The 72,089-nt window shown below is 44.6% G+C and overlaps 1 protein-coding gene across 1 annotated transcript; it reads left to right on the top strand.

Moving 5' to 3' along the window:
- Positions 1–33,354: 33,354 nt before the first annotated feature.
- Positions 33,355–67,108, top strand: LOC119809197 (chondroitin sulfate proteoglycan 4-like). The gene is given in 12 exon segments (XM_042054676.1): positions 33,355–33,421; positions 33,503–33,666; positions 34,338–37,901; positions 39,634–39,660; positions 39,662–39,745; positions 39,748–40,107; positions 44,642–44,818; positions 55,330–55,495; positions 55,498–55,530; positions 58,976–59,104; positions 65,230–65,399; positions 67,004–67,108. Coding segments are annotated over 12 exon segments (5,046 nt in total).
- Positions 67,109–72,089: the final 4,981 nt, after the last annotated feature.

The following is a 72,089-nucleotide window of genomic DNA, read 5'->3' as shown; positions in this document are numbered from 1 at the left end:
TAATTCCTCAAAACTTAGTTTTTAAATCATTACTAAGAACCCTTCAATTTATTCAAAGCAACTCAGTTTCAAAAAGTTAAGTTACAGTAGTCAGGAAAACAAAACAAAACAAAAAAACAAAACAAAACCAAAATAGAAACATGTAGCCAGTACTGCCTGCCCTTGTGCTTTAACACTGTGGTAGCTTTATTTAAATACAGTTGCACAGAAAGTATTAACTTCAAAGTCTCTAAGGACTTAAAATACTGTTTACTCACACAGTACAGAGAGTGTAAAAACAGAACCCAAACTTCCACAGAACAGATTCCCCCACCCTGGCTTATCTTCATGAAAACACCACCCACACAGCTAAATAAATCTTAATAGTTATTTGGAGGATCTTTGTGCTGTTTTTAAACCTAAGACCTCTAATTCTGAATGCACAGTAGATGACTGATAAAGGTGTCAATATATAGACTTCCTTTTTAAAAGTATTTATTTTGAAGCTGGCATAGCATGCAGCGAGAGTTCTTAGGGCTACAGCAGACGTTCCATTATTGAAATGAGGAAATGCTAGTCCTTTGGAGATGCCGGGACATACCCTGATCTGTCACACGCTCATTTCTGTCAGGTGTCAACCTTGTGAGCGTCTCTGAAAATACCTTCATACATTTCATTTTAAAACAGCAGGCCATGCACGATCTTAAATTTAAAAAGCAACGGCCATACTATCATGAGCAATTTCTATGTGTCCCAGAAGAGAGGCAGAACTTCAGTTCATTTGCAGATACTAACTTAAAAACAAACAAACAAACAAACAAACAAAAAACCAAAATCCTAGATACACAAAGCAAAAGGAAAACAAAACTTAATGGTCCAAATTTTAAAAAAAGCAACTGCCTTGAACAGGAGCCTCTGGGACAAAAGGAGGGGGACCTGTCTGCTCATGTTTATTTAGTAGCCACGAGGAAGCACGCACCCTTGCCTCAAATGTTTTTCTCTTATTAATACAAATAAATCCCGACTTCAATATTGATTTTCAAACAGTTCTCCAACTGCTACTATATTCCAATTAAATGCTACATCTGATCACTATAAGAAGAAAAATTCAAGGTTCCACTTTCTGAGTGATTATGGAGGAGGGATGGGTTGAGGGGGGAGAGGAGCGGGGGAGGAAATGATAGAAATGGTGTCCAATGACTGGGGACTGACTTGACTGCCCCGCCTCCTAGACCACACACCTGAGCATGCTCACGGGAGCAGGCACACACATTCACAGAGAGACACACCCACGCTCACAGTTCCTTTCCCTTTAATGGCTGCTTTGAGACTACTCCTCAGCACATACTGAATCAAAAACTAAGAGAGCATCCTGATTAACAGAAGGATATCTTTGGTTGTAGTGCAAGGGAGCTTGACTGGCGAATCTGTACTGTCTTTTGATGAACACGAAGTGAAAGAACTTAGGCAAATGAGCGCTAGAAATCTAGCGAGCCTGCGCCGTTAACAACTGATTCCTAGGTCTAAAATCTCCTGGTCGCTGTTGTCACTGGCTCCACAGATGATTTCGTTATCTGACTTGACTGCAAAGCTGATCATGCCTGGCAATATGTCTGCCTTTCACGTAGGGGGCCACGGTATTTCCAATGCAGAGTGGGACTTCTTTCGGGAGCCGGATCCTAGTGTTTGCTGAATGACCAGATGAATGCAGAGCGGGTTGCAGCAGTGTAAGAACCCTGCTGGTGGCGATGAGCTTTGTTTAGGTCTCCTGGGAATACAGGCTTCCTGAGGATGGACGCTGGGCTCCTCCTGTGATGTCACAGCTTGAGTCTGAAATGTCCCACAGGGGCCCATGTTTTGAATGCTTGTCCTCCAGCTGGAGACACCATTTGGGGGGCTTTGGAGTCTTCTGAAGGTGCAAAGTACATGTAGAAATCAGATCACTGGAGGTGGGCCTTTGCAGGCTATGCATAGCCCACTTCCCATCTCGCCCCTTTGTAATCTGCTGCATTGTGAACATACTCTACACAGACGTCATGATGTCCTCTGCTCCACCATTCTTTTTACTACACAAAGGACTGCATAGCCACAGGAAGTCTTACCTTATTCAAGTTGTTTCTGGCAGATATCGCCAAATTTTATGGTCACAGCATAGAAAAGTAACTAGTACCCCTGAATGTCCTTGCAAGAGATACGTGTTTGGTTTAATCTTAAGAAAAGCCACTCCAACCAATGCAAAGAACTCCGATCAAACCAGATTCGACCGAATTAAAATGCCCATGTTTAATAAATGCAGCACTCTCGGGTGGACCTAGTCAGCATGGTGGAGAGAGGAGCCCACACAAACACAAAATGACGTGTTCCTTTCTTCAGCGTGAGCCTAAATAGCCTGTGGGAGTGGTCCTGACCCTCCCTGGGATAGGGTCAACACTTGGCAGACTGAAAGTTGGAGTTTGGACCAATGCAAGTCCCAGGACAAGGGTTGGGGTGATGCTTCCAATAATTCATCTGTGTGTGTGTGTGTGTGGGGGGGTTCTTTGTAGGTTGTTCTTGGCCCAGGCAGCAAGAGTGACCTGTAAAATATGCTTGAAACTGGCTGGGGTTAGCAAAAGGCTCTGGAGACTGTTAGTTTTGTTGTTGTTGTTGTTTTTACCAGACCTGATTTTGATACAAAAGTAGAAGTTTTCCAGGAACCTGTAAGAGAACTGGAACAGATTTACATCTTCGTGTCATAGGAAAAGGCTGTTGCTTTAGGTTAAAAGGTAAAGGAAACGGGGACTCTGGACCTCCGAAGACACACCTGAAACCTGCTAGCCCTGGACTCTGAAGCCTGTGAAAGAGGCACTCCTGTCTGCATTTTATCAGGAAACTTTATTAAACGTCATGGATGAAGTAATAAGTTAACAGTACCTAGGTTGTCAAATGCCATTGGACAGATCTGGGAGGGATAAATGAGCAAAAATGAGACAGCTTGTTTAGCTACACGGGCAATCCCAGATCTTCTCCTTAGTCCTTGGAGAACACCAGTCTTAGAAGCAGTGCTTGCTGTTAGCTGCTGAATACGAGAGGCCCAAAGATTTTTTTTTTTTTCCCTGTGGGGGAAGATTTGGTCTACCTGTCTTGGCAGGATGAAAAGATCGATTCCCCGGGTGAAGAAGCATCCAGGAAGCTGAAGAGGCAAAAGGCCACTTTTTGCTGTGTGAGTAGCTTTGCCAAGGCCAAGGCCAAGCCTGGAGGCGGAAGGTCCTTCTGTAACCATGTATCTTCTTGGAGGAGCTATAGGGTGCTACAGGAGCTGCATGTCCCTGTGTTAGAAGCTTTTGGTTAAAATGCCATAATCTCAGATCTGTAAAGGCACTTGAGAACTAGGTACCATTACCTGTTATTTAAACTGGGCATATAAGCTAGATTTAGGCATGTATTTTATCCAGTTAGTTATAGTTTATCAATGCTAGTGGATGTAAGAAGATTAAAAGGGATATTTTAATAAGTCAAAGAATACTAGCATATGTGGGTACTTTTACCAAAGATGGCAGACTAGCACATGTGGCTACCGTTACCAAAGATGGCAGTGAGGTTAAAATGGCAGTTACCCACGTGTTTGTATTTTTTCAGTGCTGCTGTAAGGAGATATAAGTTTTACTGATTTTAACATAAGCACACATGCATAGAGAAACTTAAATTGAGCACTTTAAGAAAACACATTTACACATTCACATAGACATACTGTGGCCACATTATTCTAACAGACAAATAGGACACTTTTGGAAACCTGTGACAAAGAGCGGGGCCGGGGAGGGGGAAAGCAGGGAAGAAGTGTGCATCTCGGAACTTTTGGACTTTTGGAACCTTGTTTAAAATAGGTGCTAGTTTAAATTTAAAAGGACTTTTTAAAAAGGCTGCCCAAGCACCAAACAGCAGGGAGGGGGCGGGAGCAAAGCAGGGCGGGAGCTGGTCAGGGCGGGAGCAGAGCAGGGCGGGAGCTGGTCAGCGAAGCAAACAGCTGATGGGCGAGGCCACTCCGAATCCAGGCATGGTGTTGGAGCCCTGCAGGCTACAGAAAAATGGAGGTGGTGGTGGGGACAAACTGTTGGCCGCAAATGAGAGGGGGAGGGGAGGGGGAGGGAGGGAGGGGGGGGGACGAGAGCGCGCATTTAGAAACCATGGGCTTTTGGAGCATTGTTAGTTTAGATTAGATAGCCCCAATTTAAAAGGATTTTTATAAAAGGCCATCTACAGGCATTTTGAAATTGGCTTGGAATCTCAAGAAGCCCAATAGAAGCGCATGCCTGTGTGACTCAAGCCTGTGGCAGTGCGTCCACCGAACACAGCCCTTGAGTAAAAAAATGGGGGTGCATGAGAAATGAGTGGGGGGTGTCTCTCCACACCCAAGTTCCATCTCAGCGAAAGCCTGGCTTTTGGCAGCGTGGATTAGGCTTCCGACGTGGGCCTGTGGCTTCAATGAAAGCCCGAAAAGCGAATGGGTCACCAGGGGGGATCCTACCAGGCATGCACTTTAAAAGGGGAACTTGCCTGACACCAACCTTGCTTGGCGGAAAGGGTGCATGGGAAGGAAGTTTTCCAGCTTGGTACTGGGCCCTGGGCCTTGGGCCCTGAGCCTACAGGTAAAAGTAAGGGCCCTTTCGGTGGAAAACCTCCATCTGTTTGGTTTAATCTTAAGAAAAGCAGCTCCACCAACACAAAGAACTCCAATTAAACCAGATTAGACCAAATTAAAATGCCTGTGTTTAATAAAGGCAGCTCTCTTGGGTGGACCGAGACAGCACAGTGAGGAGAGGAGCCCATGTAAACCTGAAACCCGTGTACTTTTTTCCAGTGCAAGCCTAAATACCCTGTGGGAGTGGTCCTGACCCTCCGGGTCAGTGCTTGGCAGGCTGGGAGTTGGAGTCCAAGCACTTGGCAGGCTTGGAATTGGAGTCTAACTCAATGTTACTCTATGTACTGTGGCCTATCATCAGATCTCCTGAATCCTAAGAACAACCAGACTAGGAGTCACAGCTATTGCTTCCATGGACTTGGGGAGCCCGTGGGCATGTCACTGTTCTCTTGGCTATTGCTTTCACCAGGGGACATTTTCTAAACAGCTGAATGTGATACACACTATGTGTTTTCTATGGGTATGGGCAGCAAAGGGCTTTGAAGTGGTTTGTCTTCCCAGCTCTTTTCCTACAGGAAAGGGAAAAAGGACAGAATGGAGAAGAGTTACTCCTCACTCCACAGGTCCTTGAGTTGGACCCCATCCTCTCTGTTTTTTAAGGGACAGGGTCCCATCTGATTCCTATGGAGGAGGGAGAGATATCCACTTCACAAGGCTACACAACACGGAGCTCAGGGACGCCCTGATGCTGTCACCTCATACAAGGTTAGTAACTGTTCTTATAGCTGGGGACAAGGGACTTCTTCTGAACCGTGCTGATGGACTAATCTCAGCGACTTCCCCATCAAGACCTCCTTCTCAGGTGATTCTAAGGCATGTCAGGTTGACGGCTGAAGCCAACCAGCCCAGATGTGACTTCGACTTCAACCAAGAAGGAGAAGAAAGATGCTGGCAAGGTCTGAGCTCCAAGGTGACAAGAAGAGATGGCTTAGAGGTCATGGACTCAATAGAAGGGACTAAGCAATTACAGATGGTGGCGTGGGAGGCTAACCATGACCACCCTAAAATAGAAAAGGGCTTCAAGGAGGGAACAGTCAGTGTGAGTACATCAGAGGGAGTAGATAGGAACAGACATGTGCCATTGGCGTGGCAATGGTGATCATGACAGAAACAGAGGCAGGGGAGAAGGGAACCAGGCTGGAGTTGGTGCAAAAGGGTCCTGAGGTGGTGATGGAGACGACCCTTTCCAATATCTTCCTTTCTAAAAGGGTGGGAGGTCAATTGGAATCAATAAATGTGATGGGTTTTAGAACCAGAAGACTTTAAATCCAGGGTTGGAGACATATCTCCACTGAGTGCTTGCCTAGTATGCATGAAGTCCCGGGCTCAACCCCAGCACCATATCAACTGGGCATGGTGATGTATACCTGTAATCCCAGATGGGAGGAGGTAAAGACGGGGACCAGAGTTTTAAGTTTATGCTCAATTACATAGGGAGTTCAAACTCAGCCCAGAATGTGTTTCCTCTCAGGAGGGAGGGAAACAGACAGACTCAAGTCCTAGTATCGGTCTCAAGCAACTGCTATTCTACTTCTCACTTTTAATTCCTTCATCTTCAGAAGATGTTTGCCAATGTTGCCTAATCAATAGGATTTATTTGTTTCTGTCTTTATTATTTCTTTCATGTCCTTTGGTTCAGAGAACTGAAGGTTTATCTTCCAGATGGATTCTCCAAATCAAGAGTCAAAGTAGAATTATTCTCTTAGACTATCTCTACAGTTTAATCACTGTAGATTTACCCAAATTCCATAAAGTCAGATATTATATTAGTAGTCTTAATATTCATTCATTCACTCACTCACACATTCAAAAAATAATAGTTGAGGATTGATTGTGGCCTAAAATCCATTACAGGCAATGGAGACACCGCAGTTACCACACCCAGCTTTGCTGCACGGAATTCCCTTTGGAGCTGAGGAGGCACACAGGAAATAAGGACATATAAAAACCAGTAATGATGGTACAAATGGAGGGAAGCAAGGCAGGTTGAGCAGTGGGCAGGGGAAGCATCACTAGATATCCACTAGACCGCATCTCTGCAAAGACCTAACGGGATGAGGGGTGAGCTTCTAGAACCTTCTGCGCATCTTGCAGAGAGCCCCCACAAGTGTTTGAATCCTGAGGAGGTATGGACTGTTGGAGCAGCACAGGGCTGACTTGCCCTCATCTCTCCACTGCAGATACACTCAGCACCATGTTGTTCCTTGGGCCTCCTCCTTCACACGGGGCTATTCATGGAAATTTCTGCAGTTTCTTCACCCACAGATGCTTGTCAATGTTGCCCAGTCCATAGGATATATTCATTTTGGTCTTTAATTTTTTAATAGCTCTTTCATGCCTTTTAGTTCAGGGAACTGAGTATAGTTTTTCTGCCCGTAAATGTTTGCCTAGAAAAAGCATATCATCACCACTTCTTCTGTGGGTCCCTCTAAGTTTTCTAATTTTGGACTGCAGTGCCTCCCTTCCTCTGGTAATCCCTAGACTCCTCCCTAATTATGCTACCCTTTCCCTTCTCTATGTTCCCAAATTTCTGCACCACACTCATAAGATAGCAGATTGGGAGGGGGGACTGAATAGGTATGCAAAAGAAAGCCTGTAATTCTCGTGTTAAGGATCCAGGGTGTGGTGGCCAGCAACCTCTAGGCATTGCCCTGTCCCACACTGTAGTTGTGACTGTGTTCCTCCTGTTTTCTTTTCTGGTAATAAGAGGGAACTGAGAGAGCTCAGAGGTAGATGCAGGTCACCCACTGTGTGGATATTGGTTTTTCCTCTGAGAGGTGCCTAAAATCACAAGGTCTTCTGGCTTCCTTACCTGTGAGTAAAAGAACCAGCATACATGCTCTGGGCTTCCAGTTACCTCAGCGTTCACATTTTGACTTTTTAGCCTTCTACTTCATCTGCTTTAAAAACAAATCCCACCTCTGGTGCTGGTGAGACTGCTTGGTCTCACTTTAAAGGCACTTTCTGCCAAGCACGATGATCCAGACTTGACCTCCTGCACTGACGTGGTAGAAGAAGAGCACTAAGCCCACAGTTGTCTGCATCTTTACATGCATGCTATGGCATGCACTCCCTTACCCCCTGCCCCCAGAAATGTAATTTTAAAAATTAAATAAAAAAATCAACCTTGGATTGATACTGACTTTTATAATGAAATATAACTCTGATAATGAAAAACATTTAATTGGGGCTGGCATACAGTTTCAGAAATTTAGTCCATTATTATCATGGCAGGACATGGCAGTGTGCTGCCAGACATGATGCTGAAGAGGGAGCTAAGAGTTCTACATTGCCATCTTCAGGCAGCAGCAGGAGACTGCCACACTAGACCTCGCTTGAGCATATTAAGACCTCAAGTTTGCCTCCGCAGTGACACACTTCCTCCATCAAAGCCACACCTACTCCAACAAGACGACACCTCCTAATTGTGCTGCTTCCTATGGTCCAAGCGTTCAAACACATGAGTCTGTGGGAGCCATTCCTATTCAGTCCACCACAATCTGTCATTGCTGCCTGATCTGGGGTGAACAAGGGTTTGTCCACAGCTTGTCTAGAAAGGTATACAAGAACTGAAGAATTTCTGATCCGTGTGTTCAGTAGCTGTAGATATGAAAGAAAAGGGATTGTTTTCATCACGTTGTACAATTGTTTTCTCTGGCAGTGAAATCTGCATCAGATAGAGACAAAATATAGTATCAATCCAAGGTTGACATGGATGTCATTTTCTAGGGTACTTCCTGTTGATTGGGGGTACCAGTAATCTTTGGGGGACCCTGAGAAAATTTAGGATTATGGTCAAGTCCTGAGTGGAGTATTCTGTGTGGCTGGATCATCTAATCCAGTTGCTTTGAAGCTGTTTTGGATGTAGAACTCAGAGGAAACTGCAACAGAGGTGCTCTGAGGTGTTGGATTGTCTTGATCATCTGCTCCCACCAGAAAACTTTCAGGGGGGGTCTTCCTCTATTAAACCTAATTTTCCTTAGCCCAGAACAACAGCCTCTCATTTCCTGTGGAAACAAAAGCATAACCTCTCCCCCAAAGTAAGGTATCTTTTGACTTAAATTTTGAAGTCAAGATGTTTTTTAAAACAGCTTTCATAATCAAATGCCTTTCAGCAGTTATCACTTTTTCATTAGCAGTCAAAAAAATTAAAGACAACATAATAACCTACGGTATCCAGACTCTCTGTGTATTTTCCTTATTTATGTGGTTTGTTTCCTTTACATTATTTACTCCCTTTCTATGGACTTTATTCTATTATTTTAAATCTAAGACTATATATACTTTCTTTATTCTCTCCCAAGTCTATTGTATTTGTAAACACACGGCAAACCATTTAGAGGATGCTTTTGTGTTTTTGTTTTTATTTTTGTTTTCTGGTCTGAATTTGTCTTTGCCGCATATCTCTATCTGTTTCTGAGCACACGCGGCCTTAAACTGTAGAAAAGGATCGCTCCACGGTATTCCTCTGCTCCATCTCTCATGAAGCCTTTCTGCATTGCTAAGCATTTCTAATAGACACTGGCCTTCTTAAGGAATCCGACTCCCCCTGTTCTCCCCAGCCTCTCTTGGGTGCCCCAGGGAAAGGGACACCGCACGGATGTTCTACTTCCTGCAGGTGGCACCAGAGACACATGGAAAAGCCTGCAGGACTCTGTCAGATGGCAAGCTCTGGGAGCTGGGGCTGGAGCTGGGCTAGCAGGGGTGGGGTGGGGCATGGCTGAGAAGCCCTCTCTGTGGTACTCATCTTGTCCCATTCAGTTGCAGGGAGAAAGTGGGGCTTAGTCATGTGTGTGCTTTGTGGAAGGGGAAAGCCAAACAGGGAAAAATGGCTCTCTGGAAAGTAGAGCTCAACAATTTCAAATCTATTTTGTATTTCTAAGAAAGCCCAGAATAGTCTCGTGTGGCTTCTTACATTTCGTTAACCAGAAGGCAGCTTTGTGTTAAGATGCACGCCCAGCAGAAATGCGTATTTCCCTAATGAGGCCTGGTGCCTGTTGGCGTTGTATCTGAACCCCATGCTATTAAACTGGGGAGGGTGGTGGAGACAATGTTTGGTTTTCCTTACTGTAAAATCCTCATTTTTAATGACCATGAGCACACTGGAGCTTTGGGACTCAGCACAGGACTTCTGTGTGGGATCTCCACACAAATCTCCCCAGTGGGTTTGTGGGGGAACAGCTATTCAGAGTGGCTACCTGGGTCTCGTCACTCAGTATGTGGCTTCACATTCCAGCTGGTGTCCTGAGAGAGGCTCAAGTCTGAGACAATATAGGCAGGAGGAAGGGTGGTCTGAGGCTGAGCATTTACCAGGAAAGGGACGATTATGAGAATCCCCATCTTGGCTGTGACAAGCGTCGTCTTTATGCGCCCTGTGCTATTGCAGGAGCTCTGTAAAAGTTCAGGTGCAGTGGCCCAGTGACTTGAGGTATCGTGGAAGGTCGGCAGGGACCACAGGGACCATCTCCTTTTGTGGACTAAAGCCTTGGGGATGCCAGTGGTGGTTTGACCTCTGCAGTGCCATAAAGGCAGATGGGAGCATCAGATTTCACATTCCTTCATTGGGAAGCTATTCATTGCTGACAGCAAAGCAAAAACGATAATCAGGTGGGACGTGAAGGCTTCTGAAGTCAAATTCCTCAAGTGTATAACATACCATCAGATTCCAGTGTTTATTCTCTCTCTCTCTCTCTCTCTCTCTCTCTCTCTCTCTCTCTCTCTCTCTCTCTCTCTCTCTCTCTCTCTGCCTCCCCACCCCCATTGCCAGCTGATTTCTGCTCTCCTTCTCTTCCTTTGTCTCTACATGCTAGTTTTCTGGGGGAGATGTCAAGCCATGACCCTGTCTCCTAGATAAGCTGTTCTTCTATATGAACTCTGGATTTTAAAAGTAATGGAAAAAGAGACTAGTTATTCTTAACAAAAAGATTGTCCTGTAGGTGGTTAAGAACAGTGAAGAACACTTGCTGCCCTTGTAGAGGACCCAAGCTTGGTCCCAACACTTAGGTTGGATGGATCATAACCTCCTCTACCTGTAGCTCCAGGGCATCTGATACCCTCTTCTGGTCTTTGAGGGTACTTACATGACATAGATACACACACACACACACACATAAATAAAAATAAGATAAATCTTTTAAAAATAAAAAAAATTGTCCTAGAGCCAGAAGGGGCTGAAATAATAATTTGAAGGTTTTTTTTTAAATTTTTTCTCTTTATGAGCTACCTTTCAATAGCCATTCAACCAGGTAGTTGTCTTTGTATCTATGAATCTCATTGCCACCAAAGTTTGTACTTTTTACGTTACAAAAGCTATAGGGGTTCCATCTATGTTTTTTCCTTTGTAAGTCAATGAATAAAGCTGAGGGGCCAAAACAGACTGCTCTTCAGACCAAAAGAGATTAAGGTAAATAGGAGGAAAGATGTCTAGGAATGACAGGAAAGAGCACATCATCTTAGTCACCATCAAAGGTGCTGGAAGGCATCATAAAGGCTGACCCCAAGGAAGGTGACCAGGGCCTTACTGCTAGACAAATGGGCCTGGACGAGAATGAAAGACCTGCCTGAGGGCTGAGCCCCAGTCTGCGAATGCCTCAGTTTCCTTTAGAGAGAATCTGCTCCTGCTGTTGTGCCAGGGAAGCACACCGTTTCTTCTGCTGGTGTCTAGAGAGGACTCAGCTCTTCCTGGGGAATCATCTGTATGAGGTGATGAAGTGAAGTCAAGAGCTTACGAGTGTCCTAGAGGCGGGGAGAAGCAGTTTCCACATGGATACTATAAACTGGGGGCCGGCACCTGGCTACAGCTTTACTGTCAATGTAGCTCTGCTCGCACACGCAAACTCAGTGTCGGAATAATAATAGTTTCAGACAAGTAAGTTCCTATTTGCTTCCCATACTTGGGTATTCCCTTTTCCTCTTGGTATCTGAATGTCTTTAAACAGTATAACCTCTTCTTTTCATTCATGCATATATGTGTGTACATGTGCTCGTGTGTATGGGGGGGCATGTATGTACACATGTGTGAATATGTATGTGGAAGCCAGGGGACAGCTTTGAGTGCCATCTTTAGGAATGCCATCCACATCTTTGAGATGGGGGGCCTCTCATTGGTCTGGAGCCCACCAATTAGGTCAGACGGATTGACAAGCAAGGGCTCTTCCTGTCTCTGTCTCCTCATGTGTGGGATTATAAGCATATACCATCATGCCTAGAATGTCTACATGAATTCTGGGGATTAAACTCAGATCCTAAGGCTTATCAGGCAATCACTTCATGGCTGTCCCAATTATCGTTAAATATCAACTTGACACAGTCTAGAGTCATCTGAGAGGAAAACCTCCACGGAGGATTGCCTAGATCCTGTGGGCATGTCTGTGGAGTGATTGCCTTATTAACTGATATAGAATGTCCTAGACCATTGTGGGTGGTACTGTGCCCCGGGTGGGTGGTCCTGCACCATATAAGAAGGCGAGCTAAGCATGACCCTGAGACGAAGTCAGCAAGCAGTGTCTTCCATGTTTTTGTGGTACTTCTTTGACTGTGATTTTTTGAGGTAATGTTGCACAGAATAGCAAGCAGGCTTGCCTTCAGGTTCCTGCCTTGAGTTTTTGCCTTGAGTTCCCGTCTTGACTTCTTAAGTGATAGACTGTAACCTATAAAATGAAATAGACCATTTGCTCCCTTCAGTTGCTTTTGGTCAGAGTATTTCATGACAGCAACAGACAGGAAGCTCAAACACAGACTGAGCTCTCTCTCTAGCCTGTGAATAATATTCTTTATAGAAGAGTGGTCCTTACTTTGCTTAAAGGAACTAGGAACAATAAATAGTCTTAGTTAGGGTTTCTATTGCTGTGAAGAGACAACAAGACCATGGCAACTGTAATAAAGGAAAGCATTTATTTGGGGCTGACTGACAGTTATCGTTATCAGAGATTATTATGTCGTTGCGGGAAGCAAGGCAGCATGCAGGCATACATAGTGCTAGAGAGGTAGCTGAGAGTTTTATGTCTTGATCTGAAGGCAACAAGAGGTGAATTGTCTCACATTGGACATAGCTTAAACAGAAATAAGATCTCAAAACCCAATCCCACAGTGACAACTTCCTCCAAGGCCACACCTACCCCAACAAAGTCACACCTCCTAATAGTGCCAGGCTCTAGGGGATCATGTTCTTTCAAATCACCATAACAATTAACTGTCAAAATATTGTTTGTTACTATGGGTACTGCTTAGTTTTATGTCAGTTTGACACAAGGTAGAGTCATGGGAGAGAAGGACGACTAGATTGAGAAAATGCGTCTGTATGATCCGGCTGTAAGGCATTTTCTTAATAAGTGATCAATGGGAAAGGGCCCAGTCCATTGTGGGTGGTGCCACCCCTGGGCTGGTGGTCAGGGTTCTATAAGAAACCAGGCTGAGCAAGCCAAGGGAAGCAAGTCAGTAAACAGCACCCCTCCATGGGCTCTGCATCAGTTCCTGCCTCTGCATGAGTTCTTGTCCTCACAGCTTCTGATGATGAATTGATGGAGGAAACTGTGAGAAAAATAAGCCCTTTCCTCCACAAGTTGCTTTGGTCATGGTATTTCATCATAGCAATAGTACCCTCACTAAGACATCATGTGTCCAGCATTCCAGTTGGATGATCTCATTTAACCTTGCGATGTCACCATGTTTCAGATGGAAAAACTGATTCTTGAAGGTTAAGCAAATTGCTTTGATGAATCATGGAGCTTGGGTTTAAATCTCTCATCACCTGTATCATCAGAGTGTAAAGAACACACACACGCCGGGTGGTGGTGGCACACGTCTTTAATCCCAGCACTCGGGAGGCAGAGGCAGGCGGATCTCTGTGAGTTCGAGACCAGCCTGGTCTACAAGAGCTAGTTCCAGGACAGGCTCCAAAGCCACAGAGAAACCCTGTCTCGAAAAACCAAAAAAAAAAAAAAAAAAAAAAAAAAAGAACACACACACACAAATCCCATTTTCCTAAATAATGATACTATTGTCTTATTTTATGATGTTGAATTCCCCTCTGTATACCATTGGCTAATAAAGAAGCTGATTTTGACCAATGACTTAATAGAATATAGCCAGGCTAGAAGAGATATATCTATAGAGCGAGGGTAGGTGGAGTCAGAGAGAAGCCATGTAGCTGCCTGCAGGAGACAGGCGGCTCCGCTGGAACCTGCCAAAACCTTGTTGGTAAGCCACAGCCACGTGACGATACACAGGTTAATAGAAATGGGTTAATTTAAGGTATAAGAGTTAGCCAGAAATACACTTAAGCTATTGGCCAAACAGTATTGCTGTTAATACAGATTTCTGTGTGATTATTTCGTGAGTCTGGGTGGCCGAGAAACAAACAAGCAGCCTCCCCCAACAGTTCTATAGCTGCTTTCTCCAGGGGTGTGTGTTTGTGGAGGGGGTATTTCAAGAAACTCACAAGACTCACAATGCCCTCCCCGAGGTTCTATAAAAATGTAAAAACCCACTGTGAGAGGGGAAGCATTCAGTGGGACCCCAGTGATGTAGCTTTCATGAGTCAGCGCCCTTGCAGGGTAAAGGCTTTTGGTTGGTGCAGTTGCTGCATCTACTATTCTCCTTGAGTAATCTTGACCAACTCAATGGCTCACTAAACTGATCTTGTATGCAATCTCTCCTTGGTTACTGTGTCTGGGTGAATAAAAATAGGCTCTTCAGGATACAGATCTCAACACAGTTTTCCACCAGCGGCAGTCCTTCTGGAAGCTTCTGATAGCACTTAGAGAAAGCCTCCAAGACCCTTTGGGCTTAGAGGAGAAGGGAGATGCATGAACTTAGGCTGTTGCACAAGGGAATGACCTCTTTGGTCACCTCTGATTTCCCAAGCTCCGTTCTCTCCCATTAAATATGCCTCAGTATTATTAGCTGTGGGTCTCTGTTAGAATAGAATCTCCTACAAAGTGTTTATCTTCCCATAGGTCCTGGAAAACAGGAAACATTAGCATCTTCGTATATGGAAAATATTTATTTCTTTGTCTAGAGATATTCTCTGTAGAGCTGGTCAGAGGTCTCATCTAGCTTGTAGCTGCCACCGGTGGAATGACTCCATAAAGGAATGTGACTTTTACGTGGGTTGACTTCTTGAGTAGACACTGTAAAGAAACAGACTTAAAACCACCATAAGCAATGGATTTCTCATAAAAAAAAACTGTGAACATTTAAATTTTTCTCATTTTAGAGCTATCCAAATTGGCTGGAGACCACATTTCATCTGGGAATGATGCAAACGATGGATTAAAAAGCATTTTAAAAAGAGGAACAAGGGGCGTTCTACAGGGAGATAATCCTATCCTCTCTCTTTGACACTTTAACCATTTTCTCTAAATTAAAAGCTCTGGGTTTATTAGCAATCCCTTTCTTGGCTTGTGTAAAGAAACCCAAGCATTTCATGTTTCCCCATGTGCTCATTAGTAGAGCTTCCCTTACAGTGTGCAGCGGTCCCAATGCCAGGGATACCTAATTAGTATCATATCATGTTGAGCCTGAAGGGAATTTATCTAATCAATTCCTTTCATCTTTTAGGGGAGAGAACAAGCTGGTGTGGTGACTTGTCACCCTTCTGGGACCAGAGCTATGGCTTCCCCACCCCACTTGGTTCACAGATATTCAGCATCAAGAAAATCAGTACTTACGTGGTTGGTGTATGCTGCAGACCACTAGCATGGTAACAGGATTAGACTTCAGTTGGGTATATGCTATGCCTATAGAAGGAAAATAAAATAGTCCTCTGTCCTAAAGATAAGATCAAGGATGCTTTGGAGGCTGACAGAGGAGCCCTACGGCCCTGGCTGGGCTCCCAGGGATAGGAGTGTCTGGCAAAATCTTACCATAAGCCACACATAACATTCAACACTTAGCCATATTTTAAACCTTATAGCATCTTCAGTTTACACAAAAAGACAAACAGGACTTGTAAGTGACTTTTCCGAGGTCCTACACCAATGCCAGTTACTAGTACCCCAGCTAGCATTTGTAGTAGGCCTTCCCAGATAGCAAACTTTGTTCTTAGAGATGACAAATGAATAGAAGCCCTTCTGGAAGACATGGTGACTGTTGATGCCTTTTCGGTAGGCTGTTTGTGCTTTTAGACTGACTTAGATATCACAAGTTTGCCAAGACATTCTGTATACCTACGGAGAGAGCCTGACCTGAACTGATCTTGTAGCTGGGCTAGACCTAATCACAAATTCTACCTCCAGTGCTTTGGCCAGAAAGAGTCAGCCTGGGCTAATATTGACTCACATTCTGAAGGCAACATCTAAAAAGTATCTTAGTTAGGGTTCTATTGCTGTGAGGAGATGCCATGACATGGCAACTCTTATAAAAGAAAACATTTAATTGTGGACAGTTCAGAGATTGAGTCCATTACAGTCATGGCAAGAAGCATGGCGGAGTGCAGGCAGGAATGGTGCTGGGATGGGTTGGGAGTTCTTCACCCAGATCCTCAGGCAGCAGGAAAGAAGAGTGAACCACTGGGCCTTGGTTGAGCTTCTGAAACCTCAAAGCCCACTCCCACAGTGACACACCTCCTCCAACAAGGTCACACCTCCTAATAGTGTCCCTCCCTACGGGGGGCATTTTTATTCAAATCACTACAGAGAGCTAGAGTGGAGAGGACCAGAGATTTGGTGTGATCTTAAGAAGGAAGAAACAAAGGTCTAGTTTGTGTTTTGCGTTATATTCTGCTGTAAACCGTGGGAAGCCAGAGTGGTAAAGGTAGCAGGTTTGCACGGGACCGAGAAATTCTAATTCTTTTTGGCTGGATCCTGGTTTAGTTGCTTATTGTGTTGGTTACGATTTCATAACACTGATAAAGTGCACGTTTGTTTGGGAGAGAGGACACAAAGGACCTGGATGTGGATGAAAACAGAGAGGCCCCCTGCCCAGGAAGCCAGTTAGATGTCTGGTGTTCGTCTCAGGGCTTGCAAATGTCTTGCTCACACGGTTTGGATATCAAGTATTTCCTGCTACATCCTACAACTCATGTGTTGACGACTTAGCTGGTTGTGCTATTTACATTGGATCTTAAGGGATTACTCCACTGATCCATTCATAGATGAATGGGTTCTTAGAAAGTGGGCCTAGTTGAAGGAAGTAGGTTAGTGGGAGTGTCTTTGAAGGTGTAGTTTATCCTCAGACAGTTCTCTTGTGCTTTCTGTTTCCTGCCTGCCGTGAAAGGAACAGCTTTCTCCAGCCTTGCCCTTCTGCCATTGTTTCCGCTTTACCTCAGGCTGAAAATCAGCAGAACCCACCGACCACGGACTGAAACCTCTGAAGTCAAGAGCCAAATCGGCCTTCCCTCCTTTAAGTTACCAGTGTCTATTTTGTTTGGGCTCCAGTTGACAGGCTGCTTTTGGTTACAAGTTTGGAGCCCAACACCAGGCAGATTCAGCTAAAAGGGGACCTGAATGGTTTATGTAAAACAACCCAGAAAGGATTATGGTGCACTGGTTACGGGGATGAATGGAGATGGCAGATCTCAATGCCAGGCAAAGGGCAACAAACTTTTCTATGTTTTGTCTTCTTTTTGTGCACTAGCTTATTTGAAAAGTCTGCGATCAAAGCTACCCATAGCTTCTCTACCTCCCCTCCAATGAGTTGCAGGGCCCCTTTGTCCATGCTTCCAGTAGAACTCTTCAGATGACCAATAACTGCTCTGTTCGGGTCAGGAGCACCCCACCCCCAACCCATCACGTGACAGAGGCGTGGTCTTAGAAGTGGGTGCCAACTCCTATTTCCCACACATGGTGGGGCAGGCAATAGAAAGCCGCTGTCCTAAAGGAAGGCGGGGCTCCCAGGATCACGGAAGGCTGCTGGGTAGACAAAGCAGATTTTCTTAGAAGTGGAACAGTGGCCTCACAGACTTTCTGCTGCAGAAAAGGTCAAAACGTGATTCAGTGCTTAAAAAGCACTTTATGGCAGAATTAAAAAGGGGAACGAAAGGGAAATGAAGTCATCGTTGGTTTTATTAGGAACAAAGCAGGACTAACATTGACTGTCCTGGCAGTCGGAGAACTGGCGTTTTGACAACCCCCAGCGTGGCAAACTGTAGCCCAGGGAAGCTGGTTCTGCAGAGCCCTGAAATCTTTTGGTCCAAGGGGTGCTACTTGTATGGGGCTTCTCACTGTGGCTTATAATCATGGCTTCCAAGGTAGGAAATGACAGAGGCCACATATCAAATCTTACACCTTAATCATTCTGACAGGTAGTTGCTGCAAAAATTCAAAGATTAAACTTAGGGACCAAGATTTAAAATAAACAAAACTAAGGCTCACATTTGCAAAGAAATGTCTAGGCTACCTTCTTTCCGCCGTTCCCGCTCATCCAACACATATTCACAAACATCTACACAGATGGTTGTCTTTATTAAGGCCGAGAAAAACGAGCCACTTGTCCTGAGATATTCTGTGGTCAGAGGAACCGGTTGTTTCAAGGCCAGTTTAGGTCCTGCCCTGCTATTTCTCCCCCAGCCTGTTGCCCACAGCTCTCTCTCCTCCAGTCAGGCACACCGAGCTCCAGATTTGCAAGCAGGGAAAGGGGCCACCGTCTCCCTGTCCCCTCTGTCGCCTGCATGGCCTTGGAGCCCACACTCTAGCCCCCTCTGATTTCACCGAGGCCGCCCACCCGCGCTGACCCCGCGCAACAGCTGCAGGTAGCAGAAGTGCCCCGCCCAGTCGGGCTCCGCGGCTGGGGACACCGCCCCTCGCCAGGCTCCGGGGCGCGCGGCGGGCGGTGGCCCGCGCAGGTAGAGCTCCGCGCGGCCCCGAGACGGCGCGGAGGGATGAGGCAGCCCGGGGTCTGCCGCCTCGTGCTGCTCGCCGCTTGCCTGGAGCTCTGCGGGCCGCGCGGGGCGCTCGGAGGTACGCGCCCCAACTTCCCTTCCCCACCCGGGGCGGGCCAGGCCAAGCTGCGCTGCTCGGAGCGGGTGGGCGGCCGGGTTGGGGCGCGGGCCGGGGAGGCGGCTGGGCGAGCGGGGCGAGCGGCCCTCCGGACCCCAGGCGCACTCAGGCCCCGTGTCCCCGAGCTGGCCATAGGGGGAAGACGCAGAGTGGCCCTGCGCACAGGCTTCGCGGTGGTCGACCACTTCCAACTCCCAGCCCGGGCCTGCGCCCCACCTCCTCGCCGCGAACTCCGGGAGTTTTAAGGTCGGCCATCTGACCAGCAGAATGGCCGACTCCTGAGGGCGGCCCTGGCTGGTCCTTTTTAGTTCGGCCTGGGAGCTATTTGGTCTCACGTGACCTGCGAGGCGTTGGGGACTCTTCAGTTTATTTAGGATATTCTTTAACCCCCTGGCTCCTTGTCCCTTTAGTCCCACCTTCGAGGGCCTTAGCTTTTCTGAGCCCAAATACTTAGTGTTTTCTTTTTCCGTGGCGTTTTGCCTACCTTCCAGATTACTAACCACGTGGTTTTTTAAACTTGCATGATTGCGCCCTAGTTCCTGAGCCTTCCCATCTTCAATCCAACAAACGTCTTTCAGAAATTCTAAATCACAAGCATTGCATGCCTGTAGTATTTTCTATAAGATTCTGAAGACTTAAATTCATTTTCAGGGTGGCCCAACAGCATTGCTGCAGGTGATCGTTGCATGATAATGTCATTTTAGAGTAACGCTCCAGGGGCCATCTAGGCTCTGGAAGGCGCCTCACCCTCCTCCTTGTTCAGGTGGTGAGGAGACTGCTTGGACAAGTTCTACACCTTCATACTCTTCCTTCTTATTTCTGCAGGCTTTCCTGCCCCTTCTGGTTCCCTTCTGTTCCCTTCTGGTGGGTGTGGCAAAGGACCAGAGGTTTGGAACTGCAGTAACTGTGACCGAAGGGACAGGTTAAGTAGAGGAGGAGGGAGTCTCCAAAGGGCAACAAATGGCCTTTGACAGACCCACATGGTATCAGACAGGGAGCCAGTAACAGTGTGGGGGCAAGGAGAAACTCCTGGCTTGGCAGTCTGCTGGGTGTGGGCTTCAAACCCAAGGGCTATCTTCCATTCTCAGTTACTCTGCACAGTTGCTTCTCTGAGTCTTGGCTTTGCCTATGTACATTTACTGTAATAATAACGTCCTCAGAGAGGCCTAGCAAAACAATGGCTTAGCAGACTGAGAATGCTCAAGAAACACTCATTTCCAGCTTTCCATACTCATTATTCCCCCTTCCTCCTCTTCCATGCAATTAGCGTGGCTAGGAGACAATAGGTTGATAGTTCTTTAGGTTAGGTGTGGGATTTCTTCGTTGACTAAAGAATTCCACAGCGGGGACTTTAACATGTGTGTTCTTCATCCATGGCCCCCACAGCATGACAAGTATTGTAGGCCTAAACCTTGCCAAAATCTACTTTGTGATGCTTGGAAGAGTATTTTATTAGTATTCTTTTATTTTTTTGGTATATGGGTTGTAGGGAGAATAGGAGGCCCTGAACTCCACCATGGCCAGGACCCCAGAGCCTCAGATTCACAGGACAGGCAAAGCCTTCCTCTGGTCCCTGTATGGATGTTGATAGTATGTGTAGAAAATGCTCACTGCAGCCCTACCCCACCCCCCAGGTTTGGTCTACAGAGACTGCTCCTGAGATGAGCTGAACTTGTCTCCTTAATCCAGATGGGTACCACAGACCCAGCTTCCTTGTTTATCTGTATGTAGTAATAATAACTCTCTCTCTGTATGTGTGTTCAACCCTATATAATAAATACATTGAGCTTCTAGGTCAGACGATCTGACCCCAGCGTTCTTTCTGTGTGTCGTTCTGTCTGTGTTTCTTCCTTCCCTTCCCTCCCCAGTCAGATCCAAGTCCTTACAGACGTGCATGGTTGTGGCTATGGGTGTTTTACCTTCATATATGTCTGTTTTCCCACACATGTGCCTAGTGTTGGAAGAGACCAGAAGAGGGGATTGGATACCCTGGAACTGGAGTTCCAGATGGTTCTGTGGCACCGTGTAGATTCTGGGAATTGAATCTAGGTCTTCTGGAAGATCAGTTCTTGCTTGTAACTGCCGAGCCATTCCTCCAGTCCTGAGAATATTTCCCTGAGTTGCCACATGTGTAATTTGAATTCGTTCCCCCCCCCCCAACCCCATGTCTCCTTGAATAATTCTGGGTGCTTCCTTGAACAATTGAATCACCCAAAGAGAGCTATGTTCTTAGTCTTGAAGGGTACAGGGTGATGGACAGGTCAGCTTGGCAAGTCACCACAGCAGAAGCCACCTTTGTCTGCCAGTGGAAATTGTCCAGTAAAAGTACTTTTAGTGCAGGTGCCTTATGTATTCTATTTGTGAATCATACTATTGCCCATTGACCACACTGGAAGATAAGAAGAGATTGTACATTGCAACTAGGTGCATATTATCAGTGGTCTATTTTTGTTTTGTTTTCGGTATTTTGAATTTTGACCACCTTCTTGTCAGATATTGCTTTTGCACCCCAACAAGGCTGAGTGGGCACTTGTTCCAGAAGGAAAGTGCCAGACTGACCTGTTGCTCCTCGTTGCTGCCCTTTTCATTGTTCTTAATGTATCTTTACCTGTGAGTTGTTTGGGAGAGTTTTTTAAACATCTTGTATTAATTATTCTGCTATGCGAAAACACCCAAGGCTGGATTCGTTGTAAAGAAAAGAGGTTTCTTTAGCTCCTGACTTCGGTGCTGGCTCTGGTGAGGGAACCATGGCAGTTGACTTTATGGCAGGAGCCTGCGTAAGGGCGAGGGGAAGCCAGAGAATGTCCAGGGTGGGGCTTGTCTGGCATTTAGAACACTTCTCTCCAGAGAGCTGGCAAGGGTTCCCCGAAAACTGCCCCAAACTCTCCTGTGAATGATGCCTTACGTGCCCTGATGATCTTCCACCAGTTGCCACCTTTTCAAGAGGTCCCGTTACCTCTTTTGGCACAGTAGAGACAAGGCTCCCAACTCTTACAGTTGAGATGCAGACCACATCCAAACCAAGGCACATTTGGCCTTTTTTGTTTGTTTTGAGGATGTGTTTACTTGTAGTGAGATAGTGTAATGGTTGACCCTAGCTAACCAGGCAAGCCTGCAGGTGGTGTAAACGAGTCCCAGGAGAGGAGAGAAGCACCAGCCCACTTCCCATACTGTAGAGTTCCCTGCTTGCCTTTGGAAGGCTTGTGCACCAAGAGGTAGACGGCCATTTCACATGCCAACGGAGGCAGTTTCAACCACGTTGAAACGGACAAAGTTCTTTGTTGTTGTTATTGCTTTGGTTTTCAGATGGCAACTATCTCAGATGTCCTCATATATTCTTTTGACTCTGCAGTAAATATCCTGGCAGTCCTTTTCCGACTGGTGTCTCAAAACTGGTGCACAGATTCAGATTCTTTTAGCTGCTGGTGTGACAGCAGGCGGCACACGGCACAAGGCGCTGGCTCCTCACAGTTGAAACACCTACCGCCTGACCATGGGTGCACAAGAAACAGATAAGGATCATAGAATTCCTGCAAGGGCATTAGAAGGCACCTGCCTTGGGAGAGGAGGGAGGGGCTGGACGAGCTGTCAACCTCAGCTCTTCGGCACTGTCTGGGGTGGAAGCCGGGCAGCAGATAACCGTATGCAGAGCGTGGATGGCTGGGCACAGGCTCTGTGGTACAGCAGAGGGAAGGAAGCTGGTGGCTCAACTAGGGCAGACAGCATAGGACTATATCACTCACTTATTCAGCAGAGACTGTTTGCATCAGAGGCTGAAGGAACTGCAGATCCCAGAGTGGTGCCAGACAGAAGGAATCCTTCATTGAGAGGCAGTAAGGGTGTAGTAACTGCTGGTTTGACTTCGTAGCCCGAGGACCTAAGCCAGAGCAATTGTACAAAGGCTAGTATTTGGGTGGATTGTGGAGTTGAGAGCCTAGTGGGTTATGGTTTGCAAAGGGCCAGAGGGCTGTAAATGGCTTGACTTAGATCACCCTGGAAACCGAAGATGTTTTAGTGTACCGGAACCTACTACCCTCTGCTCTCTGTCTTTGTCCAACAGCATCAGCTGCACAGTTATCACAGGGGCCTGGTGCCAGGGCTGCCCTTCACAGCTCACTGGACAAATAGTCAACCTCCTGCTGGGCAGCCACAGAGCAGATTTTAGTTCATTGATTTCCTGCTCGGATTTAAATTGAATGGAGCAGAGTTTGTGTTAGTCTTCCCAGAGGTTGCCTAGGGAACTTAGCATGTTTCTGCTAAGTTATTTCTTGCTTGTAAGTTTTCTTTTTTTTCTTCTTCATGAGTATGATGTTTTATTCCAGTGCAGGGCTCTTTTTAGAACTTTGTCTTAGGATTTTGTATGATGCCAGGGAATGTGGCTTGTTTTTTTTCTCCCCAATTTCAATTGGAGATTGAAATTTTGGGCAGAAACTTTAAAGACAAATTTCTATACCCATGATGCTTATGGAACTCATTTCTAAGCACAGCAGTATGCTAAAAGACAGGGTATAACATTAAAAGATACTAAAAGTATAGAAAAGTAATTCTAATTTCCATGATCTAATAGACCTGGAGTATTTTTCTAAATACTTCTTTAATTAATTTATATCCTAGAGCCACCAGATCCTTTTCTCCAAAATGCAGAACTCATGTCTCTGTAATTGAAAGCTACCTAATGCTTTCCGTTGTTCCCAGAACCTTTTTACCAGGCCCACGAGCGAGAAACCTTCTGCTTGCCAATGTGGTAAGTCATCCCTTTGCTCCCAGAGCTTGTGTGCACATCAACAGCTCAAAGCACAGAGTCTTCTCATCCCAGATTGCCACCCCAGAACGTTGCAATCAAACCCCAAATCTGGAGTTGATTAGGATTGCCTTCTGGCATCTCCCTTCTTCCCGCAATGATCCTACTCCTTAACCATCTCTGGAGCTCACTCACTCCTCACCCCTTCCTGGGCACCCCTTCCTTTCTGGGCACCCCTTCGAGCCCTGTTTCAGTACGGTTGCCTTCTGAGTTACGGTCTGATTGTGTATTTCCCTATCGATTCCTTTCTGATGCCCTTTCGACAGAGTCCTGATTTCCAGGCAGTCATTTATTAAGTAGTCTAACGTGCGCTGGGCATAGTTCTGTGCATTGAGAGTTAGGTGCTGATCTGACTGACTAGATTTGGATGTCCAGATCTTAACATTCCATTTGGGTGACATGTTCTTGGGGCCAGATAGCAACCACTAACACAGATTTTTTTTTTTAAAGTAGAGATTCGTAAAGGCCATTAAAGGAGCAGCCAGTCACTTCCGTTGTGAAGGTACTTTAAATGGTGAGAGAAGGCCCTCCCTATGGAGAAGGCAGCTGCAAGTTGCTGCAGGCTCAACTGTACCTGTCCCGTTCATCATGTACTGAGCCGGACAGGACCTTCAATGCCTTGTGCTGTCTATTCTCTTCTTTGTTTTCTCCTTCTGTTCCTCCTCCTGTTCTGTCTCGTAGGTCTTGCCTGGAACCAGGAAACCCCCCACTCCACGTCCTTTAGCCAGACTGAGTGAGTCAACTGTGGTCTAATTAATAGAAACTGTGATTGCTTGATTAGCTGTAGTGGTTTGAATGTGAGATGCCACACCTCCACCGACAGGCTCCTGTGTTCAAACACTTGGTCCCCCACGGTGATGCTGTTTGGGAAAGTCATAGTCACTATAGGAGGGGGAGCCTCACTTGGGGGATTGTGTCACATGGGACAGGCCTTGAGACTTACTGGCCTGGCCTCACTTTTTACTCTCTGCGTTCTGAGTGTGGATGTAGGGTGACCAGCTAGCTTCCTGCTCCTGCTGCCACGGTGTCCTTGCTCGTTGCCATGTCTTCCTTGCCAGGGTGGAAGGTATCTATATTGAACTGTAAGAAAAATTATCCCTCCTCCTTTGCAGGAAAGCAAGACAGCGATAGTATCTTGTGTGTACCTTTGAGTCTTCCTTGGGCTCCTTTGTGGACCGGGGAAAGACACACTTTGCTTTGATTGCTCCCTCCCTTAGTCCCTAGCTCACCCAAGCCAGCTCCCATCCTACCAGCTCCACCACTTCAGAGTCCTCTTCTTTCTGGGAACCTTTTTACTCTGATAGGCATCCAGCTGTTAAATGAAGTCTTTACCATCTGCTCTTGACGATACTTGGCGCACGCTAAGCACTCAGTAAATAGTAAGTCAAACCTAAACCCAAACCAAAACAAACACAAAAACCAAAATCCAACAAAAAAAAAAAACTAGGAAGACTTTGGAAAAACAAGTTAGAGTCAATTGTGAGGCAAATACGATGACTGAGAACTGTCCCACGGGAGAAATCACAGGCCAATATAAATATTTGCCTCCCAGGAGTACTGTGGTTTAGTTACCTCCTTACCAAACACGGTTGGCATCGTGCATTTTACTCCTTATTTCAGCACACAGGACAGCACTCAGTGTCTTCGGCTTTCTGGTCAACCTGATTAGATACCAGAATCACGTCCTAACCTTCGCCAGAGCTCAGATCCCCATTCCCTCCAGGAACTGACTGCATTTGCTTTCCTGTTTGTTCTTTTTGTTATTCTGAGACATGTATTGGGGCCCGAGAGGATGGGGTCAGCCTGGAGGTAACTGAGGGCATCAGTGGCTTCAGACTGTCCAGCCAGAAGTTTTAAACACACTTCCTTGTTTTTTCTCTGCAGGCGATGGAATTTTCTGGCTGCCAGCCGGAACTGGAATTGACTAGTGCCAGAGAGGTGAAACGTGGGAAAATATAAGGATATTGTTTACGAATGTTGTTTAGTCATCTCAGCAGTAGATCAGTAGATCTTATGATTTCGAAAACATTTCCTGGCTTTGAACACTTAACAATACAGTCTCCAGGCCTGTCAGAAATTGGGAAGTTGGCAGGGGGTGAGGGAGATTCAGGAGAATAAACTCAGCTGGCTGGGAGGTTTGTTATTGCTTGCTTCACCTTAATGACTTTAGCTCTATATTCTAGTATTGAGTTTACTAATTAGTATATTGATTGACTTTTTGAATGTATTTTTTTTATCAGTTATGTTTGTATACAGTATACAGTGTATACTGATCGAATCCAGCCCCCTTTATCCTCCTTCCTCCTAGCTCCTAGTTATCTCTTTCCTACATTAAGGATGAAAAAAGAAAAAGAAAAAAGAAAAAGAAGAGTTCCACATACGAGAGATGTGTTTGCATATATGCACATGTTTGCATATTTCATTAACCTAATGTTCCCTGCTTCTACCCATTTTGCTGTAACTGATTTTATGGCTGACTAATAATGCATTATATATCTAAATATTATCTCTGTCTGCCCAACATCAACATACCATGTATCAGTCATCCACAGTTTATCTAATTTCATTTTATCCATTTGTCTGCTGCTGAGTTTTCCTAGCTGCTGTGACTGGCTCTGCAGGAAACATGGACGTGTATGTAATTCATCCCTCGCTTTCCATCCATCCCTTGGATATTTTCTCAGACTGGCAAGGCTGGGTTCTATGGTGGCTCTATTAACTATTTTGAGGAATCTCCATATTGATTGTCCTAATTTACATTTCTTAACTGCACAAGCATCCCTTTACTTCTGCATATACTTAGCAGCATTTGCTATTGCTCCAGTAGTCGTCATTCTAACTGGGGTAAGATGATGTCCTCGCTTTGAACTGAATTTTCCCAGTCACTAATCACATCAAACATTTTTCATGCATCTCTTGGCCATTTGTCTTTCTTCTTTGAGAAGTGTTTGTTCAGATCATTACTAGGGACTTGTTTCTTTTGCTCTTGAGACTTTGAGCTCCTTGTGTATTTGGATACCAGTCCCTTGTCAGGTGAGTAGTTGGCAAACATCTTCTCTCATCCTTCAAGTTGTCCCTTCTGTGTCAGTTGCTTCATTTGCTGTGCAGGAGGTTTTTATTCTGAGGAAACACAGTCTTTGCTGTTTGTTATGCGATGTTAGAGTCCTTGCTGTCTTTATCAATGAGATATTTTAGGTATTTTCTTCTAGTAATTTGAGACTTTTCAGGTTTTATGTTTAGGAGTTGGATAATTCTGAGTTGGTTTTGTACAAGGGTGAGAGATAGAGTCAAGTTCCATCATCCAGTTTTTCCAGTGCTGTCTCTCCAGTGCATGTTTTTGATGCCGTTACTGAGAATCGACTTGTTTCTGGAACGCCTGCTATTCCCACCGGTCTTTATGTCTGTTTGTATTCCTGTGCCATGATGTTTGGTTACCATGGCACTGCAGTATGCTTTGAAATCAGGTATTGTGATGCTTCAGACCTCTTTTTTTTTTTAACTATTTGGGGTCTTTGGTGCTTAATATAAAATTAGGATACTCTGTAAAGAGTATCATTGACATTTTGGTAGAGACTGCCTTGAATCTGTAAATCAATTAGGATAGAATATAGATTTTTTAATAATATGATTTATTCCAATTCATGAACATGAAATGCCTTTCTTTTCTGTGTCTGTCTTTGACCTCTTTCTAATTTTCCTTTTATTTCCTTGGATAAATTTATTTCTAGGTGTTTTATTTTATTTTTGTGTATCTTAAAAATAACCTTTTGCTTCACTGATCTTTAATCCATTTTTAGACTCTGTCTTGTTTATTTCTTCTCAGATATTTGATATTTCTTTCCTTTGGCTTACTTGGGGTTTGATTTGCTCCTAGGTCCTTGAGATGTATCATTAGGTTGCATGTTTAAAATTTTTCATTTATTTTGAAACACATTTCCTCTGCTTTTGCTGTGTCCCATAAGTTTTGGTAGATTATTTTTATTTATACTTTTTTGAATTTCTCTTTGATTTCTGTAATGACCCATGATGTTCAGTGGCATCTTGTTAAGTCTCAGTGAATTTGCTTAGCTTCTGAAGTTTGTTGTTATTCATTGATGGTTGTATTTCTCTTGTTATCTGAAGAGATACTGATATGATTTTGACTTGGGTTTCTTGAGGTTTATTTTGAACCTAATATATGATCTTCTTTTAAAATTGATTTTTATTGAGCTCTGCATTTTTCTCTGCTACCCTCCCTGCCTCTCCTCTCCCCTTCAACCCTCTCCCAAGGTCCCCATGCTCCCAATTTACTCAGGAGATCTTGTCTTTTTCTACTTCCCATGTAGATTAGATCTATGTATGTCTCTCTTAGGGTCCTCATTGTTGTCTAGCTTCTCTGGGATTGTGATTTGTGGGCTGGTTTTCTTTGCTTTATGTTTAAAAACCACTTATGAGTGAGTACTTATGATATTTGTTTTTCTGGGTCTGGGTTACCTCACTCAATAATGTTTTCTAGCTCCATCCATTGCCTACAAAATTCAAGATGTTATTTTTTCTGCTGTGTAGTACTCCATTGTGTAAATGTACCACATTTTTCTTATCCATTCTTTGGTAGAGGGGCATTTAGGTTGTTTCCAGGTTCTGGCTATGACAAACAATGTTGCTATGAACATAGCTGAGCATATGACCTTGTGGCATAATTGAGCATCTTGGATATATACCCCAAAATGATATTGCTGGGTCTTGAGGAAGGTTGTTTCCTAATTTTCTGAGAAATTGACACATTGACATTCAAAGGGACTGTGCCAGCTTGTACTCCCACCAGCAATAATATATGATCTTCTAAAGGAAGTTCTGTGTGCTGAAGAAAAGAAGGTATATACTATAGTTGTGGATGGACTATTCTAAAAGTGCCTGTTCGTGGTTGGTTTGAGCATATTAGTTAATAAACTCAAACTCACAAATAATGTGCCAGTGTCACATTTAGGAAAGAATCAGAATGCTTTCCCTTGGAAATTTAGCCAAGAGCGAGCCCAGATTTAAATTCTGTACTTCACTCTCCCCGTGTCTTCTGTCCTGTCTGTCTGCTGCCTGAGTCTGAAACCATGCATTCCTGAAAGCTGTCTTGTAGATTGGTCCCTGCACCCTCCTTCCCCTGTGTATATCTGTGTGTTCCCATCTGTCTGTCTGTCTTTGTATGTATGTGTATGTGTCTAACTGTGTGCCTGAGTGTTCCTAACAAAGAAAGGACTTTTCTCTGTGTTTGTTGACTAGTACAGAAAGCATCACATAGGGAAGGAATAAGGGGTAATTCATAGAAATCTTAAACAGAATTCTACAAAGGATTAAGTCGTTGACTCCAATTAACCCCAACTGACCCAGATAACAAACACTAGTATTTATCAAGTAATATCCATATGTTGCATCCAACATTTATAGTGGATGTTCATTTTATAAGGCTGCTTTCAGTCTCTATTTGCTATTTCCAGCAAGGGATTATCATAGCACACTTGGTATTACTCTGGGTTGGGGTATGGCAGAGTACATAATTTAAGATTACAGCTGTGCATAAGCTTTGGCTTTAAAAACTGATTACATGGAAATACAAAGTGGCAAATCCAGACATATATATATATATATATATATATATATATATATATATATATATATATATCTGTGGAGTCAGAGAGATGCCATGTAGCTACCAAAGTTCCAGTGTCTGTCTCCTTCCACAGTCTCGTGGTGATACACAGATTAATAGAAGTGGGTTAGTTTAAGATGTAAGAGCTAGCTAGAAATACGCCTAAGCTATTGGCCAAGCAGTGTTGTAATTAATACAATTTCTGTGTGATTACTTGGGTCTGGGTGGCTGGGAAATTAATGAGCAGTCTCCATTTACAAAATGGTGCCCAATGTGGGGCATGAACCCATGATCCTGAGATTAAGAGTTTTATGCTCTACCAACTGGGCTACTGGCATAACACATAATGTGGCAGAGTTACAGAGACCCACTGTTGAACCAGGCTTGGTGGCTCACAGGGAAAGCCTGTGTCAAGAAATCAAGAGAGAGCAAGGGTGGAGGACTGAAATACACACACACACACACACACACACACACACACACGAGTGTGAGACCTGCTGCTCATGTGCATGTGGGAACATTTTTGTAGCTCTAGCAGGTATGGTATACACAGAGCAGGTATGGGTGTCCACTATGTATACCATGCCATCATACTGCTGGGTGAGAAGGAAGTATGCAGCAGGGTGATGAAGGTAGAACAGTGGTTCTCAACTTTCCTAATGCTGCAACCCTTTAATACAATTCCTCATGTTGTGGTGATCCCCAGCCATAAAATTATTTTGTTGCTACTTCATTATTATAATTTGGCTACCATTTGGATCGTAATGTAAATATTTTTGGAGATTGAGGTTTTTCAAAAGAGTTGTGACCCACAGGTTGAGAACCACTGTAGTAGAGGAATCTACAATACTTGTGGATTATAGGGGTGAGGCTTTGGGCACCATCTTCTGGCCTCAAAGGGAGAGTAGAAAACATCAAACTCGGCCGGGCGGTGGTGGCGCACGCCTTTAATCCCAGCACTCGGGAGGCAGAGGCAGGCGGATCTCTGTGAGTTCGAGACCAGCCTGGTCTACAAGAGCTAGTTCCAGGACAGGCTCCAAAGCCACAGAGAAACCTTGTCTCGAAAAACAAACAAAACAAACAAACAAACAAAAAAAAAACCCATCAAACTCAGCTTGGGGTTGATTCCCTGGTTGTTAGGGTGGTTAGGTGTCGTCAGTCCTGGTATTGGCTCACATCCATATATAACTGCACACTCCCTTGTTTCCAATGGATATAAGCACTGTGGACTCTCAGTTCTGGAAGGTGGACTCCCCATCATTTTGCCCACTCTGGATGTGAGATGTCTGTCCTTACAATGGTGGGTATGGAGAAGTCTTTGATGCTAGGGTTACTGCTGCTGTGCTGGGTCAAGTTCGGTCTGAGTCTGCACTCTTTCCCCCCAGTTTGGTGGAATGACTTTGGTGCCTAACGATGAAAGTTAGCAGGGGTTTATATTCCCTCCAGCACTTTTAGACAGCAGCTCCCTCTTATGCTGGGACCAAGCCACAGGAATCTGCATTGTGGGAGTTCCTTTCTAAAAGCAGAGCTGCTCTGTAGGGGCCAGTTGGCTGCCCTAACCAGTTTGCAACCCTGTGATGGCTAGGGAACATCCCAGAAGCTGAGATTGCCAGCAATGGCCATCATGGAGTTTGCCAGGACACTTTTTTCATTTTTTCCCACAAAACAGAATCCCCCTCCCCTGGCTGGAAAGCCTAGTGGCAAGAGTTGGGATGCTTTATATTTCTTTCTATACTGTGATCCCAGGTCTTACAGAGTCTTTCATGGGTGGACTGTTGGGAAGATACCTTGCTGAGGTTCAGATGTTTGGGGTCACCTGCCTATAAGAGTGGCTATTGGCTCTCGCTTTGCCTCTTCCTTGTGGAGGAAGAAGTGAGTGCTGGGCACATCTGCATGGTCGTCTTGTGCACTGAGACTGTCTTCTTGACTTTGGAAGTGGGTCAACTTTTCTCTTATAAGTGTGATTGTAAACTCTAGGTGATAGTGTCCCTTTAGACATATGGGAGGGCCTAAGAGGGACAGGGCTCAGAGGGTGAGGGACTTTGAGTTTCCAGATGTCTTTCCTCTCCCTCTCCCCACTTTTATGACCATTCTAGCAGATATAGGGAGAGCTTCTGTTATCTGGAGAACTCTGCCAAGGCCATATTCACTTTTGTATAAACTTAATGTTTTGGTAATAAAAACAAACAAATAAAAACAGAAGAGCACCTAGACTGTTGCTTTTTGTCCAAGCTCTAACCAACCATTGCCATTTCCTAAATTCCTAAGCAAGATCCAATTTTACTCAACTATAGAGTGGTCTACTAAACCAGTGTAATTTGGCTAAATAAATACATGCTTGTTCTACATATATTTCAAGTTAGATTCCTTAGCCAGAGAGCCTGAGCTAGGGGGAATCTGAGTGACTTCTCCCATGGGAGAATGAAGAAGTGAGGGAAGCAATAGATGAATGGAGTCACAAAGCAGAGATGTGGATATAGTCTCAGCTTGATCCTACAGCAGGCTCTATGGCATGAATGGTAACACTGACTTCTGTCCTAATCAGTCATTGGCTAGCCTTCTGGGTTAGCTGGTGTGGTTTCCTAGAGTTTTTGTACAAGGCAATTCAATGGAAGAATGGGTCTATGTAGCCTATCGAAAGGGGAACCAACAGAATTTACTATATCCCCTGTGTGCTAGGAACCATGTCAGGTACCAGAGAGACAAAGATATAAAAGATACAGTCTCTGCTTTAGGAAACTCATGGGATATTGCAGAGGACAAATGCAAAAATTCCAATTTCACCAGGTCGCAGTTAAAGATAGGGTAGAGAAACTCAGAGTGCCTTAGGACCAAAGAGGAGAGGACGGGAGAGATCTCAGGAGGAGAGAGATTCCAGGTTAGGTTCCCCGCACAGCAGAACCTGGTTGGAGATGAACATGCCCGAACTTGATTACAAAGTGTTTTTGCATCAACCTCCATGGAAAGGAAAGGAAAGAGAAGGAGGCTATTTGGGAAGAAAGTGTCTAGGCTGTGATGTCATCTCAGCCTCAACTAGACTCAAAGGTTCTGAAGATGCTGATGACTGTTTTCCAATAGCATTCGTATCCACCAGAGTCCAAAGTCCTTTATCAAAGCGCCTGTCTCAGAGTCTGCCGTGGGCTACCCCACACATCACTTGGATTAGCTCTATCATGAGGAGCCAGGGAACCATACCCAAGTGCTAATTTTCCTTTCTCTACTGATTCACTGTAGGTTCTTACTCCCACTAACACCTCTTCCTGCTCCAGTGGCCACTTGATGTTACAACTTACTCCTTTGAGCCTTTGCCACGTGCCTCCGTGACCACTGTCATTTATTGATTGCAATAAATAATAATAAGGCAATCACATGGACACCTTCTTTGCATCTGTGTTATCTATCCCATAGCCAGCCAACCATGATCCCCAGAATGTTGGGTTGTGACTTGCTTTTTGCTTTTGGATCTAGTTGCTTGCAGGAGCAATGGTGTCTGTCTTCAGAAGTCCCATGGTATCCTGCAGAGAGAGGTTTCTACAGACTCTGAGGTGCTGGCTTTGAAAAGAGAATAACCCACATCTGCTGATGCAGAGGACTCAAAAGGGTCTGGGACTCAAGATGCCTGATGACATCAATGCAGATTTCTGGTTTCACACGACAGCATTCTGCTTTTATCTTCACCTTGTTGGAGTGAGCTTGTTTAGTTGGGATGTTTTGAGCTTGGTTACTCTGATGACTGGTGTGTTGCTGTGAGTCTTAACTTCCTGTGTCCTCCTACTGTGGGAAATGAGGACAAAGGTCATGATTAACGCTAACCTCTCTCAGGCTGTCTTTCTGCAAAACTCCAAGCCTGTGAATCAGTACCCAGTTTCATTTTCCTCATGCATTTGCCCTCTACTTTTTACTGCTTAGCATTTCACAGCAGGGCTAGCGCGTACTCTGCCACCGCTGTGCCATCCCAGTTCATAGCCAATGAAACTTTAGCATCACTGCCAGGGGTTCCTGGGCCCCACCTATCCACAGTGACACTCATCCTAATTGTCCTTTCAGTCGAGGGTGGTTTGGCATTGAGTCCCTTCCAGAGTCTACTTTTTAAGGCCACTGTAGTGCCAGTTAGTTTCCATGGGAAGCTAGATCTGAGATGGAACTTGACATGCAAGAATTTTGTTAGGGGGAGCTTGGAATCAACCTTGTCAGAAGGCAGGGGAGCAGACTTAGATGAAGAATTCGAGTTGCTCTTCGGTGTTCGCGAAAGCCTTGGCTGCTCCTTTGGTTGGTTCTAATGAAGAGGGACCCTTAAGTCTGCCCTGAGTGAGGGAAGAGAATGCTGTCTTGATGCGTCATGCCGGGTCTGTGGGCCACCCTAGACAGCATGGGTGGTCTTTGGCAAGGCAGCTTTCTTCAGCAGGGTTAGCCCATGACGAGAAAGAGAATATGAAGCATAGCTGTTGTGTAGCAGATTTGCTGACCTGGGTTTCTCTTCTCTGAAGCATCTTTTTATGGCGAAAGCTACGTGGGGCTCAGCATCACGGAAGTCTCCTCTGGGCTGTCGCTTCAGTTGAGATTTCAAACCAGCAAGTCACAAGGCGTACTTTTTCTTGCAGCTGGGAAAATCGACTATTGCCTAATAGAGCTTCTGTCGGGAATATTACAGGTATTTGTTTTAATCTTTAAAATAAATAAGAATTCAGTTACTGGAGAACACAAAGCCACAGAAAAATAGAACAAACCATTTCTCTTTAGAATAAAGTGATATACCATTTAGTTAGGGTGGGATTGTCTCAGATGTTTCCAGTGTATCTTAAATATTCTGACTTCGAACTTTTCCACTTTAATATATAATCCATAACTATAGGAGGCTTTCCTGTCAATTCACTCTCTTCCCTTCCTCCCCTCTCCCCCTTCCCTCCCTCCCTCCCTTTCCCTCTCTTTCTCCTTTCTTTCTCTTGCAAAAATAAAATACTGGAAGCTGGGTAGTATAGGTAACTCATAAAGGAAATAGACAGTAGATTCATTTTGGGGTGTGTAGGAGGATGATGGTAGAGTCTGCTTGGTTTCTGGTGAAGGCGTCGTGGTGGAAGGGAAGAAGCGAGAGGCAAACCTGCTTTGTAACATCTCTACCCCCTCTTGGGCCACTGGTCCACTTCCCTGAGAGACCTCACAGAGCATTAACCCCTCTTTACAACCTAACTGCTGAGTTCAGGATTTAGGTCTCACCATGAGTTTTAGTGGGGTCGATCCATAGCAACCCCGATGGCCCCAATAAAACACTGTGAGATAAACAGCTTGGTGAGGTTCATTAATTATGGCTCTTGTCTCTTTTAGGTGAAAATAAACTTGGGTACGGGTGAACAGCTTCTCCTTTCTGAGCACAGAGTTCGTGTGGACAATTTGGCGTGGCATTCGGTGGAACTGTACTATGGCAAGGATAAGGTTCTCTTGGTTATTGACAAGCAGTACGAGACAACTGGCCAGCGGGATGGAGGGATGCAGAACTTCACATTTCACCATGGAGTCTATGTAGGAGGTCGCGGGGGACTCAGCGTCCCTTACCTGGACAGAAAGACCCCCAACTTCCGAGGATGCATAGAGGGCGTGGTGTTTAACCAGAGGGAGGTCCTTACTTCCCTTAGGTCTTATCCTGGCTTCAAGAAGGTTCATGAGGTATCGCTGGGATGTAACCATGAGTTTTTTGCTGGGAAGAATGAAGCTATTAGCTTTTTCAGTTCTAGGTCCTATGTCGCCTTTCCAGAATGGAGGGTACAGGAGGAAGGGACACTGAGATTTGCTGTGCAAACTGGAACCCAGCAAGCTTTGCTTTTATTTCAGTCAGGCAGAGGAAGAGATTTTGTTGCCTTGGAAATACACGAGGGCCTCCTGAAGGCTCGTGTGGGGAAGGGAGAAACAAAAACACAGCTTTCATCGTCCCGCTTGGTTAGTGACAACAAGTGGCACGTTGTTCAACTCAGAGTCACAAGGAGGCATCTGGACCTCACGGTAGACGAACAAGGGGTAAGGGCCACGCTGCCTCTGCAAAACCAAGCATTGGTATCTGAAGGCCCCCTGTTCGTGGGAGGCCTGAATCACCGGATGTGGGAAACAGTGCGGCGGTTAGAACTTGTGTCTCTGCCTGGGAAATCTGCTCGGGGCATCGCTCTGAAAGGATGCCTGAGAGCCTTGGAAGCAAACTTGGACAAGAGAGCTTTAAGGGATGCAGTGGTTTCCAAAGACATTTCTGCTGGGTGCACAAGTGAGGGCGTCCATGATCAAGATCCTTCCTCAACAGCAGCGCAAGACCTGCCTCAGCTAGAGCCAGCCCCTTCCACCGCGCTTCCCAGTTCCAGCTCTCTTCGGGAAAACGGAAGTGGCGGTTTTTTGGTTTTGAATAAGTTGGAAGTCCAAGAAGGTGGACGGGCCTTATTGGGACAAAAGCATATAAAAGTGAATGTGGACTTTCTGGATCTGGGTATCAACCATTCTCAGATTCTGTTTAAAATACAGGAAATGCCAGCTCATGGTTTCCTTCAAATAGATGTTCGGCATGCACCAGAAATGGAGAGGACTTTTACTCCGTTAGATCTGGCGCGTGGGAAAGTGTGGTATGTCCACGATGGCTCGGAAGAGCCTGCAGATTCCTTTACGTTTTCGGTTTTTTCTAGTAGCGAGAAGGCAATGCCACCCCAGCTGCAGGATCCCATTCCGCGTGTTCTTAATATTGTAGTCATTCCAGTGAACGACCCCCCATTCCTTAAGCTCCCAGAAGGACACTTGCTCCTTCTGGAGAACTCTAAGAAACAGCTGACCCCCAATGTGGTACAGGTGTCAGACCCTGACACCGATTCGCGGCATCTCAGGCTTTCAGTTCTTAGCGACCTCAGCATGGATGCTGGGTTTTTAGAAAGTGCCGACGACCCTGGCAGAGCCATCAATAGTTTTACACAGATGGATTTACAAGCTGGCAACATTTTCTACGTGCACAAGGGTCATCGAAACTCTCGGATTGTTCTGAGAGCAACTGACGGTGAGCTGGTTAGTAATACTGTGGTGTTACGGGTCATGGCTGTTCCTTGGGACTTTGAGGTGGTAGTTAGGACTGGCGTGGTGGTACCACAGGGTGGTACGGTTCTGATCACACATAGTGACTTGTCGGTGAAGGTGAATGGCGAACCACATGAGATGGACACCCGCTATGATGTCACTCGTCCACCTCGGTTTGGCCAAATTCAGCATCAGGGATCCAACGGGGAATGGAAACAAGTCAGTACCTTTTCTCAACGTTCCATTGACAGGAGTCAGATCCGATACTATAGTTCATTCAAAGAACTGCAGCGAGAAAATGCGACGGATCACTTTAAATTTAAAGCTAACGTAGAAGGAAGGGTAAGCGAGGAGCTCCTGTTTCCTGTGACTGTTGAGTGGCTGAAATTGACACTTCTGAAAAATGTTCCTCTAGAGATTAGCAACACAAGCAAGAAAGTATTGGACTCTGACCATCTGCAGGCTGGAACAGAGAGCGTGGAAGTAGCTGAGAGGGAACTGTATTTCAAGTTACTGATCCCACCCAAGAAAGGAAGCTTGCTACTTGGCAATGAAGTTCTTCGAACAAGATCAATTTTCAGTCAGAAAAATATTACAGACTGTAAGGTAAGCTATGAACCTCAAGGGCGGTCCAGGGAAGACTCACAAGACACTTTCAGTTTTTCAGTTATTGTAAAACACATAGAAACAAAAGATTATACTTTCAGGATAAACCTTAAAGCAGATAAGATGCATATTATTTTAACAAACACTGGATTATTTGTAAAAGAAGGAGAATGGACATTAATCTCAAAATCAGAACTCTTTGTTCAAACATTGGCCAATCATGCCTTCCAATATGAAGTCATCAAGAGTCCTCAGCATGGGGAACTGAAATTGGCCAGCTCCTCTGCCTCTCTGGGAAGTGACAGTGGCATCAGTGGGTTCACAGAGGAAGACATAGTGGGTGGAAGGCTGATGTATGTTCATGATGACTCTGAGACTCAGTGTGATGAATTTGTTGTGCTGGCCTCTGCCACAGATCTGGGCCAACAGGGAGGAGTCAGAAATCTTGACTTGGAACACGTGTCTACAGAAATCAAAGTCAGCGTTTCTGTTGAGTTGAAGAATGATGAGAAGCCCGTGCGTGTGGTGGATAAGGTCTTTCACGTTGTGCGGAATAGCCAGCGCTTACTGACATTAGCAGACCTCTGCTTCCATGACCCTGATGTAGATTTTGATGATGGGCAGTTGCTCTACACTCGGCGTGGTATACCAAATGGAGATTTGGTGAAAGCCAATGAGCCGTCTCAAAAGCTGTACCAGTTCAGGCAAGAGGACCTCCAGGAAGGGCGTGTGCTCTTCAGGCACCACGGTCCAGACTCTGCCCGATTCCTGCTGTTCGTGACAGATGGTGTCCACTACACGTCATCCCTCTTCGAGGTCAGTGTGTCAGAGGCCTATGTCCACATAGTCAACAACACAGGGCTGCTTGTGTCTAGAGGGAGAGACAGCTGTGTCACAACAGCCAACCTGAGCGTCACCACGAACCAAGATGTCAGAACAGACCGTGACTTTGAATTCCACATCTCGCAACCCCCTAAACATGGCAGAATCCTGGTCAACAATTCTGAGTTGCACTCATTTTCCCAACATGACCTGAAGCAGGGACACGTGATTTATAGGCACAATGGCGATGGGAACTTTGATACGTTTAACTTGACAGCGAAAGTTAAAGATGCCTGCTTAGATGTGAGCATTTGTGTCCAAGTGTCCTTGGAGAGTCACCCTCATTACACTCAGTTTCTGCACCGCAGCAGCCTTACGGTTGAAGAAGGAGAAGCAGTAAAACTGAGCAGTGGAAAACTCCAGGTAGGCCCCACCCAAAACACTGGGTGTTTTTATTGGCTTAGACTCGAGGGGACTAATAATCTATTTGTTTGCTTCTGAAAATACCCCTCCCTCCCTCCCTCCCTCCCTCCCTCCCTCCCTCCCTCTCTCTCTCTCTCTCTCTCTCTCTCTGTGTGTGTGTGTGTGCATGTGTGTGTTTCATGGTACTGGGAGTAGCTCTAATGTATGTGTATGCACAATTTTTTTTCCAAGACAGGGTTTCTCTATAGCTTTGGAGCATATCCTGGAACTAGCTCTTGTGGACCAGGCTGGCCTTGAACTCACAGAGATCCGCCTGCCTCTGCCCCCGAGTGCTGGGATTAAAGGCATGTGCCGCCGCCTCCACCACCGGGTGGGTGTATGCACCCTTAATATACATACTATGTGCCACTGAGATGAAAAGTTAGGAGTTTTGGAATTTGATTCTACCAATTTTCCCTCACTTGGAAATAAAATCTACACAATGTTCAGTCTTACTTTAAAGCCGTGTTTATACACACGCTCATGTATGTGCCCGTGCTTACTGTAGTGTGAACCAGGACTAAGGGAGGGAAGTATGTGTTATGGCACATGAGGAGCTTTTCATTTTTGTTTGTTGCTAACAGCTGTACTAACAACATTTCATTTGATATGGGTTGATCTCTGATGGGAGGAAGAAGTAATTTAACAGACATAAAAGGGATTCCCCAAACAGCTTAGGGCACCATTGCACAGTCTCTTTCTTCATTTCTGGATGTGGTCCTGTTTAGTTTCTCAAAACTAGTGGATAAAACTTCTCTAGACCAGTGGAGCTGTACCAGGGTCACTGAGAGCAGAGCCACGAAGTTTCTAGTAAGCGCAGACCTATGGATCAGCTTGGCCTGGCTGTTGTTTTTAGGGTTGTCTCCTATAGGGTGTAGGCTGGGAAAGCTGTGCTTTTAACAGTTGGCCAGACATGCAGGCTGTTCCGACTCTGCCTTCAGGATGCAGGCCAGCTTCCCAAGAGTAACCAGCAATATCAGAGATGAGCGGGAGCTAGAATAGGTTGGTAAATAATGAAACTTGACTAAGGGAAGAGAAGGCACTAACTAGCTTTTCACACTTTTTTTTTTTTCAAACTTAGAGAGTTAATACGTCTCACCACGAGGGGGCATGCTCCCTCTTGTGACTTAATCTGTTGCAGACAGTTTCTAAATGGACTTTGCTGAATCAATAAAATGAAAATGCACAGGAAATGCTGAGCTAGAGAAAGTAGAACTAAACAGGAAAAAGGCCTTTATCCTCTACAGTCGTGCAATTTTAGTGATGCACCTCTTCTTCCTGAAACCATCCTTGCTTCCTTCTCTTCATAATTCCCCCACCACATTGCTAGGGATCAAATCCATGGCTTTGCACGTGCTGGATGCTAGGCAAGCCTCCAGCCCTCCCCTTATAACATTTAATTCTTTTACCTTAATTTTTAGAATATTCAGGGTGTTTGTCTGCTGTGTGCAAATGCTTCATAGCTACACACGTGCTGTTGACCATTCATTCGTTTGTTTGTTTGTGACCAGGACTGAGATTCCAAATATTGGCATGATCAGCATGGCCCCAGGTCAGACCTGGTCTTAAGCTGTGTAGTAACACTGATTGTAACTTAGGCCACTTGTCAGTATTAAGAGAAACCGTTTGGTTCATCAACAGCTTTGGCTCGTCTGATTCTTCATGTGCTTTTCTTCTTGTGTTTGTGAACAAGGCTGGGACTGAAGATGAGATCCCCTCCAGAGACAGTATTTGTAGTCAGGACTCCACCAATACATGGGCACCTCCAAAAATCTACCACAGAAGATGGCAGCGTGGGTACAAACGGAAAAAGTCCACTCTGAGTTTCACCCGGCAGGATACTGATGACGGCAATGTCCTTTATGTACAGACAGCTCCTGGCCAAAAAAAGGACCAGTTCACCCTAGATGTGAGCCGGGACTCCCACTTTGTAAGGAGGGTAGAAATGCGTTTGGATATCATCCCTAAGTGGATCCCTCTGGAGGTACAGAATCTCACGGTTCAGGAAGGGGGTTCCAAAGCACTTCTACCAGACCACCTCAGAATTCCAAGCAAGTATTTTGAGACTCTTAACTGTGAATTTGTTCTCCTCGACCCACCAAAGCACGGTTATGTTCAAAGTTCCAATTTTCCAAGAGTAAAGCTCATGAAATTTTCCAGGAAACAGGTAATAAATCACAGTTAATATATTTGAGTATGTTGTTCTGGCATGGGGGGAGTGGTTGGAATTGACTCTTTATCATTTAGACTCATAGACTTCAGTGATGGGACCTTGGGGTCTAGCCTCCCACAGGATGCTAGAAGCCTGTCTGTAGTGTCCCCATAGGAATGGGGTTAACACTGCCTAAACGTCTTCAGTGATGGTGTATTTACTACTTCCTGAGATGCGTCTTGTAATTTAAAAACATTCAACATTTCTTTTCACTGCCACGAATTTGGAAGCTTCTCTTAGATCCTGGTTCTGCTGAAAATGCGATGTGAGAGGCCTTATTCCCACAAGGAAACAGCATTGCACCCCTCACACACTCTAAACATTTGAGAGAAAGATGGTCAGTGGTCCTCGATTTGTTTTTAACTTTCTCCCAATCTTCTGACTTTTGACTGTACACCAGGAACTGACTCTGCCATCCTTACTAAAGCCCACTTCTACAAGAGTACCCCGTCCCTCTGTTGATACCAGGAACACTCAGATACTTCATCTTTGGTAAACGTTTTTTATTCACGTATCCCTTCATCCATTCACCAGATGTTTTACAAAGAACATACTATATACTAAACATGGGGCCACAGGTGTCTAGGGTGGCTCAGTCCTGGCAGTCAGCAAGCTGGATACAACTGCTCATCTGGCATCCAGATTTTGAAGGCAGATGAAATAACCAAAGTCAACTCAAGGTTGCTATCTGGTTTCTTTGCTTTGGTTATCATTATTATTATTATTATTATTATTATTATTATTATTAGACTGTGTTTTCTTACAGGAGTAAATTAATGACTTCTACCAATGTTTATTATTTTTTCAATTTTGAAAATTGTCCTTCAGCTCTTCCTTAGAAACCCCGAGCAATACAAACTCTTTAGATTGGAAACCACAAACAACCCCCTACCCACCACCACATTTGCCTGGCTTTGCCTCTCCAGCTAAAAACACACGTATGTTGCTTCATTTTGCCTCTAAGAATGCCAAGTTGGAGACTGAAGAGTTGGCTCAACCGTTAAAAACAGTGATTGCCCTGGCAGAGGACCCAGGTTGAGTTCCCAGCAGCCACATGGTGGCTCACAACTTCTGTAAACCTGGTTGTAAGGGATCTGGCATGGCTAACAGGCGTGCAAGTTGTGCCCAGACATACATGCAGGCAAAACACCCAAACCTAAAAGTAAATAAAAATGTGAAAATCCAAGTTATGGGATTCCTCATGGATTTAAGTCCACTTACTAAAGGCGTGCTCTGTTTTAGTTGCTATGTGTTGCTGTGGTATCTGAAATGTAGTCCTTGCCTCAGGAAGTGCCATGGAGGAGCCAGATGCTTCATCTTTAATTGGGATGCTCTCTTATCTCTCATATTCTATTTCCATGGTCGTGTTGTAGGAGTACAGAGCTGGCATATCCAATTCTAACTGAAGAGCAGAGAGAAGACTGTAACTCTTTGTGAAGGGACCATGGTCAATCTAGACTCTGAGGAGTTAGATAAAGAGCACAGAAGTAACAGATTAGGAACCCAAAAAAGGCAGTGCAAGTTAAAGGAGCAGCATAGCCAAGAGTGTGGGGGCCTGAGAGATGAGGGGCCATCTGGGGAGGTGTACCCACAGGCTGAGGAGGGGGAGAGGGTACTTGGGTCTACATTTGGAGGGTTCCAGCCTCTGCCCATAGGAGGTGTAGTCTGTATCCACTGTCAAGGAGGCTAGAGTACCTAGGCATCATTAGGAAGCCATGAAGAAACAGGATGCAGAGGCTAGGAGAGCACTTTCTCCTTCTGACCCAGGGAAGAGGACTATTCTCATCTCTCAATTATGGCATCCAGGAAACCTATCAATAGTGACTGTCTGCTTTGCTGTAAGCTGAATCAAATACTTTTACCTTATGTATTCTGAGTTGCCTGTTGAAATCTGTGTGGAGACATACTTGTCTCCTGGGGCATTTGTGTTTTCATGCAGCCTGTTCCTAGACATATGACATATGTTCATAGACATACACATATGACAAAGTCACATGTCCCTATTCGTCAGGTGATTCCTTACACTGTCTCTTTATATGTAACCCTTGTGGTCTCTAGGTTTTGAGATATTGTCGTTTTCACTTAAAGTAACTCTGATCCTATGTGTCTGTAGTCTTCAGTGTCTTAGTGGAGAGACCCGGGCTTTGTTTGCTCAGTAAGAAGTGTGTGAGTGTCTTGGGTCAGGGCTTCCGGAGCTAGGAGATGAGGGCAACGTGACGAATTAACCAGGCAGTAACCCTGTCCTTGTGGAGTTTCTCCCCAGGTGGGGGAACAGGGAGACAGAGAGGCAGGAAAATTATGAAAGGCAGCATGTTGAATGAAAATTATTAGGAATATAGAAAAAATAAATAAACCAGAAAAGAGAGCTAGAAAAGGCATTCATCTGATCGCAGATTTTTTTTTTTTTTTTTTTTTGGTTTTTCGAGACAGGGTTTCTCTGTGTCTTTGGAGCCTGTCCTGGAACTAGCTCTTGTAGACCAGGCTGGCCTCGAACTTACAGAGATCTGCCTGCCTCTGCCTCCCGAGTGCCGGGATTAAAGGTGTGCGCCACCACCACCCGGCCAGATATTTTTTTTTTTTTTTTGGCTTTCAAAGGATAGGAAGAGACAGCTTTCAGCCAAATATTATTAAATGGTATGCAGTTTTGGGACCTTTCTCAGCTCCCAGCTAAATATTATTAAGTGCTATGCAATTTTGGGACAAATTGCTCATTAAAGGGTGTGTGATTTGGGGGAAGTGATATATTTCTCCGGGGAAAGTGTCCTGGCAGTGAGCACTATCAGTAGAGCACTTTCATTTCTGAGATCTCTCATCTTGCGATCAGTCCCTCTCACTGGTTGTGCCTGAGTAGCCTAACAGCGTATTCTAGGAATCTGAGGTTAGGCCCTGTTATCTGGAATCTTCTACCCACAGAACTCCAGAATCTCTCATAGCACCCGTGGCCATGATTTTCCCTTGAGGGGACTGAACTTTCCACCCCTGTCAGAAACACCCCTGTAGGATCAAAAGGCTTTGCTCAAAGGAAGTGCGCTACAGGAATGGGCTAAGTTGAACCGCTCAAATTTTTGGCTAAATTTTGTCAAAACAAACACAGCCCCAGAGTCTTGTTCCGAATTCCAACAACTCCTTTGGGTCGTTGGAAGTTCTTACCGTTGTGTTTTGGTAGCAGACTCAGTGAAGCTAAATTCCCCTCTAGCTTGAACGCAGTCTGGTGCAGAACTGTAATCTTCCGTGTTTCCAGCAGTCAAGTCTGAGAGAGGGGAATGGACTCTGATAAGGCTTTTGGTTTCTACAAATCAAAGAGGAATAACTTACCCATCCAGTGACAACTTCAGAACTGAAATTAAAAAGATGGAATCTAACAGGGAATAAAAGTAAATATTACATTTGCTTTATTACTGTGAAAGAGATCTTCTATGGTAGAATGATTTGATTGTAATGTATTCTGCCATAGTCTGTCTACAGGAGATGTATATTAACTTAAGAGATACATGATTTATTATGAAAGTGAGGGCTCAAGATTAGAAGGTAGCAGGTTGTCCTAGTTACATTTCCGTTGCTATGATAAAATACCCCCCCCCAAATACCCCAAAAAAGTGATTTAGGGAGAAGAGGCTGATTTCTGCCTACAGTTCCAGGGAAGTCACAGTGGCAGGAACTTGCATCCCATCTGTAATCAAGAGCAGAGAGAAACAAATACAAGCATGCTGCTTGCTCGCATGCCTTTGTTCAGCTCTATTTCTTGACTCTTAAATAGGTCAGGACCCCTTGCTTAGGGAATGGTGCCACCCACAGTAGGCTGGGTCTTCCTACATCAATGGCCTTAATTGAGTCACTCTCCCACCCCCCACCCCCAATGGAGACAGTCCTTAATTGAGCTGTTCTTTTTTTGTGAATCCGGATTGTCTCAAGTTGACAGTTAAAACTCACCATCACACATAACCCTCAGACACAGAAAACAACTAAGGAAACAGGGCCTCCTTAGCTCAGAAAATGTGTGGGGAACTTAATAGTTTCCCTGATCCACGTGTTTCCAAGGAAGAGAAACAAAACCGCAAAGGAGCCTAACTCTGATGGTTTGGATTGTCAAATAAAACAACCAAAACCTTCCAAATGTAGGCACCTTAAATAAGCAAGCTGAACTTGAACTTCACCGTGGTGTCCAATTGGTAGAAGAGATTGGGTTATGTGCACCTAGCAGCACACATTACTGTTAGAGGTGGCATTTAAACTCGTCTTCTGTTACTAATTCAGCATTCTCGTTCCTGCACCACCTTGCATTTCTCTACCTTTCTTTAAACCTATCCTTAGGATGAAGTGGCATTTTGCTTATTTTTAGGATGAAGTGTGATACCGTCCATCACAGTTCCCACTCCGTCGTGGGATGAAGATATGCTTCTGAGCCTTAGGGAGAGTTTTGCGCTCGGACATCTTTTTGAGCACTTCCGTCATGGTTTGGGACTGAGTGCTTCTGTTGGTTTGGTTTCAGGTGGAGCATGGGTTGATTCACTATGTTCGTAACGACAGTGAGGAGCTAACGGACAGTCTCACCATCTTGGCCAGCAGTTCGGAGCTTGAGAAACAGAGTCTGCCTCAGACTCTTTTTGTGACTGTTGAGTCTGTAAATGACAAGGCTCCAGTAATAACAGCCAATAAAATCCTCCAGGTAAGTGCTGTGTGCTTTTGATTTACATAAGAACCTCAGGGCAACCAAATTGGTTTGGATTTATATCATTGCTATTGTAAAATAATAAGACATATAACCATCCTTGTATGCTAACATGTCTCCATTGTTTCAAAGAATTATTAGTTATTACTTGTCAATATCTTGTTGGATACTGTTGGAAGATAATAATTTATGTTTCCTTTTAATTTTTTTACATTTATTTGCTTTGCGTGTGTGTGTGTGTGTGTGTGTATGTATGTATGTGTTTACACACAGAGTATGGCACATTTGTAGAGGTCAGAGAACAACTTGTAAGAACTGGTTCTCTCCTACCATTTGGGTTTCAGGGATCAAGTTGTCAGGCATGGTGACAAGTGCCATTGCCTGCTGAGCCATCTTGCTGGCCCCGATTTCTGCATTTCTTAAGCTGGTGCCACTCACAGTATCTTTGCTGAGACATAGTCTTTTTGTGGTGGGCTAGGGAGGTGTCTACACATGGACAGTTCCCCTAGACTGGTAGCTTGGTGATTAGGAGACAAAGGCATGTCTGGTAAGAATCATGACTCTACTGTTAGCTGTGTGAAAGTGGGAACGTTAATATTGTCCTGGTGAGAAACACTTAAGATCAGGAAGTTGCAAATCATGGTCTATGGATCTGATCAGGCTTGGTGTCTGCTTATTTGTACCATGTACGTTTAAGAATGGCCCTTGAGATAGAGAGCAGTTAAAAGTGGTCACCATAGTAAATGTGCGGGCAACAAAAGACTGGAGTGCTCATCCCAAAATCATACATTCATGTCACATCCTGTCCTAATTAGGGTTTCTGTTGCTGAGAAGAGACACCACGATCACAACAACTCTTATTAAGGAAAACATTTAATTGGAGCTGGCTTACAGGTTCAGAGGTTTAGTCTCTTATCGTCATGGTGGGGGCAGGGCAGTATGCAGTCAAACATGATGCTGGAGAACAAGCTAAGAGTTCTACGTCTGGATTGGCAGACAGCAGAAAGAGAGTAAGACACTGGGCCTGGTTTGAACTTCTTAAACTTTATAGCCTATACCCAGTGAGACACTTCCTCTAATAAGACCACCCCTACTTCAACAAGACCGCACCTCCAAATAGTGCCGCTCCCTCTGAGTCTGTGGGGGTCACTTTCATTCAGACCACCACACACCTCTTCCCTCAAAACTCACGGATCTTTGTGGAAGAAGTGATGGAAAGATTGATAACATTAAGAAAACAGTGTTTTCCAGATATGACTGGACAGATGCACCTATGAACTCATAGCAATTGTGACAGCTTGCACAAGACCTTTGAAAGCTCTGGCCAAACAAAATCCCAACATTCTTGGGGGAAGATAGACTTGTAATCCTATGATTAGTGGAAGAACTATTGACATTTGATAGCTACTGGGAGAAGGAGAGTCAGTTTCTTTTAATAATATGCCCCCTGATAGGTGGACCACACCCTCAGACAGGCCCCAACCCCTATAACTAGAAGAAGGAGGAGGAGGAGGAGGAGGAGGGGGAGGGGGAGGGGAAGGGGAAGAAGAAGAGGAAGAGGAAGAAGAGGAGGAGGAGGAAGAGGAAGAAGAAGAAGAAGAAGAAGAAGAAGAAGAAGAAGAAGAAGAAGAAGAAGAAGAAGAAGAAGAAGAAGAAGAAGAAGAAGAAGAAACTTTTTCAAAGTTCAATAGGAAGGGATGGAAGGATGGTAAGGGAAAGAACTGGGAGGGAGGTGGTAAATATCCTCAAAATACATTGAATGAAATTCTCAAAGAATTTATAAAACATTACAAAAAGAAGGGGGTGTTCCTTAGAGATGAAATACTAGCTCTGAATACCATGGAGGCCAAATTCTATCCCTTCAAAAACAATCCCACTTTTCTTCTTCACAGGCCTGAGGGTGGGCTGCTCCTGTTGCTGTCATGAAAAAAAAAATGGGGTGATTTGGAAGAAAATAAGTTGATGTAGCTCACAATTTTAGGATCCTGGGGATCCTAACAGCCTAGTGCCAGTTCCAGTGAAGGCCTCATGTCAGAGGCCTCAAGATGGCAGGAAAGAAGATGCCCCATAACATCCTGAAAGAAGATGCCCCATAACAAAGCAGGAGAGCTGAGAACAGGGAAGGGTTTGTTTTTTAACCATATACTCTCTTGAGAACTAACTCGAGGTCCTACGAGAGCCATTTAACCCCTTCCAAGACGTAATGCTTAACAAGCTATAGTGAGTTCCCATTTTTTAAATACTTTTTCTTCTTATTCCTTCACATTGCCTTCCGTTCCTTCCAGTGTGAACCTGGGAGTACTTCACCGGTCCTCCCTCCGCTTCTGAAGCTCATTCTAGTCACAGCTAATGAACAGGAAAATCCGAGAAACAGTCTCTGATTGCCCGTGTGGTTGAATAACTATGGCTCTTGAAGGCTCCATTAATTCATCATGAGTTTTGACAATGTCACTTAGTAAACAGCAAACAAAGATCAACCGATCTATATAATAAATGCTCATGAAAGAACTGGAAGAGAGGTGTTTGAAGATTGCCAACAAAATAATAAGTATGATAAATGTTCAGAGAGATGGAAATATCAGTTATTCTGACTTGATCGTTACACACATTGTATCTTACAAATTTATATAATTTAAATGCACCTTCAATTTGTAACTGTTAAATAAAAACAATGTATATTTATGGATTGTATATTTAGCAGTATGCATACTACTTATGTATGTGTGTATACATGCTTGGATATCTATTACTATACATTTTAATACATTTTTGTTATTTAAAAATAGTATCAAATTATCTCCCTCTTTCAGTTAGGTAACTAAAACTTGGGAAATGAGGTTCTGTTGGGGTTGGCTGTGAGTTCTGCTGACTTCTATTCTGACAATCTCCACTTGCTTTCTTCAGTGTGCTTTTTTGAGGAGGGATTTTAAACATCAACTATTTTTAATTTATAAGGTGTTGTTGTTGGGTATCTAAATGGTGTTGGGGTTCCCAGGGCTCTGCTCATGCCAGCCAAGTACTTTCTCTTGTTTTGTAAGTAGCAAGTGTCCAGCCCACCATGCAGCAGGATGGCACAGCACATCACCATGTATGAATAACCGTTGGTGCAAGGACCTTTGTTGACAGCAGTGCCAGATAGGTGCCAGAGGAGCAGGAAGGAATAAAAGTGAAATCAGAAGCAGAAAACCTTTACCTCAATTTACGAAGCATTTCAGGACCTATTAATCCAATGTGTAGGCAACACAGGGTCTAGTCTAGGTAGCAGGCCTTGCATTGCTAGAAAAAGGCTTGAGTTTCAGTATTCGTTATTGTTAGCTCCTGGCAATGGGACCCAGGAATACTCCCGTTAGTGCTTCAGGTGTCTTACAGCGTGGCAAGTTCTCGGCCTCTGCCTTTCACGAGGAAAGCACTTGTGCCGTTGGAATGTGTTAGTTTGGGTTTTCTTCCGGTCTCACCCGGTTCTCCAATGCTATGTACTGGCCAAGCATCTAAACCTCCTATTTTCAGTTACTTCCGTCCCTCTCCCCCACACAGGCTCTTCTGTAGCAGTCATCTGAGAAGTGACGCTTTAGCTACCGAGAGAAACCGTAGCTGTCAGTGGTGGTTAAACACTGCCATAAATGTTTACATTTACTGAATGTTCGCTTAGTCCTGGTCCCTTCTATAACTGGTGTTGTTTTCATGGTCCGCCCAGGGAACTGCTGGGAACATTAAAGGGTAGTGTAGTCTGAAAGGAGGAGCGGCCTTGAAGCCAAGTCTCTCCAGTCGGGTGCACGCGCCACCATTCAGGACGATTCTGTTCAGAGAACACTGACTTTGTAGAGAGGGAAGATCTCTCCAAGGACAGGACCTTTTTAAGGAGGCGTGTGTGTTAGGGGAACCGAGGCCTCCCTAGGTGGGATTGGCAGAGATGTTCAGAATTTGGCGTGCTGTGGTTAAGATTTTTTTCAGGGAAACAAATAAAGCAAAATCAGCAGAGGGAAGCGGCACCCGGGGTGGAGTCCAGAGGAAACTAGGTCAGCTCGCGAGTGCTTTCCCAGTGAAGTCACGCGGGACACAGTTGATTGGCCCAGTGACTGTGACAGCACTTGCAAAGTGGCTTCCACCACGAAGTTCATTAGTTGCCCAGTCGCCAAGATATTTTCTGACACCTGTCAGGTAGGCAGGCACCTTCTGCCTGGGAAGAACCCAAACCCCAGACCCCCAGGAGAAAAGGACGGCTCCACCACAGACTATATTGCACAAACAATTTAGACAAAGGGAGCCCCTGGTATCATTTGTGGGACATTTTAAACCAGTGTACAAAACTGGCTAACAGCCTCAGGTACCAGCCTAGGGCCAGGCCACAAGTGGGCCTCTTTGAGAAGAAGAATCTGCCATTCACTTCTATGAACTCTTCTGGACGTAGGGCTGGGGTTATTAGATGATTCATGTGTATGTATATTTAGAGAGAGGAGGCTTATTAATCAAGGAGTATTCCAGAACAGAGGTGCTCATTCTGAAGTAAGCCTGGTGAAAAACTGGGGAGAGGGATAAAGAGAATGATAAATACCAGCTCTACGTTGAGAGTTGACTTCTGAGCATAAGAACCCTTCAGTATGATGCAGTTTTGTTCTTTTGGTTTCCAGAGATAATACTGGGAAGTAGCCAGCATATGCAAGCCCCGCTTATGAAACAGGCTCAGCTATAAATGTGCAAATGTATCACTTAACTGATTAGATAATTCCTCATTTAATTCTGTCAGTGATTCTTGAAATCAAAGGAGGGTTACAATAAATATTTGAGGCAATGAAAGGGTAAATCGCTTGACAAATACCATACAATTAGTAAACGTGGGATTTGAGGCTGGGTAGTCTGAGCTCAGAGTCACACGTCACACCTGCCATCCCTAGTGCGAATTATCTGGAGGTTACAGGTCCTATGGTTCCAAATCAATATTTTAAAAATATGTTAAAAATATAATATACAGAACCAAAATACCTGGTGTCTAATACACCACACACACATACAGGCACACACACACACACACACACACACACACATGCACACACAGTTGGTATGTAAAATGTACTAATTGTTTTGGGTAATTGAAAGGCATTAAGCTATGAAACTAGCAAAGTCAGATATTTTTATATAAATGAGCAATGCCCCTCCATCTCTCTTTCTCTTTCTGGGAAAACATGATCTTTGTGCATGTATGTATGTATATGTGTGTTTGGTAGATGTGCACATGTCTATGGAGAATAATGTCAAGTCAGCATTGGGTATCTTCTTCAACCGCATTTCTACCTCATTTATTTATTAATCTATTAATCTATTTATTTATTTATTTATTTATTTGAGGCAGTGTCTTTCACTGGACTGATGCTCATCTGGACTAGCCTGGCTCGCTGACCTATAAGCACTAGGGATTCTCCCATCTTCACCCTCAGTGTTGGGATTTAGATAGAACTGACTTTCTACATGGGTGTTGGGGATTGTCCAACTCTTCATGCTTGTGTGGCATGCACTTTACTGACTGAGTCATTGTCTAGTCCTGAAACTTGATCTTTTATGAGTTGAGTCAAGTTCTAGGGGCTCATCTCATGCAATTGCTAAATTCTCAACTCTAAGAAACTGATACCATCAGGTTATGACAAAGTTGTTCCCACCTATAACAACCCACACCCTACTCTCCAAATACTGTCAGGATTCTTTACTACGTTAAGAGTCCTCTGTCTTCCAAGCAGGGAAGTCTGCCTCCTGTCCTCAGCTTTGAAGTCTCCTTCATCATTCCAGCTCTGTCATCCATTGCCCCTGCACATGGATTTGCCCTTCCTGGCTAGAAAATAGGCTGGGATAATGAGTAGTAGGTATCTTCTTCTAAATCAGCTCACTTTATGAACTGCTATGGTCATCCAAAGTCATGGTCACAAAGGAAGAAAATTAACAAATGACAAGAATTTAAATATCCCAAGGAGAGGGGTAGAGTTTAGGACACACACACACACACACACACACACACACACACACACACACACAGTGAATAAAGTTGCCTAAAGGTTTCAGAACAATGTAGTTTTGTGCATTGAGGTTTTAAAGCATAATAATAATAATATCTACTATCAATATTGATCTAAATTCAACTAGAAAAGGAGCCAAAAAAGCAGCCAGGATTGGCTTTATTAACTTTAGAAACCCTGTCTAGGCAGTTCATAGAATCTAAGATTTGCTATTATTTTCGGCCCCCCAATTATTTTTTGTTTTCAAAATTTCTGTCTTTCCCACTAGACTGTCTAGTAACGATGGCAGATTAGCATGGAGAGGCTAATTGGCTCGGTCATATTGCAGGGGAGTTCCTGAATCAATTGCCAATAATATTTAAGAATTGTTGGGTCTGTCAACACTTTGGGAAGTGAATATGGAAAGCACATGCATTCATTAAATTAAAATAACAGCGACGAGAACACATTTTCCAGGAGCAGATATGTAACTAGTCCTTCCCAAATTTAGGGGATCATTTCTGACAGTATCATTTCTTTTCTGTAACTCAGAGCAATTCATTGGTGAAGATAATGACCACTTCCCAGTCTCAGTGGTAGCTAATAAAGATGAAGAATCTGTAGCACAGGGCAAGACTCTTGGCTGAGATTCAGAGGGGGGGATGGAAGGGTGGAAGGAAGGGAGGGAGGGAGGGAGAACAAGTAGCAGACTTCGGTTAAGAGCCTGAGATCACGATGGTCAAGCACTATTTCTTCTTCCTTCACAGTTATAGTGAAGGAGCCCAAGGACCTGGAGGAAGTAGGAAAAGGACACAACTTCCCAGGAATGTGGGATTAAATGTAAAAGAGGAAGTGATGGGCTGGGGAGTGGGTTGGGAGGAGGCTACTCCTATAATGTGTGCATAGGCCTAGGTTTGCAGGAGTAGGGTGGGGTGCGGGCGGCAGATAGACAGGACTTGACCAAGTCATAAAGTTAGGCAGAGACAGAATCTGGGACAGAGGCAAAATGTGATTCCACAAGTCTTCAGATTTATATTTTGTTTTGTTTTAAATCACATTTATTTATTATTTGGGGCATGGAGGGGGCATGCACGTGCACCAAACACAAGTATGGGAGCTGGTATTTTCCTTCCACTGTTTAGGTCCCAGGAATTACGCTCAGACCACAGGTTTGACATCAGGTGCCCTTACCTGCTGAGCCATCTCCCTGGCCCAGACTTATGTCATTTCTGATCTCCAACCTGGATTTATTAAAACCTTCAGGTGATCTTATGTGGTCTTTCTCTTCTTATTCTTGTTAGGGCCTGTAGATGAAAAGAATGTCCACCCGGAGTCTGCTTTGGCCATGGGGGTGGCAGGAAGAGTCCAATGGCATCCTGGACTCTGCATGGAGTTCAGAGCCAAGCATGACCTTTCTAGCTCAGCATTTGGGGGCGTGCATTTCTCCCGCAGAAACAAGACAACAGCCTTAAATCCCCAGCCATTCAGGTGTGTCGCACGGCCGTTGGTGGCATGGGTAGGATCATTTCTATTTCGACAAACCAGGTTCAGAGTTAGGCCATCCTGAGTGACTCCTTTGTATTCTGATCTGAAATGTGCCAATTTTTGTATTTAGCATAAGCAGTGATTTTTTTTTAAAAAAAAAAATACAGAGCCACATAAAATTCTGGCCACAAGGGGGCTCATTTCCCATTTTCCAAGTTTCTGTAATAGAATACTATAATGCGTTGCCTTGTTTTTTACCCTAAAAATTGAACCATTTATTTATTTTCCTGTTTGTTGGCTTGGAGTGGCTTAGACGGTGCTGGAATTGAATGAAGGACCCGTATGTCTAGCCAAGAATTCTCCCTCTGAGCTACCTTATCACTAAAAGGAACTTTACAACCAGCGGCAGCTAGGAGAATGAAGATGCCATGTCACTTTGCGGTCCTGGAGCACCACACAGAAGGGCAGCGAGTTCAGAACGCTTTGCACAACTCTCCTGAGATCTGAAACAAAGGGCAGGGTTCTTCAAATGTTAGTATCAAAACTTAGATGGCACTGGGTCATAGCTAGACCCAGTATACCCCAGTAGGTTTGGCCGTAGGTCAGCTGCACTTTCGTTTATGAGGCAAAGGGGAATTTGGATGGATTGTCCCAGAGTCCAGTGTTGTCTTCAGATACTTATTTTTTTGAGCCTTGGCTCATTTTCTAATCTGAATTCAAGCATAAGGTCATTGCTGTCCTCTTCCCACCTATGTGGAATTATTGACTCAAAGCTGGGCACGAACCACACTGCCCTTGAAGCAATGGGGTTGCTAATTGAACTAAACTGGAATGTGAAGAGAAAGGAAGATCAGAGGGTGTTTTTGTGTTGAGCGACAGGTTTCCAGTTGTCTTGGAAGACGGTGTGTTCCCGTGTGTGAAAGGGGAAGCCCTGTTCAGCCGTAGAGGGGACTGCAGTGGAAATCGGGCTTGGGCAGCTCTTCTGTGCTCCTGACCCGGAAAAAACGGGTGTTTACAGCTTATCGGAAGGAGAAATGGTATCACACCCCCAAATCAATTTTCATTTCTGAAGAAATAAAAATAAGCCACATGGAATGATTTTAAAAATGTTAAAACTTGAAACTGGAATGACTGGGCATGGTATTTTGTTAAACAACACCGACATATATTTTATAGAAACTATGACCTTTCACAAGCTAAATGAAGCCCAACATCTTGTGATTTGAAACATTCCATTAATCTTGTATTTCTGGTAGACATTAAAAAGTTGATGTTCTTAGGGTTGAGGTCTTTGTGGAACCAGGTGTTGCCTTAGGGTAAACTGAGACTCGGGCCTACTTCCCAGTTGGTCTCTATAGAGCTAGTCTTGGCAGGTGTGTGCCAAGCTGCCTCACACTGGCAAGGGCCCCAAATGTGCCATCAGTCCCTCACCTTCCTTTTTCCTGTTAACTCTCATGGACACCTGCAATAGACTCCAGAACCAAACCACTTCCCATCCTGCGGTGCCTTCAAGCCTCCCTTCTGTCATTCTTTCTGGGTTCTTGTGCCACCCCACTGGCAGGTGCCCCTGCCTCTATAGACCATCATGGCTTTAGCTGGATATTTTTGTATGCCAGGCCAAGCTGTACTTGAATTCTCTTCCTGCCCTCAAGGACAAGCTGGCATTTTGACAGCGCGTTTTGACCCAACTCTCATGTTTTGAACCTCTTTCTTCTTTACCTTGCTTATTTCTTCCTGCCCCTAATGGCCGCTTCACTCACTCCTACCCCTGAGCTAACTCAGTGTTTCCCGTAGTGCCATCTTCTTTTACCACTCCGGAATATGCACGTGTGGTGCATGGCATGGCTTCTCTTTTCTTACTGTGCCTGTTGCCTTCTTTCTGTGTCCTTCTGTGCCCTCTGCTGAAGTAGGGGTTCCACAATGGACACTGACTCCTTGTTTTCATCCACTGGTACAGTGGCAATGTCAAACTAGTTACTGGCACATGGTAGATGAGCAATCAGTTTGGTTAATGGTTGAAGTTAAGTTGTTTAAGTAAAGAGCTTGCCATGCCAGTATGAGTCCCAATCCGGTCCCCAGAATCCATATTAAAACACCAGACAGCTATGCCCGTGCCATTTTAACCCCAGTGCTGGGGAAGTAAAGATGAGCAGATCCCTGGAGCTCTCTGGACAGTAGCCCTAAGGCTAATTTCTGAGCCCCATCCCAGTGAGAGACCACTAAAAAGTAAACTAAAGTACCTGACCCTGAAGAAAGATACCTGAGGTTTACCTCTGGCCTCCCAGGCATGTGCACACACACACTGTACCTGCATGCACATAAATATGCATACATCTGCACACATGTGCACAATGCGCATGCACACCCACCACACATACACACACACACACACCTGAAACACACCCCACCCACTGTGGAAGAGATGGGCATGAGGAGAGCGCAAGAGACAGAGAGAGATGTGTAGGCAATGTTATGGTTTAACATGAGGAAAACCGCCATGTTTCTCAGCTATAGTTACAGCTGTGACTATTAGTATAGCAAACAGCACAAGAACAAAGAAACCAGACTCTTGTTTTCATGTGAGATAGAATAAAGGGCATAGCAATGTGCAATGTGCATTTTCCTCTTTAACTGTTAAAAGCTGGTGACACCATTAGCTACTGAAAGCAATGTTGTAGGTATCCTCAAAGCAAACCCAACAAAGTCTGAGATTCTGTATGGTTGTATGGTGGATTTAGCATGTTCAGCACACGGGGTGCTTGTAGCCATTGTTCTATAGTTAGATATACATCAGTTCATATGCATTGTTGGGTAATTAGAGTAAATACTGAATATTTTACTCTAGATTGTTGGTCCCCAGACATGTACATGGCACATAAGACATACATGCAGGGAAAACACCTATATGCATAAAATTAAAAATTTAAAAAGCAAATCCATTCTTTAAACTCCAGTGGACTGGTTAGGGTTTCTCGTCTTTTCACATGGGACCCAGGGTCGTGACTATGTGGGTGGACTGGAATTGGTTTTCTTCTCTTTCAGGTGTGGGTGAATTCTGTCACTGAGATGACCAGAGATGACCTATGTGCTGAAGATGGGGACTCTCCCCCACAGGACTTGGTCTACTGGGTCACTCCTCCCAGCAACGGGCACCTGGCTCTCAAGTCTGTTCCTGGCAGAAGCATCCAGAACTTCACTCAGGCGCAAATTGTGAGGGTAACCTCGTGTTTGTGCACTTGGTAAGTCACAGGGCCGAGCAGGGTCAAGAACACATGTTCTGAGCAGCGAGTGATGTGGGCCGTCATACCTAAGAGCTACTGACTGAAAAAAAACCACAGGATGTAGAAACTTCCCAAGCTCTGTGATTTTTAAATAACATATTTAGGAAAGCTAATAAAATCACTGGAGCCTGCACATGCCTCCACCCGAGGCTTACTCGGGAGGGCAGGTGAGGTCAGTTCCCTTCCGTGAGAGCCCGTTCCTCCCACTCACTGGTGTAGCATCTCTCCTGTGACTCTCCCCTCTTGCCCTGACTGTGAGACTAGCGTAGGTTGAGTTGGACCTCTGCTTTTTACCTCCCTTCCACATGACAGTGTAAGAATTCTAAGAAAGGGCAGAGTCTCTTCTATCCTCAGCCCCTCAAGCAGCGACTAGAACGTAGGAGATGCTTCATAAATAAAACTGTTTTGAACAAATGAAATTTTTGAACACCAGCTGTGCACCAGGTAATAACGTTCTAGATGCTGAGGTTCATTCGTGAACAGAGCAGCTTTTGTACGAGGATTGTATTCATGAATGAATGCGTGTCACTGTATTTGAGGTCCTGATGTTGGTTGGGGGCCCTTTCTGCTCCCTGTTAATCATCAGTGAATCAATCCCAACAACATTTGCTGGAAAGGTGGCCCAGGAACTCGGCCAGGCTGGCCTGGTTTTGTCATAAGTTTATCCTTGTCAGTGGGCCAGGATGGGCAGCAGCTGGAAGGGGGCATGGGAAAGGAGCGTAGGAACGCATAGCCTGAAAGCTTAAATGGCATCCTTTCCCCGGTTCATTTAAACTGTCTTCTTTGAGAATGTAGTAAAGAAAAGAAAGATAAAGACACCTAAACTCAACGGCAATGATGTCCTGATGATTTGTGCACCTAACACACAGCTGCCAGAAGAACCTGAACACAGTTGAGCATACGGATGCTTTTGGGTAGTGGTCGCACACTGGAGCAGGGGTCCCAGGACTTAGATTTATTTCAACACTCTTAAACCTCTTCCATTTGTCAGGCAGCACAGGAACATGTCATTTCCCAAGTGCTCCCCAATCCTCTGAGCCATACAGAGTCATGACCCCATTTTTGAGATGAAAAGACCTACAGCTGGGAAGGGCTCAGGTTGGCCTGCCCCCCAAGCTGCTTTCTCCCCCAAAGGGCATGGCGGGTTAGGAGACAGGGTTCCCATTTGCAGTGAAGAATAGAAACGACAGTAAGCTCTCTGGGTTGATTGACTTGTCAGCTACCAGGTCAATATTTGCTTTTAGTAGCTAGAGAAAATAGCTTCTTAAAAGAAGAAAAAGAAGACTAAGACGAAGAAAGGAAGGAAGGAAAAGGAAAGAAAGAAAGAAAGAAAGAAAGAAAGAAAGAAAGAAAGAAAGAAGAAGAGAGAGAGAAGAAGAGAGAGAGAAAGGTAAAGGCTAGGATAACGTGAGGGCTAATTCATTATATTTCCCAAGTGGACACTGAGACAGGCTAACTCTCGAAGTTGCTGGTGCCCAGCTGCAGATGCCTCTGATGCTGAAACCAGCTGTCCATCTGTCCATCACCAGCCCCAAACAAAGGGGAAGGATTAATTAATCTTGGTTAGCATCTTACATTTGCAAAGTGCCCTGCTCTAATCTAATTCACCAGTCCGTACAGCAGCGTAAGTGGTTTGATGCAGCAAAGATGTCTGCAGCCAGGGACTCTCCATCCCTGGCCCTCCTGAGAGTACCTTTGGGAAAACTCAGAGCTCTGCCACGGAGAATCCACAGAGCACCCTATGTGTCTGCTTCCTTCCTGGTCCTATTTAGTGTTAGGTCCCCCTCTGTCTGACAGTCTGTATTTGTTTTAATAGCTTCTGGTTCCGCCCTGTTTTGTTTCTGGATTCATAAGGCACTTTAAGAATTCCCAGTGGTAGAAGCATTCCCTTTTTAATTTTGTGTTTCATTAAATACAACTTTGAAAAGTTATTTCTGGGAAAGCAAGCAAATGCACAACAATTGGTTGTGAGCCCTGTTAGGAGTTACGCACACCCTGTGTCTTGTTCTTTCCTGGACTCTGTCTCTTTCATAGTGACCTATGAATATTCTCTCTTAAAAAAAAAATTCCAAAACACCACCAGTAAACATTCTAGTGAGGATTTGGGGCCTCCTATTGAGTTTTGCTTAGCTAAGACTTAAAAGATGTCAAGTATCAACCGACCTCATGTCAATCTGTGTTAATAAGGAAGTACTTGTACATTACTGCAGTCTGACCATATAGCCTTCCTTGCCTTAATTCCCCCTGGGCAACAAAGATACTTTCTACCTAGTATATTCTGTAAGGGCACGAAGGCTTTTAATTTACTGCTAGATGGACGTTTTCAAAAAGTGATGTGGATGTGGCCACCAGTCTCCCTGAGTAGACACTGGCAAAGCACCCTGGGGAATCGGATCCATGCAGGTCCTTCTCCTCCTTCTCTTTGCACTCAGAATACGGTTAGCTTGACATGGACATTTATTTGTTAATTTCTCTTATCTTTTAAGACTATAGTATAATTATATAATATCCCCCTACCCTTTTTTCCCTTCCAAACCTCCCGTATAACCTTCCCAACTCCCTTTCAAGTTCATGGCCCCTTTTTTTCCCATTGTTATGTGCATGTGTGTGTGTTTGTGTTTATGTTTTCAGGGTTGGCTGTTTGGTATTGGATAGCCAGTGAGTGTGTTCTTCCCTGGGAAAGACTGTTTTTCCAGCTCTCAGCATCTTTGTGTTGCCTACAGTTCTTTGTGCAGGGTTGAGCTGCAATCTTCCCACCCTCTCTTTTGCATATTCCATTAAAAGTGTGATGGTTTGTAGCAGTTGCAGGATGCTAAATATCCCCTTCCCTTAAGTTTTCCTTTTCAGTATAAAGCTTTCTCAAGATTTCAAAAATTATTTGTGTGGTTATAGACGTACATTACTTTATTGATATGGATTTATTTCAAAATAATAAAATACAGGTGATGAGCATTTTTTTAATTTTCAAAAATTTCTCAGTGGTAACATCTGTGCTTTGCTTTAATGTGTCAGAGGTCAAGGGGATCTGCCTTTTAACCTTTATAGATGTGTTTTAACTTTGTTTCTTGTCAATAATGCAATCAAGTATCACTCAAAGTCAGGGACAGTCTGAGAAATGATTTCATCAGTGTGCAGACACCCTGGAGCATCCTTACACAAACTAAGCAGGCTGTGACATGTCTGGGTGATACAGTCTGTGGGACCACAGTCCTACAGGCTGTCTGTTGTGAATCCAAATGTATGTGGCATGCAGCATCATTTGATCTAGTGAGCTCAATGGCTAATTCATGCATTACAAAATCACTATGGCTTACTTGCAGGGGCCCATGGAGGGAGATGGGGTGAAGGTAGGTGACTTTTTCAGGATAATCAAACTGACCAGAGTATATGTTCTTCTTTTGAAGGAGCAATGTCAGGAGGCTTTAATTTCCAGGTTACTGATGGTTTGAATTTTGCACCTCGGCAAATCTTTAGCGTCACCGCCCGAGCTCTGATCATTAGCTTGGAAGTCAACAGAGGATTGAGCATCTTCCCAGGTAAGAGGCTTAGGGAGTGTTTGGGGATGGTGGTGGAGTGTTTTCCTATCTATTCGTTCAGAAAATCCACTTGTATGGCATAAAGTGATGTCCCTTACTGTGGAAGGACTCTAGCTACATCTATTTAGTCCTCCACCCCCACAGAATTCCAGCAGAAATTTGACAGCAGCAAGGGAAGGCTGGCACTCCGCAACCTTTCTGTCTCTCCCCTTGCCCCTTCCCTGGAAGAGGAAGGACTGGAATGGAGCCTTGGGAAGGATTCATGAGAGGGGTTGTCTTTACTATCTTTGTACTTCCCCCTCTTATAGAGTCCTTACAGACCCCAAATCTCTATTATTTATGCATTTGGAGCTACATCTCCCGTTGCCCAGGCTGGTCTTGAACATGTGACCTTGTACTCCTCATCTTCCCACCTGTTTCCCCGAGAGCTGGAATTAAAGGCTTGCGTTACCATGCCTAGTTTACACATTCCTGGGAATGGAACCAGGGCCTGTGCATGCGAAGCAAGCACTCACCAGCTGCACCTCTTCCCTGTCTCTTTAACTTCCCTCAGACTGCTGGCATTGTGAGTAGGAAGGTCATCTGCAGCACCTGGGGCCTGCCTGTGTTTTCTGTTAGTGTTGGCTTTGAGCGGCTGTTTGCCAGTAATCTAAGCCAGACTGATGCAGAAGAAGCTGTGACCCACTCTGGCCAACACTCTTAGGAAAGGGGAATGATTTACACAAATGGCAAGGACAAAAACTTAAAAGAGAGAGAGAGAGAGAGAGAGAGAGAGAGAGAGAGAGAGAGAGAGAGAGAGAGAGAGAGAGAGAGAGAGAGAGAGAAAGCTGGGGTTTGTTTTTTCCAATAAAACACGGAGGTGGAAACAATAACATCTCAAGATGGCCTGAATGTTGGGAAAAAGGAAAGGCTAGGGCCGTCCTGCACATTATAACCTATGTAAAGGACAGACATTAGCAATCAAATACAGATGGAAAAGGAACAGACATCAGCAATCTAATACAGATGGAAAAGGACCCTGGTGATTTTATTAGTTATGGGCCAGCTAGCCAGCAGTCCTAAATATAGCAGCAGTGCCTGCCCCTCACTTTATACAAATTGCATGCAAGTCTCTGGACTGGGGCTGGATCGTCTAAAATGTTTTTAGCTTTATATATTTTGTTTTATGTGTATGGGTGCTTTGCTTGTGTGTTTGTCTATGCACCACGTGCATGCCTGTGCTGCGGAGGTCAGAACAAGGCAGCAGTTGCTCTGGAATGGAATTGGGGTAACAAAGAGTTGTGAGTCACCATGCGGGTGCTGGGAACTACTGAACCATCTTGTTTCCTTTTTTAAAATCTTAGTTGGTCTTAAAGTGGAGCTAGCTTGGGATCCACAGGGCTGGAGGCTGTACCAGTATTTCAGTGCTTATGAGCCAGGTAATATATTCTTGGGAAGCTGGCGGGCTCTGTCACTTAAAGAGGAAAGAATACAAATTGCCAGCGAGGGGTGGAGCCAGCCCTCCTGCTTCCAAAGCTGACTTCAAGGAAAATGACACTTGTCCACTATTATTTTTACAATAACTGCTGGATGTCTTGTTAGTTGTTATTGTGATGGTGGTAATGCCGAGGGCTAAACTAGGCAGCCTTCTGCCACCGAGCGGCATCCCCAGCCCTTAAATGTTCATTTTTAGGTTCTACGCTTCCTCAGCTTTTAAGTTTGTGGAAAGAACCTTTCCAAACACAGCAAGGGATATGTCACCTAGGATTCTTCTATTAAAAAACTTCATTTTTTCCATGCTCTGCCAATTTTCTCTCCGAGTAAGTCTGAAACTCTATAATTACCCCCCTCCCCCAAGGCAATTAGGAAGTCATTTAGTGTTTTAAAAAACTAATAATCGGCTACATTTCAGTAATCGGAAAAACATGGTAATCTATTTTTAAAATTCCAAAACTAGGGTAATTGTGGCTGCTGCAAAAGATTAAGTACCTTTCATCTAGCTCAGCATCGTCTGGTTTAATAATGAATGACAGCCGTATTCGTGGAAAGACGGAGACACTAGCTTCGACACTTCTGAGTCTGTGGTGAATGTTTTACTGAATCACTGTAGCCGGAAAAAAATATATTAAAGCGGCCAAATTCCTTTTTGACCTTCGGAAGATCATATAAAACTTACAGGTTTTACAGTCTTCTGTGCATTATTGGCCACAGTCCTGGTAACTGTTTCTTTTTCCAGCAAGTCTTACATCAACCGCAGCCCAACCCGTGTGTGTCTCAAGAGCTCCCTGCTGGAACTCAGATGTTGGCCTCACTTTCCCAAGCCCTCCCTGCCCTGTTAGCTCAGTAGATATTCTTAGTCACCAGCATCTCCACCCTGCCTTGTTTCCTGCTCCAGCTCCTGGCCAGGAGGAAGGAGGAGGAATCTTCATATCCATTCCTCTTGAGTGGCAGGGATGTGTGATGGAATCTCCTAGCTGTGATACTCGTAGTCCTAGAGTTCAGGTGGACCTTATGGCTCCCCTGTTTTGTTCTGTTCTTCCTGCAATAGCTTTCCCAAGTAGCACGGGCCACCAGTTATTAGCATTATCTAGCATGACCATGATTCCTGTGGTTTTGTCACCTTGTCCCCTTTCTAGGGATCCACCCAACCTTGCTCTACACGGCTTCTTCAGCAGTGCCCTGAGGGCTCTTTGTCCCCGCTGCTGTGTGTGAAGCTGTAAGGTGATGATCAATGCCACGTTCTGTATCTTCCTTGAGAGTTCCCATCCTCATCTTCCTATGCCATGTCCCTTGAAGGGCAAAGAGGCACGCTGCATCTTGCCTCGGGGTATGATGTAAGAGATCCTATGCCAGCTAATATAGAACCATGTGTTCAGAACTTCCATATTCTCAAATCCCAGGGGTAAGTCTGTTGTTTTGTAGAAGCATGGTTTATTTTAGGGCTGTTGGAGGAGTAAAAATCTATTCCTATTATAGGCTGGACGTTCAGCTACTGATACTTCTATTTTTAATTACCACATTGGGTTATTATAAAAAAATTTAAGTGAAATGGTATGTATGGAACACAGCTTTTGAACGTCCCCATTGGCAGGTGAAAGGCACGAGGCTCGGGAGGTCTCAGTGCCACGTAGCTGACAGAAGGCTCAAGCCCGACAGGCAGCGCAGCAATTCTGATCCCAGATCCAGAGCTTGTACTCAGCAGCTCCTCTCCTGTATGTGTGGGGCAGCACCCCAGGGTGTCTCCTGTAGAAATGTCAGTTCCCTGAGAGAGGGACATCGGGGTAGGTGTTCATTTTGTTTCCCAAGCATACTGATATATTGACACATGCACAACAGAGAGAGAGAGAGAGAGAGAGAGAGAGGAGAGAGAGAGAGAGAAGAGAGAGATGCCAGCAAGTTAATAGCCACAACAATGTAGCAGTGTTCCATGTTTTAATCTCCTTGGTTGGTGAAGTATTGCAACCTGGCCTAAGTTAGTAACAACCCCCCCCAAAAGGAAATTAAATTAAACCTTTAAGAAATTTAATTTACATCTGGTCCACGCCATACCATTTGAATTTCCTTTGCAGTTCATCAGACTTGGAAGTTTCTGTGTTGGTTCCTGTGTACACTCAGCCCTGGCTTGATACTTATACAAAACAAGTATAAGAGTACATAGAATGTGAATGCTTTCAGACTCGCTATCGCTTCTATGCTTTGCCAAATTTGCACGTCAGTTTTCATTGTTTGCTTTTTGCTTTGGTTTTAATTTTTTGAGACAGGATTTCTCTATGTCACTTTTGCTGTCTGGAACTCACTCTGTAGACCAGAATGGCCTCGAACTCGCAGAGATCTACCTGCTTCTGCCTCCTGAGTGCTGGGATTAAAGGCGTGCGCCACCACCACCCAGGAAAATCAGTTTTTAACAGTTACTCTAAATGAAATTTTTTTTGTGAACTTAGTAAAATAGGTATGTGTGTATAACATGAATATATACATATATATAACATGTATATATATATATACGCACACATACGTATATATGGGAGGTATTCATGTAGATTTAATTGACATGTGTTCTGTTGCCTTCTCTGTGATTTATTCTCCAAGAAAAGGTTTTGTGAGAGTATTTTTGCATTGAATTCTGCACAGGTTTTGTTTGTTTAACTTTAGTGGTGGCATGTTGGAATATACTGTGCCCTTAGGCTGTATATATTTTTTTCATTTACTTGGCTCCTTTTCAAGGAATGTTGGTCTCGAGTGTTGGAGGGATTAACTCGGAAAGTTTTGCGGTCATGCTGTAGAGGCGTAGGTTCAGAGTCAAGCCGTTCATCAACAAAGGATCATTTTCCTGAATCCTGTGCCTCAGCCTCTTGTCATAAAAGAGAGGAAATGACATCAGTAACCCATCTGTCCCTTGTAGGAGGAACCGAAAGAAAGAAGAAGGGATTTAGTATATGCTGAAGGTTTACCATTCTACTATCTAGATATCACATTTTCTTTCTAAAAACATCTTAAATTACATTTGTGTGTATGTGTGTGTGTGTGTGTGTGTATGTGTGTGTGTGTGTCACACACAATATAGAGTGCCTGTGGTGGGATATCAAAGGTCACTCTCTCCTTACACTATATGGGTTCTAGGGATTAAGTTTTGGTCTTCTTGCTTGGCAGCAAGCACTCTTCCCCCCTGAGACATCTCCCTGCCCCCATGTTTTCTGTATCACCTGATATATGCACTCAGGTGGACATCCTCATTTGACTATGGTAAGTAGCCACCTGCTACAGAGGGAGGCTCGACAAATGATTTCATACCCTTTGGCTAGAAAAAAAACCCCGGCATATTTTAAAGAGTCCCTTTTTTACTTCCTGTCCCCTAAAGATCACCTGGGAAGTAAAGGAAGAACTGGGTTATCAAACAGGGTCACTTATAAGACTAATTAAGGTGGGGAGGGGGTGTTCCAGAGCTGGGGACAGGGGAAGTTGGATATTGAGGTGGTCCGTAAGAGGAAACTTGACCGGTATTGGAGGAGAGCCCCAGTTATGACTTTGATCACGGGCACAGAAACAATGCGCTCAGTGTGCCGGTGTGACCGCTAACCCTGATTGACAGCTCTGGAAGCCAGAAAGTGGCTGAGCAGGCCCGAGAAGGATGTATGAGAACTTCTGAGCAGCACACGGGCACTTCCTGCAGCAGCTGAACTTGTGAGGCGTCCTGAGCTTGAGGCAGAACCCTGTTTCTGAGGCTGGGTTCCACGGGCTCACCCGCTTCACCCCAAGAGCCTCGTGGTCATTTCGGAGGCTCGGGTGTTTTGAATGAGGACTCAGAATGGGCCTTGCAATTTTGGAAGTTATTCAGATCCAGAACTGCCTTCTCCTTGGAACCATCAAATGTCTGATGTGGTTAAATATCAAATATGGTGGCCCTTCCTGTTCAAGACTACAAAGGCTAAGGAAGGAAAACAAAATGGATGCTGTGTAGGAGGCTTTAGTTGTTATTGGATAAATATTTTATTTTTATATGGTTGTGTTATAATAAATAGTTATTATTTACTAATATTATTGATAAACTCAAAAACAATTTACAAGGGACCTACTCTGAGGGCTGCTCTGCAGAGGACACATGCTAAAGCCCTTTTGAAGAGGCTAGGAGGGATGAGGGAGGATTCTGTCCCAGAAGATAGCTTTGAAACCTTCAGCTCTTCTATCACATGAGGATGGTCCTTCCACATCCGAACCCTGCCATTCACACAGCCTTTGGTGCAGGCCTGGAGGTTCCTCGTGCTTGCTTAGGAGACAACCCCCACCCTCCTAGGAACCACAGTCTTTGGGTTCCCAGCAGCACACAATCAGATTTTTCTTTACATACCCAGGGCTGAGCCACAGAGGTCTTGGCAGGGACTCTTTTCTCAAGGGAATCAAATAGATTCCAGGCCATGATGGGAGGAGAAGCTCTGAGGAGCTGCTTTTTCCTGAGGTTCAGAGGCAAATCATGTCTCTGAGAAGATATCCCAGGGATCACTAGACCCCTACTGGCCAGTTTTGGATAATAGCTAGCATCCCATTCATAACGGTGCACTCTCCCGGCAATTCTCAGAAGTCTAGAGAGATCACGTGAGGAGCTGACCACCTTTGTGTGCTTTGTACTTATGTGAAGATTTGAACCGTAGGTTCTACGAAGCCGCTTTCGTCTCAGGCCCTGAGAGCTGTTACCAACGATGACAGGGTGAGAAACAGAGCCATAACGTTTACAGTTGTCAGCGCCCCTAGGCTTGGGAGGCTGCTGAAGATGAACTCTGACAACCGTACAGAGGATGTTTCCATCTTTACCCAACGTCTGGTGAGTACTGACAGCCATGTCCTGACCCTGAGATGGGCCGCGGGCTGAACAGGGAGCACCGATCACTTGTTCTCATCCTGCTAAACCAATTAGACGTGGCCATGACCCGGGCAACCCTTTGTTTTATTTAAAACAGGATTCTTTGTAGGAAGTGTAGCATGAGACACAGTGGTCAGAAAACACCGTGCTAATTTACACTCTGAAAGTAACAATGGAAAAAAACTACTTGGGGCTGGGGAGATGGCTCAGTGGTTAAAAGCAAGTACTGCTCTTGAGGAAGACCCGAGTTCAAGTCTCACTGTCAGGTGGCTCACAACATTTTGTAACTCCAGCTCCAAGAGATCCAACTTCCTCTCTTTGGGCTCTGCATATATGTGTACTCACATGCACTGTACACACACACACACACACACACAATTAGAAATAAATAGTCAAATAGCTAGGCGGTGGTAGTGGTGCACACTTTTAATCCCAGTGCTCAGGAGGCAGAGTCAGGTGGATCTCTGTGAGTTTGAGGTCAGCTTGGTCTACAAAGTGAGTTCCAGAATAGCTATGGCCACACAATGAAACCCTATCTCAAAAATAAACCAACTAACTAACTAACTAAATCTTTTTTGAGGGGGGTCCTTTAAGATGAATCTAAAGTATACATGTATTTATATTTAATATGACACTATATTTTACCTAATATTTCATAATCTTGTGTGCATGTAATTTGTATCCAGGGTGTTTCGAGCACCACTGGTTACCAGACCCGTGGCTTACATATCTTCTTATTGAAATGAATAAACACTAAAAAAAATGTTCTTGCCTTCCAGCAGGAATTGAGTGGACCAGACATGTTTGTTTATGTGTTATTTCATTTTCTCAGAGTGACATACCCATATGTAATTCTTTAGGCATTCCTTTGGTTTGTTATTTGTCCTCCTCTTTCAGTCCTGAAACACTGTCTCTGACGATTTATTTGGCTGCAGATTTGTGCTACTAATGAATTTTTTTTAAAATCTCAAATCAAGTTTAGAGGAAATAGCAAGAGCCCATAGCCTTTGAGCACTTTCTGGATGGTGTGACGAGATCGGACTTGGCGTAGGCTTTTCAATTGTCTTTGTCTGTGTGTGTTTGGGGAAGTGGATCATGGGGCTAGCATGAGATTCCAGTGTGAATGAAAAGAAGAAGTCTAGTGTCTGTGCTCTGCAGATTTCTCCGGGGCACAGAACAAAAACTTAGAATGAAAACCCCATTGTGTAGGGGAATTAAGATGAGCCCAGAAGCATCAAAACATGCCCAGGGCCAGTTGGCCTTCTGAATACTAACAAGAATGATATTATTCCTATAACAGTATATTGGCTCCAGCCCCAGTTCTTTTAGAAAATGACTGTGGTCATGTTAAGTATTATTTCCAACAGCTATTGATTGCAAATACGTGAGATTTTAGATTAAGACCGATATGATCTAGGTGTCAGTGGATTTGTAGCTGAATTAAGTAGCTTTTGCTGCAATGACAAGAAACCCGCAAGTCCAGTGGTTTTGTGATAGCAAAACCGTTCTTCTCACTTGCATCACATGGTGGCTGTGGTCTGCTTTCCATGTCTTCTTTGTTTCAGGATCTAGCTAATGGAACAGCCTCACTTGCTCTAATCATGACGTTGATGGCAGCAAAGGGCAGTGTGCTGTTGGAACCTGGAATAACTTTGCAGCTTGTGCTCTAGAATGTGACTTGTATTCACCTTTCATTGGTCAAAGAAGGCCGCGTGAGGTAGCCTGCTATCCATGTGCTGGACAAATATAGAGAGGAGGCACTGAATATTTGGAACAATGTTCTAATTGCCATGGTGCCCCAACATGCAAACTAAAAACTGTGTCTAATACTGGAAGCCAGACAAACCACTTTTAAAATAGAACTAAAATCAACCTAAATGTAAGTTCCTGGGCAAGCAAAGTCTTGATTGAATCAAATCCACCTTCATATTTTAATGTTTCCCCTGCCCTTTCTAATTCCTTCAGCCTTTGTGAACAGATAGGAGGTGTCCAGAAAACCATGTCATCCTTGGCAACAGTGTGAGCCAGAGCAAGAGGAGTTTCATATGGGAGCACAGCTGCGCAGGCTGTCTGAGACTGCTGCTCCCTGTGGAAACAGGGGCAGGTACAGTCTGCAAACAACCTGATCATTGCACAGGTCAGGGGATGGAGAGAGGAGCTGAGTTGGATCCAATAGAACAGAGGCAATGCTTGTCTCTTCCTCCTCACGGTCCTTTCCTCGGCTGGACATGTACCTGCCATTCCAGAGGTGTGGATGAATACTTAGATTCAAAGGACAAAGAAAAAACTACTTTCTTATCTATAAGGTTTTATACAAAGTCTGTATCTGGCTTTGTACACAAGGCACATGCCTGCTGTAATAATTTCTTCTCTCTAAAACATCATTTCAGATAAGTTAATTGTTTGTAGAATTTCCATGCAACAGATATCTGGTGTCTTTGTTGTGTGGCATGTGGAGAGTTTATAGTTTACGTATCAGAGGCCTACTGGTGACTGCTTGTGACTGTACAGAAGTTCTTTGGCACAAAACCAGGAGTTACCCCTGTGACTCAGAGCAAATCACATAGCTGTTAAGTCTATGTTTTGATATTTATTTAAAATGGGAAGAGTCATAGCAATGACCATTGAAGCCATATTCATGTACATCATGCATGAAGCACTGTTCTAGCCTTCTCTTGTATTATTCCCCTCCACCTGAAGACTCAGACCTATAGCACGTGTGTTCATGCTCAGCTTATTGATAGCAGGGCCAGGACTCTGGATTCTAGGTCAGGCTCCTGCCAAACTAGCCATGGCTTTCCCTGGGTGGTTAAATGTGACTAAGACAGCAATAGATGTAGAGTGCATAGCATGTTCCCACACTTAATTTAGGTTCACTGAGGTGGAAAACATTCTTCAACGGTCAGGAGAGACACACACTAGAAATACTGTACTACTTATACATCCTAGCGATACCTGGCACACCCAAAGACCATATATATACAAAGTCAGAAGCGCACAGAGAAAGAGAACTCAAGGGCCAATGTCTCTGTTGGATCCAGTGTTGTCCAAGTACCTTTCCATCCAAGGGACGGTTGAGTGTGTGACTTTAAATCAGACAGGTAGTTATTCCAGGAGACCACACTGGACTTAGAGGTGGTCATGTGACCTACCTGCATGGCCCAGGTGGGGTGTGTCACACGGCTACATTAACCATCCTGTAGGGAGGTGATCACCCCAGAGAAGTTACTTAAGGTGACTACCTGGATGGACCACACTGAAGAATTTGAATGAGGAGAGCTGCAAACTGGCGTCACGATGACTGAGAAAGTCCGGCTGGTATTCAAGTGGGTGGGGAGGTGACCGGACATCCTAAGGGTTGCAAAAGCTAATTAGATGGTAGCTAAGGCGGATGCTTAGCTTTCTGTTCTTGAGTATGTGAAAAGTCCCATTCTGCTCCTCATATTTAAAAGGCGAGCTTCCCAGGGGGGAGGCAATTTTCTGCTACACTGGAACTGGCTGGTGTTTGCCCTAATGTGCTAGAGTCATTTAATGAATGGAAATGAGGTCATCAGAGGAGAGTGACATTTGCTTCACCTCTGACCCACTTATTGTTTCCTTCAAGTTCCTGGTGTTCTCTAATACATTTCCCTCGGGGATGATGAGAGGAGTGAGCTAAGAAAATAGAAGAGGTCTCATGCAGGGACCGAGTTTTCCACCCATGGCCAGAGCACTGGCTGGAGGAACAAAGAGGCATGAGGATGGGAACCTCCAAGGCCTCTCCCATGACGGTCAGAGCAAGAGGATGTGGTGAGGGGAGAGGGCAGTGGAGAACTGTGCAGACAAGTTTAGGGGCTCACAGGGCTATCTGTGCTTGTCACTTCAAAGGCCTGGTCCCTCTTTCCTCCTCAGCCATCATAAGGAGAGTCAATAATGTGGTTTCTAAAGGAGAAGAGAATACAGAGAAAACTATGGAAGGATCAAAACAAAAATATGAACTCTGGTTCTTTCAGGGTCCTAGGTTATTTTGATGTTTCAGCGTGCATCTTGTTTTCTGAAACACACATGCATGCACACACATACACGCGCGCACGTGCACACGCACACACACGTGCACACATGCACACACACACACGCACACACACCACGCACACACATATGGGCTTTCTGATGCTATGACACATTGAGAAGACTCACCTTCGAGGAGAACTGGTTTTCTTTGGCTCGTGGTTGCTGAGGCTTCTGTCCATTGTTAGTTGCCACTTGCCTCGAGGCTTCTGTGTGTGGCCAAACACCCTGGTCAGGAGCAGAAGGCAGAGAAATGCTCACTTCCTGGGAGTCAGGAAGCAAAGAAAGAGAGGAAAGGATATGGGGGCAAAGGATGCAATATCACCTTTAAGGGCACATCCGATCACCTGACTTACCCTTAACGGTCTCTCTATCTCTTCAGGGTTCTACCCCCACCCCTAAGAGCACCAAAGCCAGGGAACAAAAACTTTAATGCACAGGTCTTTGGGGGACATTTCATATCCAAACTACAGTGTGTGCTTTTATAAAAGCAAGATCAAAAAACAATAGTGTTAAATGTGTATCAAGACAGAAGGAAGCATCACCCATTAATCCAGCAAATGGTCACTAACCTGAATGCATCCCAGGGTTAGGGAGATGCTCAGGGGTAAGAGCACTAGCTGTGCCAGCATGAGGACCAGAGTTCAAATCCCCAGCACACACATAAAAAGCTGTGTGTTTAACTGAATGTTCCTGTAACCCCAGCATTGAGAGGGTAGAGACAGTGATTCCTGGGAGGTCATTGTCAGCAAGCCTAGGCAAATGGCAAGCTTTGGTTCAGCGAGAGACCTGTCTGAAGGCAATAAAGTGGAGAGTGAGAGAGGAAGCCATGGGACATCCTCCTCTGACCTCTGCATGCACAAACATGGGTTAAAGCATGTGCACACTCATGTGTCTGCAACACACATACACACACACACACACACACACGAATGCACACACCATATACCACAGACACACATTAAACAAAATGGAAAGCATTCCAATCCTGGTTAGTTTATATGTTCAGAAATTAACATTTTTTGTGACTTGAGAAATGAAAGAAATTCACCTTCCTGCTTTGCCCCTCCCACAAACTGCTTCCTTTTCCACATGCTTTGGCCCAGCCTGAAGTTACAGCCTCCATCAAATGGTGCGCTGGTCAGTTCCCAGACACTGTAGACTACCTCACTCATGGATTACCACCTCACAGCTTTAGAACAAACGGTGGCGACAGGCTGTGGAGGTGGAAGAGAGGACAGAGAGCATTTCTGTTGCTGGGGTCTGCTCAGTGGGTACAGCAATCCTTGCCTCAGGCTCTGTGTCCGTGGAGTGAGAAGCTGTCCTCCAAAGTCTTCCTGAAGACCCTGATTGCACGTGTGTTTTCATCAGGCCTCTTCAATGTGGTATTCGATGATTTCAGTTATATAAAACGTTAGAGCTGTTTAGGCCTGTGTAACGTACCAAGTGGCTAATTACTACTAGACTTCCTAGGCTTTTCTGCTCAAGTTCCAGCCAAGTGACCTGCCAAGCACTCAATAGGGACATTGTAGGCAGTTGATGGCTGAGTGCTCTTTCACCCCTTTCACTGAAAATTAATTTGTCCTTGGCTCGCTACCTGCCAGGGGTGTGTGGTGGAGGTTAAAGGGGCTGCATCATTTGCATCTAAGACACGGAGTTTCTTTGCTTGCGATGGATAAACAGAAATAACCATTTTTAATCAGTGCTCATGGGGAAAAAATAGCTTATGAAAAATCTTGACTGCATTATGCTTAATATAGTTTGGAAAAATAACTGCAAGGAAATGTTTGTGATGTCATTACCCAACATTATTTTCTTAGCCTGGAATAAGGTCATGATTTTTTGACCCATGTCATGTCAGCTACTGAGATAAGAAAGTGGTGGCCTTGTTTTACCTGTGTCGAATCCTACGTGGGTAAAGCTGACCCACACAAGCTTTTAGTGAAAATCACGTGTCCTAAAGAATTAAACATAGGCATCCACAGAGAAGAAAACCATCAGACTCAAATTGCATGAAAGCTCTTACAAATTTTGAGAGGATCCTGTCCCTTTCCAAGAAGGCATGAACAAAGTAAGCCTCAAATTCCACAAAGCATGCCGATGGTGTCCAAGTTGAGCTCTCGGCTAATTGAGTGATTTTCATTCCACTGCTTGTTGGGATAATTTAGAGTCATTAAAACAGCAAAGTGTTCTGCTTTGAGGTTTATGACAGCCGGCCTCTTTTCTTTTCCACAAAGCCAGTAATTGCATCTCAGCTATTGTGCCGTTGTGGGCAGGGTGCCATCCGTCTCGGGCTGTGCTGCTTCGGCAGCGTAGATAACAGTTTTCCAGGACGACATTTAGAAGATTACAAAGCCATTCTGGGCTGTTAATTTTGTCCAATTGCTCTTTCTTCCAAATCTGGACGTCTTGCTTTCATAATATATACTTTAGAGAATTATAGACACATTTCCCAAAAGCTGGAAATTAATTTATTATAATTTATTGGAGAGTAGAATCAGCTTAAAGTCTCATTAGGCTTTTGTCTTAGTAGGGAGCGATCAGCATTCTATCATCCGTGCTCCTGCCCTCCCCATCCTGTGTCTCCTTGGGCTCAGTGCTTCA

This window comes from Arvicola amphibius, chromosome 3, assembly GCF_903992535.2.
Source record: "Arvicola amphibius chromosome 3, mArvAmp1.2, whole genome shotgun sequence".
In the NCBI taxonomy this organism is placed as follows: Eukaryota; Metazoa; Chordata; class Mammalia; order Rodentia; family Cricetidae; genus Arvicola; species Arvicola amphibius.
Note: the sequence above shows the minus strand (reverse complement) of the source record. Positions and strands in the feature narration are given on the sequence as shown.